The 67,314-nt window shown below is 43.2% G+C and overlaps 1 protein-coding gene and 1 pseudogene across 2 annotated transcripts; both read right to left on the bottom strand.

The window, feature by feature from the left end:
- Positions 1 to 16,265: 16,265 nt before the first annotated feature.
- On the bottom strand, positions 16,266 to 41,859 carry B3GNT2 (UDP-GlcNAc:betaGal beta-1,3-N-acetylglucosaminyltransferase 2). 2 transcript variants are annotated; one of them, XM_033125216.1, is made up of 2 exons: positions 41,623 to 41,859; positions 16,266 to 18,763 (listed from the first exon to the last, which is right to left on the bottom strand). In XM_033125216.1, exon 2 carries the CDS (start codon positions 18,752 to 18,754, stop codon positions 17,561 to 17,563), a length of 1,194 nt encoding a protein of 397 aa, XP_032981107.1. In that variant the 5' UTR covers positions 18,755 to 18,763; positions 41,623 to 41,859; the 3' UTR covers positions 16,266 to 17,560. The 2 variants fall into 2 exon arrangements, with proteins under 2 accessions (XP_032981107.1, XP_032981108.1); XM_033125217.1 differs by lacking the exon at positions 41,623 to 41,859 and adding an exon at positions 31,187 to 31,300.
- Positions 41,860 to 65,944: 24,085 nt separating this feature from the next.
- On the bottom strand, positions 65,945 to 66,341 carry LOC117032790 (phosphatidylinositol N-acetylglucosaminyltransferase subunit P-like; annotated as a pseudogene).
- Between the last annotated feature and the right edge of the window lie 973 nt (positions 66,342 to 67,314).

Raw genomic sequence — 67,314 nt, forward strand, 5'->3', positions numbered from 1 at the left:
CCAACCACTGAGACATCCGGGAGCTCAGTGGCAGCTCAGCTCAAGGTGCCGTGTTCAATCTTAGTTGCAGGGGGCGGAGCCCACTATCCCTTGCGGGACTCGAGGAATTGAACTGGCAACCTTGTGGTTGAGAGCCCACTGGCCCATGTGGGAATCCAACCAGCAGCCTTCGGAGTTAGGAGCACGGAGCTCCAACCACCTGAGCCACCGGACTGGCCCAATCCCCAACCATTTTTATTAGTTATGACATTGACTTTTTGAAAAATCTGGCTATATGTCTTACAGAATGTCCTATTGAACGTGTGTGTGAGAGAGAGAGAGAGAGAGAGAGAAAGAGAGAGACACGCAGATTAACTTGTTCCTTTGTCACCTGCATTTCCAATTAAATAGAGGTTGGGTGATTCAGTTTAAACCTTTTTGGTAAAATTGTTTCCTAGGTGATGCTTTATATTTCATATGACATCCCATCAGAATACACGTCAGGTATCCCACTCTTGGTCACAAGGTTGGTTTGCATGGTTAAAGTGATGACCAGAGGATATTTCCCTTTGCACTGAATAAATAACTTGTGAAATGACACCTTGTTCTGTCTTGTTCATTTCTGTAGCTCTCAGTTCCAAGCACAGGCCACACCCAATATACAATATACCTTGGCTCTGTAAACTAGGATTTAGCACAAGCACCAAGGTCTCACCAAGGTACCTCTGCTAATGGATTATTCTGGAGCAATGGAGACCCTGTAGTGCTGAGGGCAGTAGGGACCCCTGAAGCAGGTGCTGAGGGGTAACAAAACTCCCTCTGTCAATGCCTCAGGCAGAGTTCCAGGACCCAAGCTAAGTGCTTGGAGGAGCTGCCTTCTTTCAGAGACTGCTGGGGGACGCTATGGTAGAAGGCAGAAAAACCAAAAATTTAAATGCTGTCATTTCAAAGCTAGGAACAGTTTTCTGTTTGCAATAAATGAAAACTCAGGAATCTCCCTTTGTTCTTGGAAAACCACCTTCCTACTTCATTAATGTTATGCAAATGTTAAACAGGAAATGTTTGAGCTAAATTGCTTCTTATAATGTAAGCTGGTGTCTATGCTTTCAGAGTCAAATCTCTTCAGTTTGTTCCTTTAGGAGAAAGGTGAGAAACGGGGTGTGTGTGTGTGTGTGTGTGTGTGTGTGTGTGTGTGTGTGTGTGTTGCCTAAACATGGTTTGAATATTCTCTGCACATGAACACCTTTGCTAGTTCTGTTGGAGATGAGTAGAAGGGGACCCCCAAGAGATGTTCTGTACTGGTCTGTATGCTGTCACCACGAGGGCACCATCCACGGAGACTCATTCAAGCTGAGTGAAGACTGTGACCAGACTGGGTCCTAGTAATCTGAGATTGGACCCTGGGCATCCCACAAGATACCTAGGGAACATCTGAGGGGTAGTTTAAAGTAATCTTATCTGGCTATGAAAGTAAAATGTCACCTCATTGTGGTAACAGTTTGATGTAGCCTACAAAATGCTCTTACACCAATACGCATACATAAAACTTCTGCTCTGAGAAAGCAATGTGGACATAGGAAGTAGTGTGCACAGAGGCAAAAGGCATAGAAAGAGCACCCCACTCCACCCCATGACTGGCAGCTTTGAGAGACAAGAGGGCACATATTGGTAACAGATCCTTTCACATTTTAAACAAAGACTGTCTTCTTTAGCCCGGCCTGGAAGGTAGCTGTCTATTCAATGTCATTAAAAATGGATCAGTGTTAGGTAAGTAGCAGTTCTGTCACCTGCTGACCTTGATACGTTATTAATGGGTCAGAATTTGGTCACATTAGAGTGGCTCTCTTCACTGAGATGAACACAATATCCAAAAGTTTCTTGATTCCTAGAATTCCTCAGTATGTTAAACCTTTTAGCAATAAATTTGGGGGAACAATCCGCCAATCTCTATTTATCTCAAACCAACCATAAGCCCCCTTCCAAGTCCCCAGGGACAGACAATATACTCTGAGGATCCACCCTGGGCAATGGGACTGATTGTGTGAAGGCAAGTGTGGTTATAACACAGGGCCCAAGACCTCAAAGTCTTGTCTCTCTTGTCATTTTTCTTTGTTAATTAAATGCTTTTGCCTTGAGAGATTATCTATTAAAATAATCACATCATCTTCTGTTTTAATTTGCTAATATAGTGACTTACACTGATTCACTTTTGAACGTTGAACCAATCTTACAATCTTGGGATAAACTCTACTTGGTCATGATTATCCTTTTTAGATACTGTTAGACTCAATTTTTTAAAATTTGGTTTAGAATTTTTATACCTAGTATGATCATGATGAATATTGGTCTATAGTTTTCTTGTAATGTCTTTGCCCCGTTTTGGTATTGGAGTAATGCTGGTCTCATAAACTGATTTGGGAAATGTGCCCTCCTCTTCAATTTTCTTGAAGAGTTTGTATAGAACTGGTACTATGTCTTCCTTAAATGTTTAGAATAATACACCACTAAAGCCACCTGAGCCTGGATCTTTCTTTGTGGGAAGATCTTTAACTACAAATTCACTTTTTAAATAGAAATAGAGCTATTAGGATAATCTATATTTTCTTGAGAGAGCACTTTGGTAGTTTGTGTCTTTTAAAGAATCTGTCTTTTTCATCTGAGTTGTTAAACTTGTTGGCATAAAGTTTTTTATAATGTTCCCTATGTTCCTGCTAACATCTGTCAAATCTGTAGTGATGTCACCTCTTTCATTCCTGATTGGTAATTTGTGTCTTCTCTTATTTTTCTTATGGTCTGGCAGGAGGTTTATCAATTTTATTGATCTTCTCAAATGACCACCGTTTGGTTTCACTGATTTTCTCTATTGTTTTCTGTTTCCTGTTTCATTGGTGTCTGCTTTCATCTTCATTATTTCCCTTCTTTTGCATACTTTAGTTTAATATCATCTTCTTTTCTAGTGTCTTGAGGTAAAAGTTGAAGTCACTGATTGGAGACCTGTATTTTATTCTAATATGGGCATTTAGTGCTACAGATTTCCCCCTAAGTGTTGTTTTCACAACATCCCACAAATTCTATGTTGTGTTTTCATTTTCATTCAGTTCAAAGAAGACTTTCTAATTTTTGTTTTTATTTCTATTATCCATGGCTTATTTAGAAGTGTGTTATTTAGTTTATAAGTATTTGGAGAGTTTTCCAGAGGTCTGTTACTGATTTCCAACTTAATTCCATTATGTCCAGAGAAGATACTTAGTATGACCTTAATCTGATAAGACTAAGACTTGTTTTATGGCCCAAAATATGGTCTACCTTGGTACATCTTCCATGTGCACTTGAAAATGTATGTTTTGCTCTTGTTGGGTGGAGTGTTTTAGGTCAAGTTGGCTGTTAATGTTGTTCAAATCTTCTATTTCCTTAATGATATTCTGTCTTCATGTCCTATCAATATAAAAGGAAGGGAATTGAAATCTCCAACCATAATTGTGGGTTTGTTTATTTCTCCTTACTGTTCTATCAGTTGTTGCTTCATGTGTTTTGAAGATTTGCTAACATTTAGGATGTTTATATCTTCCTAATGAATTAACCCTTTTTCATTATAAAATGACTTTATCTCTATGAAATCAACTTGGATGTTAATATAGCCACCCCCGCTTTCTTTTGTTGAGTGTTTTCATGTATATCTTTTTCCATCCTTTTACTTTTTACCCGATGTATCTTTATATTTAAGTGTTTCATGTAGGCAGTATATAGTTCATTCTTGCTTTGATAACCAATCTGACATTCTTTATCTTTTGGTTGGGAATGTTTTGACCATTATCATTTAATGAGATTACATTAATGAGCTTGACATAATTAAGTTTTAAGTCTATCATCTTGCTATTTGTTTTCTATTGGTCTCACATGTCCTTTGTTTCCTTTTTTTTTCTTTTTCTGCCTACTTGTAGATTATTTAAGCAAGTTTTATGATTCTATTTTATTACCTTTATTGGCTTACTTGTTATAGCTCTGTTTCTTCACTTTAATGGTTGCTGTAAGGTATATGGTATATATTTTTAACTTATCACAATCTCCTTTCAAGTGATATATCATTTCACATATCATCTAAGAACTTTACAATAATATACTTCCATTTCTCTTCTCCCCATCTTTAAGCTATTGTTTTCATGCATTTTACTTTTATATATATTATAAACCTTACAATACATTGTAATTGTTTTTGTTTAAACAGCCAATTGTCTTTTAAGATGTTAACAAATACAGCCCTGCACTCTTAGCCCTGCTAAGAGAGGCTTTCTCAGCCTGTGATCTGAAATCTAAATTGGGAATGAGAGTCAGGAAATGACTGAGGCCCCAAACGTTTTTCTAGAGCATCCTAGTAATATTTCTTAGCCAGCACAAGAAGCACAACAACCAGCATAATGACAAAGATTAGATTAAGGACACTGCCTTCCTTTTAAGCCTATTTCTGATGGCCTCAAGTGCCAGCCCTTCAGTTAAGGAAGAGAATTGCTGAGCAAAGCACCCAGTAAACTGAGATTTTGAAATTCTGAGCTATGTTTAAATGAGATTTTATGAGATATTTGGCTGTGGCTACTCACTTGTATAGCTGACAAGAAGCAAATAGCTGGAAAGCCTCCTACGTAAGCGGGACAGAACTTGTATTACCAACAAGACCACTAGTAAGGCCTGTAAGCTGGTCTTGAACCAGGGGGATTTCATCTGGTTTCCCCAAAGTCTGGCATTTGACTTTGCTTCCTTCAGCACCACCCCCTCCTGCTGGCTGGCCACTGTTTCACCTGGGGCCCCAGATCTGTCACACTGAGCTACTACTCAGCCCTTCCCACATTTCCCACACCAGATTCCTGTTCCAAAGCTCCAAATACCCCCCTAACACAGGTACCCCCCTAATACAACTCCTAACAAGGTCTGCCTGACACCCTTGGGCCCAAGGTCTGTCTGTGAGGCTGGACTTACACTAGTGTCTCCCCCCAGGCTCTACCATGCCCAATGCCAAGTCCAATCCCCAGGTACCAGCTCCTCTACTCAGGCCTGAACTGTCACCTGCAGCATCCAGGTGTTGAAAGAAGAGACTGCAGATGTCATGGAATCCACCTGACGGCCTAGGGAGGGTCCTCGATAGATGGTCAACTATTAGAAAGGTGTTTCTCTCAATGAACTGAAGTGTCTCTGAATACAATTTCTACCTGAGGTCTGATTCTGCCATCTTTTCACTTTACACAGGACTTCCTTATTCCCCTCCACCCAAACATCTTGCAGACAGAAAATGTGTTCCTTTTGCCTTCTCTCCTCAAAACCAAAGCATTTTCAGTGGAATTAAATTTTTAAAAATACTCATTATTGAAACTTCCAAAAAATATGTAAGATACAGCTGGACTCAGAGGTAGGAAAGTAGAAAAAAGAAATCTCATCAAAGAATTTTCTCTCCTACTTGATGGAAACTGGAGTAGATCCAGGCTCTGGACCCTGAAGCTTATGCAATTCTGTGGCCCTCTTAAGAAAAAGAACATAAAACTCTAAATACACACAAAAATTATTTTTCTTAAAATAAGGAAGAAAATCACAACAAGTTAAAAATTGTATAAAGCTTAGAAATACAAGAATCATAAAACCCAGAAAAATTATATATTTTCATAAACTGCCTGACATACCACTATAATACTTTTTCCCTACATTTTTGGTCCGCACACTCTGATTGCTACTTCATACAAAGATTTTGTGAAATAATTTTTTACAGAGTGCAGAAGGATAATTTAGTCTCTCCTCTAGCACGTTCAATCAAAACTTGCTTTTCACCGACAAATCAGAAAAGTCTCGTCCAGCTTCACAATGGATTATTTGTAATGTCATGTATACTGTTAGGCTTTTTCCCAAATTTGCATAAAACTCTCAAGTTCCTTTCACATAGGAGCTACATATAATTTTGGGAACTTTCAGATTTGCTTGTTCAGTGACTCATAGTCTTCTCTGAATTGACTACATTCATCATCCAGTTTGCAACCAATATCCTCATGGTGGCTTATTATGAGTTTTATGTTATGTCAGTATTTCCTATGAAGACAGAAAAACTTAGTAAGAATTTATATAGATGTGCTTAGGCAGAGCCTCTTTGGGCTGAGGGAGAAGTATGAGCACAGGCAGGCGCGGCAAAGATGAGTTCCATGGATGAAGCAAAGGGTACAGAGATGGTGGCAGTGACTGAGGAGGGTGTTAGACCAGCAGGAAAGTGGGAAACAAAGTCAAACATAGCAGAGAGTTGAGGATAGATTCTCATGCTGTTACATTAAGGAATCAAAGCTGTCGATGGATCCCTGAGAATATGAAAGCCCACCTTGTCTAGTGTTAAACCCATGAGATGAACCTTGGCTTGAATCCTAACTCTACCAAGTACCAGCCTATGAAGCATTGCTAGCAACAACATGACTACACAGAAGGGACTGCAAAGTGACACATGAATGTATACCCCCTAAGTCCAAGTAAATGTATCTACAAATCAACTTCCCCTTAGTCAAATCCTCAAAACACCCCAGCCATTACCACACCACCAGGCTCGAGAAGTATGAGAGAGGGGAAGCTGAAGTATAAGAGGAACCAGCCTTAACGGACTGCAGTTAAAAAATTTTGTGTAAATTTTGCAAAAACATGACCATGTGAACACATTGCTAGGAACTCTTTCAGGGCCAGGCAAGGGGTTTATGCAAGTGGGGAGCAGAGTTTCACTAGCTTCATAGTAAATTGACCTCTGGGTGGAGAGCATAAAACAAAACACACATATGATGTACTAATTAGCTCCTGTTGAGTAACGAATTATATCAAAACTGCTTTCGAACCACCTACCTTAATCATCTCAGTTCTGAAGGTCAGGAATGCAGGCACAGCTTAGGTGGGTCCGCTGCCTATCATCTGCTAACTGAATTCAGCTCAGCAGGGGAAGAGCAGTTGGCTTCTAAGCTCATTCATGATTGTTGGCAGGATTCATTTCCTTGAGGACTGTTAGACTAAAGGCTTTATTTAGTTGGTGGATGGACAGAAACTATCCTCAGTTCCTTTGCCACATAGTTTCTCCAACGTGGTCGCTTGCTTCATCAAAATTAGCAAGTTTGCTAAGGAGACAAAAGTAACAATCATTTATCACCTAATCATGGAACTGATATCTCATTATCTTTGCTTATTCTACTGGTGAGAAGCAAGACTGGTTCAGTTTAGACATTTGGAGGCTGTAAGAAGTAAGCTGGTGTCCAGAACAATTTTCAGTCTCGTTCCACTGGCAGGAACACTGGGCAAGACACAACCTAGCTGGTTGGCCCACAGGTTGGGACAGGAAGTAGGAGTTCTCTTACCCACCGTGGCCATTGGCAGGGCTGGAAATCCAATGCCAGACACCAGTCCAACAGCTTGTGCTGAGATTCAAGTCTCAAAATGAGTCATCAAATATAGGACTGGGACAGATATCAAAGCTAAGAGCAGAGGCAAATGGAGGAGATGGAGGATTAGACAAGAAGTGATTCAGGTAATCCTTGAGGTAAGTGACTGACACCTGTTTACCTATCCTCAAGTGAGCTTTGCATAGGCAGACTGGGTCCACGTAAGGGGCCAGGACAGGACAGACAGAAAGGACATAATACTGAATTAGAAACTATGGGGAACAAACACTTCCCTGCTTTATCTTCCTCCCCTCTCTGGAGTGGGAGTTTCACTCTAACTTTTCCTCCTTCAGGAGATGTTACTATGTTCATCTATTCATTCACTCAACTCTCTACTGAGTTACCATCATGGGCAAGATAAAGAGATGAACACAACAGATACCTGCCCTTAGGGAATTTCTCACCTACTTTCACACGGAAACTGAGTGGAAAAGAACAAACATTAAATTCAAATTAATGATTAGTCAATTTAGTTAGTACAAAAATCTTAGGAAAAACACTTTGGAAAACTGAAACCATTATCTATTCACTCACATACTTCTTCCTTCAACAGATATTACTACATTCATCTATTCATTCATTCAACAACTTCTTCACGAGCGCCTGTCATTGAGCAGGTACAGAGCTGAAGGGGACAGACACGCCTTTGCCCTGTGGAACTTTCATTTTAGTGGGTTGGAGACAATATGTAAACAAAGAAACGAATTATTTCAACACCATATAAAGTGGAGGAACCTGGGTGAGATAGTTTACAGCTTCTCTTTCAGGGTCATGTTTATAGGCTCTGTTTATGTGTTTGCTCTTATGACATGGAGAACCAAAAAAAAGAGGTAGGTGTGTGGATGTGGCTGTAAAATCCACTGCCTTGGGAACAGATGCTGGTGGGTTGGGAAAAGATGGGGCCGGGGCAGGTGCTCAGCTGCCTACATAGCCAGAGTGCAACATGCACTAGAGACTCAGGGATGAACAAGAAGGAACAGGCCTCTACCCTAGTGAACACCTAGTGTAATGGGGTGACAGAAGGGAGGGCAACAAAGTGACTGGGCCCAGTGACTAACAGCCCTTCACCTAGACTGCACCCCTCATTCCAAGCAACCAGCTCACAAAACAGGCATGGGTCTCATGGCATCGTGGAATCAGAATTACAGAATTTCAGCATCAGAAGAGGCCATACATAGGTCTTTGTCTCCAGAACCGGGAAGGAGCGCATGGACAACTCAGGGAAAACCCCATCCTGAGGGAAAAGTGTTAAAAGGACACTTCTAGTGGGCAATAAACCTAGTAAATCCTAATGCAAAGGCCCTGTCTGGTATTAGGGGAACAATCTGAATTGACTGATTTGGTCTGTTTTGTCAAGACTTGGAATTGAGGCCCTGACTTACTTTTTTCCCCTCAGATTCAGTGAAATTTTATTTTTAAAATAACTTCATTGAGATATAACTCACCTATCACACAATTCACCTATTTAAACTGTAATTCAATGGTTTTTATTAGGTTGGTGCAAAAGTCATGGCGGTTTAAAAAGTTAAAAATAATTGCAAAAAACGCGATTACTTTTGCACCGATCTAATAGTATATTCAGAGTTGTGTAACCATCGCCATGATAAATGTACTGTTTTCATCAACCTCATACCCCTGACATTCCTCCTTGTGAGACACACAGGTCCTGCCTCCCCATGTCTGCCAACACCAAGCATGATTTCAGGAATGAGCACATCGATTACGAAAGCAGGAGACTGTCACCTCTTCCAACCTCAGCAGCTGTGTGCTGCCAGGCCCTAGCTTGCTCCGGCCCAGAGTCACAGTACTTTCTCATGGGCATACATCCTCCTTTCCCTTCACAGCTGGGCCAGGCTGTTCATTAACCCACTGTGGAGCTGCAGGGTCTGGACCCAGGCTTTCCGTCTTCTGACCACGAGACCCCACACAGTGGACTCACCCCACACTCCGGCTGTGTAGGCAGCTGAGCACCTGCCCCAGCCCCATCTTTTCCCAACCCACCAGCATCTTCTCCCAAGGCAGTGGATTTTACACCCACACCCACACACCTACCTCTTTTTTTTGGTTCTCCATGTCACCAGAGCAAACACATAAACGGAGCCTATAAACATGACCCTGAAAGAGAAGCTGTAAACTATCTCACCCAGGGATTTCCAGACCTACACTGAACACACCTTAGGAGAAAGGACTACTCCCTGCTCCCTAAGTTTTTCTACTCCAATTCTTTCACCTAAGATGAGTACATCAACTCCCATCCCCAGCTGCCTATTTGGAGCAAATGACTTGAAATTGGGTTTCTCGGGGTAGGAATCTGGAGGTGCTCACTGCTGGGACTCATTTAGAATTCAGGGAAGGAACTAGAATTTCATGGTATCAGCCAGGACCAAGAAATCCAACTCCAGGGAGTTTAAGCAAAAAGGGGAATGTATAGCTGGGAGGCCAGGGGTGGGGGTGGATCCAGGGTTCAAAGGATCCCATGTGTCACCATCACTCTCTCCAACCCCTCTTCCTGCTTCCACATGTGTTGCACTTATTCTGCTGGTGAGAAGCTTCCTGGAGATAGTCAGGGAGCTGGTTGGGTAAGTCCATTGGCCTCCACTTAGCAACCCAAATAAGAACACCCCTCTCCCAGCCGAGGGAGGACTACATAGGGCCTGCTTGGTCACACGCTCAATCCTGCAGTCCTGGGGCTCAATCTGTCTCCAGAAGGGGGAGGATAGAGGAGAGCATTCTGGGAAGGCAAAAATAGTAACTTCAACAGTCTTCTACATGGCAGCTATTTTCAAACATGGGAAACTTCTCATCTGAATAAAAATAGAGTCCAAATGCTTTAAAATAGGGAAAGAGTCTGGGAGGCCAAGAAAGCTGCCAAGAACAGCCGTTCTGTAAATAAAGCTCTGTGCTAGAGTAGTACAAGGAATCTCCTGGAAAGCAGTTCATAGCAGGCTGTCCTTGCGCATCCTGGCATCTCTGCTCTCATCTAAAGGGAACCAAGATTGCTTTAACTTGGGCATCCTTGCCCAGAGTGAGAAGAGGGGGCTCTCCCACATCGGACCTTCGTGCTCCCTCCACCCCTGACCTGGCTGTCCTCTGCTGTGAACCCCAGTCGCTCATGCAGCAACCCATCCCCTCATTAGTGAAAACTCCGCCACCTTCCACAGGAAGCTCCATCTCTGGCTCAGTCCTGTTTCAAGGACTCAGCCAGGTGGGCTCTTCTCTTCATCCTGTCGCTCCAGGTCCAAGAGGAGAGGGCTCTGGCCCAGGCTTCTACCATGGGGAACAAGGGCCAGATGGCCCCCAACTCCCAAGTTCACCTCCGAAGTGAACACATCCTATAGACAGAGGAACCCTTCCTCCTGTTAGCACCGTGGAGCCCTTACCCTGAGATAACAATAGGCTCTTGCCCTACCCTGACCCCCACATGCTAAGAATTCAGCTTTTTTACGCCCTTAAGGTCACAGATAATTTGTATGAGAGCCAACCCCAATGTGAGGAAGTGACCAGTTAGGGATGAATCAGCATGGAATGAAGAAGATAATGAAGGAACAGTAAAAGTAGCAAACACCAGAGAAGGACAACCAGGGACAAACTGAGACAGCAATAATAATGATGACGCAAAAGGCCACAGCTACCATTCATCGAGCACTTACTACACCCGAGAGGATACAAATATTTTCATACATTAACTCATTTAATTATTGTATATTTTAAATGTACAAACTTTTAAGTTTACAAATGTCCTTCACAACATTTCTTAGCTACAAAGAGAAAGTGTATCTTACAGAGGGGAAACCCAGTGAACAAGGTTAAAATTGCCAGGGATAGGACATATTGACATCACGGACCCTGACCTGACACATTGTGAAGGACACAAGACCAGACAGGCTCAACCTGAAGGACAGTCTACAAGGGCCACTACTCTTCAAAAGTACTAAAGTCAGGAAAGGCAAGCACAGATTGAAAACCTGCAACAGACTGGAGGAGACCAAGGGAAAATAACTAAATGCAGGAAAATAACTATGTAGGATCTTGAACAGGACTCTGGAACAGAAAATGGACATTAGTGAAAAAAACTGGCAGAATTCAAGTAAGATCCATAGTGTAGGTAATAGAATGACAGCAGCATGGATTTCCTGTTTGTGGGTCCGATGTTGAATTTGAAGATTGTAATACGGTTAGGTAAGATGTTAATGTTAGGGAAAGTTGGTGGAGGTATACAGGTACTCTCTATCCTGTAAATTTCCTGTAAGTTAAAAATTAATTCAAATGTAAAACTCTTATTTAATTTTAAAAAGTTTTCTAAGTGCAAGATTCTCCAAACAAATCAATCCAATCTCAGAAGAGTAACTTACTGGGTTGGTCTATCAGCGATGAAAAATGCTCATACTTTTTGGATAAAGCAGAAAATATTTTTAATTGTCTGCCATACTGCCAAAAGTCTGCCATAGCTGGGGTTTGTATGCAATCCTTGTCCCGATTTGTTGAGCAGGTACTGGGTTGCAGGGAAGGTGCTTGCACTCATTTCAATACATACCTCTGCAATTTCTGGAGGTGTGACTGGCAAGACAGGCTGCCCCCTTCTGCGAACTGCTCCTCAAGGGGCAGCGCTCTCAGGGGGGTTGTTCTGCATCGTTTGTGTTGTTCTTCAGTTCAGCAGGACTTGGTGAGGGAGCAAGTTCTCTAGCTTTCTTGACAATGCGTCACAACTCCCCCCTTCTGCATTCCTTCCATGGTGACTCACTTTTGAAGGCTTTTGCAATCAAATAAAGGCATTTCCCACCAACTTGAAGCCCAACAACTTTATCCCTCAATATCTACCAGTCATTTGTTAAATCCCACAAGAGGAAAAATGTGAGATTATTGCTCTATTGCCCACGTTTATTTTATTTTTCTCTCTTTGCGCTCCTCTGGGTTTCTTCCATCTCACCAGTCAGGATAACCGCAGATGAGAGGCACAGAATCTGCAGCTCTGGCCTCCTGGTTTACTGTAGCACCGGGAGGGGTTATGTTTGTCCGCAAAGGTTCCAATGGTCAAAACAGGCAGGCCTTGTGCCTTGTTATGGTGTTGGACCTTGGCACCTGTCGTCTGACTCCTGGGTCTCTGCACGGTTAGGTTTCCGGCTAGGCTCCTGCAAGCCTGCCCCTTGGCTATCTTTGTTCTGTTCCAACAAAGTTCTATGTTTTCATTCTTTTCTCTCCACCCCACAGACTGGAAAAAAAATTATCCAATGATTAGTTAACACTTCATGTCTGTGCACATTTTCCAGGGAGGTGGGACAAGTGGAAAAAGGCATTCTGTGCCCAGTACCTTGAACTCTTGAACAAGAGGAGGTAGAGCCCAGAAGGCCATTGATTCAAAGGTGAGAGGTGGGCTTTTCTCTAATGTTAAGGGGAGATGTTAGGTAGGGCTAGACTGAGGATGGGAGGGCCTGGCCACTTCTCCTCCCCTATGAAGTCCGGGGTAGCTGAAAGGGTGCTGCCTGGGAAGGGTTAGGTGTCTGTGAATAAGCCTCAGAGCCCCTTCCCAAGGCCACCTCCCTGGCTACTGAGGTCTGCACGGGGGCAGCGTGGACAACAGGGCTTAGGTGGTAAGTAGGAAGAGAATCATAGTTGAAGACAGTCTAGGAGAGGGCAAGTCACAGGAAGGTAGGTTTCCAGGGCAATGAGTAAACCCTGCCTAACACGTAGGATGCAAGTTCTTGTGGCTTACTGCTGGAGGTGTAAGTACAGTCCCCTGATGTGAGCCAGGGTAGGGAAGCTACAAGCACCTTCTTCCACCATCAGGCCCCGACTTAGAAAGAAGCCCTTGGAATAAAATCAAATTAAAAACTCTACTTTGCTACTTCAGTGCAATCAATTCACCCCTTTTTACAATGCAGAAGACAGGAAGAAAGCAACTGCCAAAGCTAAAAGCCACCATGGTTGCTTGGGTGAAAATTCCTAAACACAGGGAGTGAGAAAAAACTGGTAAGTAGGAAACACACCTAAACAAGACTCCATCTTTCAATTTAAGGGATATATATATATATATATATATGGCTATATGTATTAGTGTATTATTGTTTATACACGAGGTCAATTAAGTTCATGAACTCATCCTAGAAAAAGTGTTACATACCTCACTGCTGAATATCACTACGGTCACCTTCGAAGTACTCCCCTTGGGAAGCTGTGTACTGATGCCAGCGCCTAGTCCACCCTTCAAAGCAATTTTGGAATTCTTTTTCTAGAATGGCCATCAGAGCTGTCGTCTCGTTGTATTACCCTTGATGTCCTGAATGTCATCAAAATGTCTTCCTTTCAATATTTACTTTATCTTCTGGTAAAGAAAGAAGTTATTGGGGGCCAGATCCGGTGAGTAGGGAGGGTGTTCTAATACAGTTATTTGTTTACTGGCAAAAACTCCCTCACAGACAGTGCCTTGTGAACTGGTACATTGTCGTGATGCAAGAGCCATGAATTGCTGGTGAAAATTCAGGTCGTTTTCATCTAACTTTTTCACACAGCCTTTTCAGCTTCCAAAGAGTAAACTTGGTTAACTGTTTGTCCAGAAATTCATAATGAATAATCCCTGATATCAAAAAAGGTTAACAACATCATTGCAATAAGTTCGAGAACTTATCAGACCTTAGAATATATAATAATGCTATATTTCAATTATTCTAAGATGTCTTCTATCAATTTAACAGCTCTGTAATTGAGGTACATCATTTCAATTGATATAAATCATATTGAATTGGCAATTCTTTTAGTGGTATATAAAAAGCATTGCATCTTAAAAATTAATATATATGGTAATTAATATGCAATGTGACATGATTTTTGAGCTCTTTAAAGATAAAAGTGCCTCATTCTTGGCCTTTATCTTTCAAGATATGATACTTAGGGCAAAGAGAAATTTCTTTGTGGTTTACTCTGAGATCTGAATGAATCAGGATAATAGTTTAATTTTTCAGATTTATTGTTAACTCTAATAAGGCAAAGTTCAGCTTCAAAATTATTTGGCAGATGTTCCTAGCATTTACAAAATGAACTCAATATAGAATTAACATTAAGGAAAAACTAAATTCATCCAATCTCAATAGTCCAGCATATAAATAGTATTTGTTTTCCTGTTCCAAACAAGAATTTTTACTTCATCTGAAATTGTTCATAAGAAGGCAAATCACAGAGAAGTTAACTTTTCGCCCAAGTAAACGTTTCATTCATTTCAGCTTTGCTGGAAGTGAAAATAAGTCATTCTTTGCTTAATAAATGTGTGTTCTCTTTCTGCATGAGGGGGCCAAGACGACCCAGAACATTCTAGACCATTATCAATCAGAAAAAGGAAAGTAGGAGATGGTCACACTTTGAGTGCCTTTAATTCTAGATTCAATTTCCAAGTACAACTCAAAAGCATTCTCCCAGCTTCCTGACCTTCTTTTCCATTCTCCCTCATCCAGCCCAACAATGGACATGGGTATAACAAGGGTCCGGGATGGAAATGAGCCATTCTGGTCTTACATCCTTTTCCTCTTAAGGCCTGGCTGGGTTGATGAAAAATCCAAACCCTGCCAATCCTTACTCAGCCTTTTTGACCTTCAAACTCCAAATCAACATGTCTTGGGAGCAGCCACAAAAAAAGTCCATATGCCAGCTTTCACTGAGGCCTTGATTACTGAACAGTTCTAAAAGAATGAATTAACTGATTTTTACATTCATGAGATGGAGGCTCAGGGAAGAATCTATCTCATGGATGCCAAGAGAGGGCTTCATGGACTTAAGGATCACTCAGTACCACGACTGAGCCCAAGCATACGTAAAGCTCTAAAACCTAGTAGAGCTTTGCTGAAAAGCCCATGCGGTTGATGACCAGTGTTGTGGGTATCAGGTAACCACTACAGAAGAACTCTTGCCAAATAAAGGAAGGCCACAGACCACCTCACCCACCAAACATCACCAATACCAAGGACTTAGGTTCAAACAATGGAGACTCACAAAAGGCTCTCAGTGGTCCTCCAAACATATTTCAAAACCTGCTATAACATCTCTTCTTCCTCTGCAGATTTGAAATACCAGTGGAGAACTCCCTAGAAGAAAAAATTAAATTGCACGCAGAGGAAACATCTATTACTTGAAACTGCATGGTCAAGTCATACAGACACATGCTAATTGTGAACCAATCAACAGTGAATGGTCTTAGATCTTCACCATTCTTTTCTAAACCAAATGTGGCAATGCTGCTCTCCAGATGTGCTTACAACTGGAGTAGAGAGGTCAGGTGGAGGTGCATGAAATCTTTAAAAGACCAAGCTTATAACACTCTTCACACTCATATTAATTTAAGTATCTGTGTCCCCATACAAGGCCTCAATCTTACCACTAGGAGAGGACAATCTGCTAAATGTTCTCACAACACTGATTCTTTAGTTTTCTTGAGCTTCATCAAATGTCTACTTTTTTTTAATTGACCATTTGCACTTGCTTCTCAACATGAGTCTAGGTAATAAACTTCAGTGGTCACGGCTGCCTCTATAGTTCATCGCTGTGGATACAAACCCCCAAAATGGACATTTGGCTTAGGACAATACAGTCTTTAAGATGCAGCTCCATTTCCTAATTAATTCTTTATACTCACTGAAAATGGAAGCATAAATAAATATTCACACTCCTCTTTTAAAGACTCTAAGTGTGAAAACACTTTCAAGAATTTTAAATGCGAAGATAGATGACCCATTGAGACAGAGGAAAAGTTATAGTTTGATATTACCATAATAGTTTCTGGGGGGGTGAAATGGCCTCTTTGGGGAAAATGTAATCAAATATAGAAAGCAAAACGAGATCACAGATCATCACACATTACACAGGACAATTAAAAATAGTCACTTTATTTCCATCTGCTTACAGTCTCCAATATCACAGCTGGTAAGAATCCTTACCTCTATCAACACAAAATAAATTTTGAGAAAGCATGTTATTATAAGATGGTATACATAAGCAACAGTTTGGCAGAATTTTGTCAACTCTAGCAGTTCACAGACCCCCCCCCCAAAAAAATGATTTCAAAATTCAAAAATAACTGCTTTATTTAACATGTTATACCTTAACACTTAAAATACATGCTCTAGTTAAATATTTTATCAACAACACTGTATACAAATAAAATATTACACAAAATATATTTAAGAAAATGTTTTGGTCATTGATCTGAATAAATAAAAACACAGGCACTTCTACACTGACAGGGAAGCAGTCACTACTCGATATAATTTTGTATAAGCAACATGGAAAAATATGGCAAGAATAGAATCCTGGAGTTTTAAACTGACAAACCTCTCCTGAAAAGGTCCGCAACTTCAATCTTTTAGCTTCAAGTTCAAAAGTTACAGATGCTTTCCTGGTCCTCATTAAAAAATCATAAACACAATATGATTGCCAAGGTCAATTCAATCTTCAGCTGGCCATTATGGAATCATACTCATTATTTTCAAATACTAAAAATAGAGAACTATTATGATACCAACCAGCAAATCAAATATAACAACAGTTATTATGTTCTTGTATCATAATCTCCTTATTATGACCAGGAGACCAAAAACAAGATAAACTGGATACATGTCACACAGTGATCATCATTTTGCAAAATTAACTAATTAGATGAATGCAAGAAAAATACTGTTGGGGTGGTAGGAAATTTTATGAAAATAAATTTAAGTCCATTTCACAAAAGTACCGAATAATGTGTAACAAATGCTTCATAGCAAAAAGGTTTATAAACACCTAAATTGCAGACAATTCACTCATTATAATGGAAAAGTAGGGATATTATTATATGTGGGCAGCACAAAAATAACTTAAAATGGTCAAATTCCAGAAACTTATTATTTCAGAGGAGATGGGGGGCAAATTAGAAAATAATGACCACTAGCCAGTAGTAACAGTCAGAACTACTCGTCCTGCCATATCCTGCTTAAAAAATCATGATCTTCTTCTGCTTTCCCTCTCCAGAAAGTACCACATTGAAGGGCATAGAGGCTCTCAAATGGATACTGTATTTATGAAGGCAATTTTGATGGTTTAACGTAGAAATTACCCCTAATGAGAGAGCACATGAAAACTATTCAAGATACATCTTTCTATGCAAAATTTAGTTTGTATACATTTTAGCAATTTAAATGAGCATTTTTTAACCTAGACCAAATATCAATCATCTCTTGAGGTTTTCTACTATGTACTAACATCAAATCTAGATAGGAACAAATGTTATTTCTTTTTTTCTCTTCTATATCAAATGTCTTGAAGCCTTTGTGTTTCTCTGGAACGAGGCCGAGTTTCTGAAGGCACATTCCAGTATAAACGTCATCAATGGGGTAGAGAAGGACATGGTCAGTTATATTGTACAGCCTCAGAGCCAGGTGGCCGGAGTAGAGGAATCCACCTCCCCCCGCATAAGGTGGGTAGACGCCAGTGTAAACAACTTCTGGGATGTAGTACTTCAGTTTCTTATCCCGATGAGGTCCAGCATTGTGGATCACATCGCCTATAAACAAGTCTTTGGCTTTGTTCTTGGATAAACTATTCAAGTAATTCAGGATATGATGAGTGTTCACAAAAACATCGTCATCGCCCTTGAAAACGAACTCAGCATTTGGGCAGGAAATACTCACCCACCTGAGAAAGAGCACTTCTTTCAGAGACAAGTTGAAGAAAGTGTCTCTGTAGTTCCACATAAGAATGTCGTGGTGCTTCTCACTCTCAAACTTCAGCATATCTGAAAGGTCGGGATGGTTGTCCTCTGGGGGGGTCTGGCCCAGTAAGAAGACACGCACAACTGTTTGGTTCCCCACATTGGTTTCTCTGCCCCAAGATTCCCGAATTGCTTGCCTTCTAGCAAAATGTGGAGTAAGGGACTTAATTGCCAGCAATAAGAAGGGTTTCTTCGTACACTTACCCGGTTGATCTACAAGCAACGAATAATTTCGACATCTCAAATATAGCAGAAAGTCTTTAAACCTGTCTGGCAAATTGTTGAAACCTGAAACTACTGATGTGACCCTCAGGTCAGGTTCACAATAATTCAGATGGCTTATATTGGAAAAGCCGTACACTTCCCCTGTCTGGTTAGCCAACATGTTCAAAATGGGATTGTACCGCCTGTTCAGCTTTTCTTGTTCTCGGTTCCAATAAGCCGCTGGAGGCTCAGATGTCTTCCAGAACTTTTCCTTGGGTATTATTACTTCCCCCTTTCCATTTTTTTCTTGGTTACTGCTTTTAGAAACTTCCACAATCAAATAAATGAAGACATTTACCATCATCAGGATACCCAACAACTTTATTCTTCGGCGTCCAACACTCATTTCTCATATCTGGAATAAAAGGAAGGAGGCTTTGTATTAATTGGATAATTATTAATCTGCATGTGCTCACATTTCACCTGCCTCTTCGTCTTTATCTCCCCTGGAATAGTGGTTGAGATCAGGTTCGGAACTTGAATGGCCCTACCATTCATTCTGGCTCTGTGACCCCTGGTAAGTTGTATAACTAACGTCTCAGCTTCTCCATCTATAAAATGGAGATAATCACCCACTTCACAGAATGGGTGTGAGGGCTTATGATTTTATATATAAAACAGTGGCTGGTCATAAGCAAGCAGTATTTAAGTGGCTGCTAACACTGGCTGTTTTAGACACCTGAGGGCAGATATACATTCACAAAATAACCTCACAGGTGTGCCACTTCCTTCTTATAAGGACACATAAAAATCAGTGTGTTGGAAAATGATTTGTCCACAGTTCATAAATACATTTTATATTGTGATGCAATACGTATTATACATGTGCACATACATACAACTATATTTTTATGTATTGCAATGTGTACAGTTCCATGTAATTCACTCCAATTTTAAAATGTTATTCTATTTCATTTTTTTTTAAATGGTGGTCCCAACCCTGAACTGTTTCCCAACCCCCCACTTCACAGATTAGAAAACCAAGGCAGAGATTAAGACGTTTGCTCAGGATTTGCAGGGGTAGGAGGTGGAGGAGCCCAAACACACTGAGTGTTCAGAGAAACAAAATGAAAAGATTTGTACCAGCTTTATTCTAATAGCTAAAAAACTGAGATCAACCCAAATACCATCAACAGAAGAACAGATTATCAAATTGTGGTATATTCATACGGTGGAATAATGCCCATCAATAAAAAGCAAACTATTGCTATTAGCAACAAGAGTACATTATGAGTGAAAGACACACCTCAAATTCCATTTCTGTTAGATTCAAGAAGGCAAAATTATTCTAGGCCCTAGAAATCCAAAGGTGATGGGGTAGAGCTTTTGATTGCAGAGGGGCAAGAGGGAACTTTCCAGGGTATAGAAATGTACTATGTATGTCCTAATCTAGTTGCCTATACTTAACCGCTGCTAAACAGCTTCGGTTATGAACATTTAAGTAAAAGGTGTTTTTAAACAACGAGACCCCACCACCCCATGCCCCTACTCCCCCAAAGGCTTTGCACATCTAGAGAACATGGCAGATGATAGTTACGCGGGTGTTCTCAGTTCACCTAAGTACAGTCTCCTACCACCACCCTATTTCTCCCCTCACTTCTCCACCACTACCCGCTCCACCCCTCAAGATCCCACCACTGAGCTACCAAGAAAGGGCCTTCCGACACTTCCTCCAAAGAAAGTCGTAAAAAACCCCAAGACATTTCTTAACTCCCTAATTACAGTTTTAAATGGATCCAAGTCACACATAACATGAGTAATGCAAAGTGTCCCTGCCTAAGTCTAGGGCCTACACCCTTCTTAGGTCAGCTGCTTTCAAAGGAGTTTTCCGACAAAACTTATGAGCAAACTAAAGGTCTGAGTCCAGCACACCTTTGGTAACCTAAACCTTTGCTATGGTCCTTACTTGCAAGATCAAGAGCGCTCAAATGGATACTTAGTGTATTTGCATGGGGATTTCATACAGTTAAAAAGAATTAGTTATCGTTTTAGGACATAAATCATAGTTGTAAGCTTTTTGAAATTTTTGCCTTCCAGATTCGAGACAAAACACTTTTCAAAAACAAACAATTCTCTCTAAATTGTGATAACTCTCCTAAAGTTAAAGTATCACTTGACCCAGTATCTCTAATCTGTAAGTTTTGGGCACTTTATGTGAACTGGCTGAAAGGAGGGCAATAAGGTATGAGGGTAAACAGAGGAAGACCAACAATGAGGATAAAGATTTGGAAGAGTCCTCAGGGAGAAACAGCACACATTATGAATAGCTAACTACTTGGCAGACATTTTCAACTCAGAAAATATGAATATCAGTAGACTATTCCTGAAATTTCTAGAGTAAAAGAGGACATCTTAAGGGAGAAAAAATAAAAGAGAAGCATAGTACTTTACTGTGAACCTCTAAGTTAATTTTCCTAGGAAAAGATTCAGGGTGAATAATATGCAAGATAATTCCAGATAAATGAGCCAGTTATGCATCCAGGTTACGGGGCAGGGCCATGGATATCTGGATCCAGTCAGAACCATCTGAAGAGATGGTCTGAAGTTTCTATCCCGGAAAGCACCAATCCTTCTTTTGGGAATATTTTAAGGAATACATTGGGCTTGCCAATCCTGGCTAAGACTTCCAACTTCCTCCACTGCAATTTAGGCTTTTATTTCCACAACCAAGACCCAGCCAGGGCCTCTCATCACCTCAGCCAAGACAGGGCTTTGCAGCTCTCAAAGAACACCATCCTCACACCTTATGTTTGCTCAAGGATTCCAGTCTGCAGAGCATTTTTCTGCCCATTTCTCATTTGCGCCCGGTCAGGGAAGGTGAGAGGATAGCACTTTACCAGTGAGGAAAAATGGAGGGTCAGAGGGGGTTGATTGAGCTGCCTGAGTTAAGTGACGAGGCTGAGATGGCACAGCCTTCTGGCTCCTGATCCAGGGCTCTTGGATCTCCTCCTTTTTCTACAAAGCACATCCAGGTCAACAGCGAAGCCCCTCCAGGGCTGGCTCAAGGCTAAAAAGACCCAAGGCAGAGTCATGGTACATTTGATCTTCCCAAAACTCTCCAAAGAAAAGGGAATGGGAAGGCCTAATAGCTCCTAGCTGCTCTTCTGAGAACGGGCCAGCCTTCCTTATCCAAATTCCCAAATGTGCAGCTGGGGCTAACTCTTATCACCACTTGCTAAAAGGCATTTCTTCCCAACCAACCTGAGAAGGAAGAGTGAGAAAAACCGAGATTCTCAAGTGTACTTTCCATCCAGTTTAAATGTCATCTTTCATTTGTGAACTGGGCACAGTCCCTCCATGAGAACTCTGCTTTTGGCAGACTCCTACAACAAACCAAAGTTCATGGAGAGAAGGATAAAACAGTGACCCCCATAAAAATATCTGTGGAAAAAAAGTTCCCTGAATATCTCACTAAATATTCCCATTGCAGACATAAAAACCACTTCTGTGCCCTTTTTTGAGCAGGAAGTTACATTGCTTAAAAAGAATTTGAGTAAGAAAACTTATCCCGATACTGGGGAAGATGTTATACAACCCTCACTGTGAAACACAGAAGTTTTACTGTAACACAATAGGAGGAAATGTCATGTGTAAACAAAGAACACCCTTAGCTTTTATGCTTGGGAGTAAAGTCTCCCCAAAAAGGACTGAACCTTTTTGAAATACCTAAATCACTTCAGTTCGTTTTGTTTAATGAAAAACAATTTCCTCTGTTATTCTGCAATTAAACTATTTAGAAATATAAGGTAGAGATAGAAAAACATACTGGTTAGCTGAAAATGGATTACAAAATAGTACAGTTGCTGCTATGCTTCAACCATGTAAAAATCCAGATAAAATACCACACAAAAACAAAACCGGTTTAATCAGGGTGCTAGGATTATAGGTTATTTTAACATTCTTTCATGCTGCCACACCATCTCTACTTGAACAGCCTGTACCACACACATCTAGCCGGCCTGGGATGGGGGTGGGAGCGCATCACACAGAATCCCTGATGCTGGGTTCCCATTTTTGCAGCGCACGTCACCAGCCAGTGTCATGGACTCACAGTACCACAGACACTCCATCACTGGACCCTGCAGTGTTCAGCAAAGGCTGTCACGTGCATCCCTAGATGGCCTGCACACTTTTCCTTGCGTATGTGCCATTTGTCTGCAGCCATCTATTAGAAAGGATTCCTAAAAATAAGTCAAAAATGTGAACAATATCTGCTTTATCTTAATAAATACTGAGGTACCTGTCAGGCACCAGCAATCCTATGAGGCAGATACAGAGCGGTGATTTAACTTGCCTAAGGTCACACAGCTGGTGAATGGCAGAGCCAGGATTTAAACCCAAGCGTGTGGCTCCAGAGTCCAAGTAGGTTGTGTTTTTTTTAACTTGTTGAGTCTTTTTTTTTTTAACTTTTATTTATTTTAAGTGTGTTTTTCCAGAACCCATCAGCTCCAAGTCAAGTCGTTGTTTCAATCTAGTTGTGGAGGGTGCAGCTCACAGTGGCCCATGTGGGAATCGAACCAGCAACCTTGTTGTTAAGAGCATCGCGCTCTAACCACCTGAGCTAACTGGCCGCCCCAGAGTCCAAGTTTTAAACCGTGATGCAAGTGAATGTTGTCGCACAAGATTTCATAACTTAAAGGAACTAAAGTGACGCAAGTCTTATTTTCCATGGTTAATCTATTTAAAAAATATTATATGTTTTAAAGCATTATATATTTGAACCCACAAAAACTACCATGCGTCAAAATTAGATATGGGAGGCAAGGTGGTACCATAAGTAACATTTACTGAACGATTACTCTATAGGCCAAGCTCTGGGCAAAATACCTCACATATTTCACTTCCCCATATGCAGTTCAAACAATCCCAATGTTTCATTCTTGGACACTAGGCTGGGAAGCACTGGACAGGATGATCCTCCAAAATTCCCTCCAGTTCTGAAAGCCCTGTAAGTACTGAAGCAGCGCCGGCCAGGAGTCATTCTAATGTGGCCATCGACAGCCACAGGATTCATGCTCACCCAACTCTGAAACAGGGATTGACATCCACTCCCTCAAGGGGATCTAGTTAGGTAGGTGGCTACCAATAGTTAGTGAGGGGCAGAGCCAGCAACCACACCCAGGCTGAATCCAAAACCTCTCCCGCAAGTCCCAAGGTTAAGGATAAAAGGCAGGATCTTCTTACAATCATGAAATAAAATGACCCGCCACCCGGTCCAGTCAGGCTGTGGCAAGGAGGCTGAAAACCCAAGCTCCTGATTCATCCACAGAAGTCTGAGTTAGCCTGTGTCCATGGGGTTCTGCTTCCTGCTCACTCTTCTGCACAAACCGGATAAACAAATCCTCCGAGAGAGCAAGAGCCCAAGCCCACTGCCATATCAAGGGGGCGAGAGAAACAGGTTTACTCTGTAAGAATGTACACATCATTCTGCATGCTCCCTGCTTTCCCCCACCTTCCGGAGCCTGGCAAAAGTGGCTTTCCTAGTCCCTGCCTCCCAGGCTGCTCCCATCTGCTGCCTGGCCCTTGCCAGCCCTGTCCAGGTTCTGCTCAGATGAACAGAGACAGGGACAGTTTGCAACTAAGTGGTTCTGGGGGAGAGATCAGCTTCTAGCACTCGAGGCAGACGGTGAGATACGGGTGTGAGCGAAACAACTCAGTTGGACCAGAATAACTGGGCCATGCCTAGAGCTTGTTTCTTAATAGCAACAAGAAGCCTGGTCTGGGTTCTTGCCAGGGCGGGGCAAGGGAGCCGCAAGACTGCCCCTGCAACCTCTCCCAGAAGCTGGCAGGAAGCGAGAACATGTGTCTGACTCTGCTTTCTGGTCTGTAAGTCTTGGAACCAGCTAAATACAAGGAGTCTGGTTCGTAGTCCTTAGTAGGACCCTTCAAAGGACCCTTCATGTTCGGAATTAAAAGGGAAAAGTACATACAATGAATCTATTCACCACACATCCCCAGAGGTGACATTCTACAGCAAAGGGCCTGGCAGGACATGTTCTGGTCTCTACTGATTAAATTCTCCCAAAGCCCAGCATGGCTGATTTCCTCAAATGATATTTATCATTTAAAATAAAATCATTCTTTAAGTTCATTCTTCAAATAAATACATACAGAACTTTCAAAAGAAGGGGAAGAAGAAAATTTAACAAACACCAGGGAATTAACCCTATTAGAGGCCATCTTGCCTGTGCCTTTAGTAAAACTGACACAACTTTTAGGTCTTCAGTGTGAAGACTATGTCATTACAAAACAGGGCTGATAGATGTCCCAGATCCCCATCTTCACTTTGCAAAGTCGACCTGGCGTCTGGAGTTAGATAGCCCAAAGTCCAATTCTGGTTAGGCTGCCGACCAGCTGTGTGACCTGAGGCAAGTTGCTTGACCTCTCTCAGCCTCAGTTTCCTCCTTTGTAAAATGGGGATGACATAACCTACCACACGAGTTTGTTGTCTACCATGAAAGGGGCATTCAATAGTTCTCCTTCAGAAGTTTGACTCCTCCACCAAATACAAAATGAAAGCACGTTCTTCACGTTTTGTCGGTCCTTCATTGCCTTTTATAAATTTACTTTGCAGAAACCCATCTATCCACTGCCTTAAACATCACCTCAAAAAGGAGGATCACGAGTTGATTCAGCTAATTCCAGATGTTAGCTTCTAAGTGCTTTGCAGAGTCCCTCTTCCCTGGCCCCCACTGCCAATGAATCACCTTCCCAGGAACCTGGGTGCATATCTCAGCATGACCTTGATTTGCTTCTTCTCCCTGCTCCACATCCAGCCAGGAGCCGAGTCTTGTGTTCCCACCTCCATAAGGTCACTCACCTGTCCTACTCTATTCCATTCACGCTCTTACTGGCTACTGCAGTAGCCTAACATCTTGTTTCCTACCATGCTCCCAAATATGCCTTATTCCCCAACCACTCAGTCTTCAATCCCCTGTATGTACAGTCCCTGCTAAGGCTGCTCCCCCAGTTTGGTCAGACCACCACAATGTGCTATTGCTCCCCCAGAGCCTAACTATAACTGTTGTCTTCTAGAACTCCTCTCTCCTCCATTGCCAGAACTCAAGCTCAGGGCCTCACCCTCCCTGCCCCTCTTTAAGAGATGTCCTGCCCAGGGGTATACCCCAGCCTGCAGACCAGCCTCATTTCTCCAATCTCTCACTCATCTGCACTTCTGGTACCAGCCAGGGCCCTTTGTGTTTCTCTTCACACCACCTCCTGCCAACCGCCCCATCCCCACACCTCATCTACACTTCAGCCTCTAACCAGAGCAAACAATTTTCTGTCCCAGCTTTCCTGGGATTTTCCACCTGCAGAGCGCCCTCCTTCTTCTAAGCCTTCCTGGAGAACTGCTACTCTTTCCAAATTAGCTGTGTCACCTCCTGGATGAAGGACCCACCTCCCAGGAGTTCGGGCATCTAAGCCTTGGTTATGTTGGCTTATACCTGGGCATCATCTTCCACAATCAAGGTCATTACACTGCACCACCATCACTCCAGCACACAGCATCTGAGACTCACTCAGCATCTGCTGAAGAGACATTTTGGTCATATGGCCAAGTTCATTGATATAGTGAGGTGTTCAGCAGAAATTGGATTAATTAAATACACACACCTTTCTCTAAAGAGATGACACTGGAAAAATCCTTTATATGTGTGCTGGTAAATGACACACATATATATTTATAAAAATCTATCTCACTTTTTAAAGTACTGAAGTACAATTAAAAACTTGAAGAATTTTCCAGAGTTAGGGGAGATAGAGTTTCAGAAGTCGTGAGTCCGTATTAAACTAAGAGGATGGGTGCCAGATTTGAAGAGCTAAACTGGGGTGGGGAGCCCAGCCCAGCCACTCACTTCCCACAGTCAGCCCGACCCACCAAAGGCAACACGCATGGGGGTGGATTTTGAATGCGCATGACCTGCGTGGGAATGCAGGTGCATGGCATTCAGCAGTGTTTCCAGGTGAAGGCTCCATCTGTGCTCCTGCAGCAGACCCAAGCCAACTACTGCTCCACCCTACCCCAAACTACGGGGCCCCCCACGCCTCCTTCCTGGTGGGGGAGGACCTCCAGCAACTGTTAGCCCCACCAAGACCACAACAAACAGTACACGGACAGAGTGAACGTGCCTAAAGGAAGGCAGGTTCCTAGTACAGACAGAAAACTTGGAGTCATCTACTTACCTAAGGTGGGAAATCATTTTTAAAAACATATGCTGCAAAGCAGGTAGTCACTTCCCGGGGGGCTTACTGTGTTTTGGAAGCCCTTGTTAAGCACCTGTATGTGGCTATGGCTTGGGAAATGTTTCCATTCCAAGCTCCAGGACCTATGTACACACAAGTGTAGTCTGCCTGACTCTGAACGAGCCCTCAGAGAAACCCCTGGAAGATTTTTCTCTGATTCATCCTTCTGTTTGTTCCGTTGGGTTACATGGGATGTATTTCAGCCTGAGTCCAACCAGGAGGCAAAAACCTCACGATAATTTAAGCAGGGGAAGTTTAGTAAAAAGAATATGATAACTGAGTAACTGCAAAGGTGGACTAGACCTCTAAAGGGTGCCCAGCAGCAGACAAAAAGCACCTAAAAAGGACAGATGCAGAAGGGGCACTCAGAGCTTACTGAAGTAGTCACAAGCCAGCCACAGCCCACTCGCCAGCAAAGCAGGGACAACCCTCTGGGGTGTAGGCGCAGAGCCTGAAACACAGTGTCCCATTAGGAGCACTACAGGAAACAAATCTCGGGGACGCAGGTGAGCCAAGCCTGCTGGGTGGGCATGCAGAGGGAATGAGGGTGCAGAAAGAGTCATGCACAACGGGAGGTCAGGGTGTGGCTGGAACTTGGACTGGAGAAGCCTCCCTCTGCGAAAGCTCAGCACATCAATGTATGGAGCAGCTCAGGGCCACTGCTCAGGACATATTGGGTCAGGACCGTGGCGCGAACAATTTGCATTTGTGTAGGGACTGAGGAAAGGGGTGCAGGGCTGGGAGAAGGCTCCTCACTCCACCACTGTTACCTGAGCTGGAGCAAGCACAGATCAGCCAAATGCTGGACAAAGCTGTGCCCCGCCGGCACCCAGTAGCGCAGGGAAAAAAGGAGGCACTGTAGGAGCCCGGGACACACACTCAGTACATTGGGAACCTGGGAGGAAAATCTCTTCTTCCTGTAGCGTCCTCTCCAGAGCCCTAAACATACAGAAAGCAAAGGAAAACTACTTGAAGGGCCCCGGTCCACTTTCACAGATCAGGCAAGGATGGACGTGGAAGTGAGAGGCAGAAATCAGAAACTGGCACAAGCTGCAGACCTCAGTATCACCATGGCGGTCATCGCCACCCACACCATTGTCATGACTCTGGAGTTACCGTAAAAGAAAAGGGTCTAAAACGTGAGTTACGTACAGTGAATTGGCAGATGGGCAATAAATACTTGTACATGATAGTCTGTTAGTCGACAGCAGGGGACGAGGCCAAGACCCGAGTAGAGCTTGAAACAGGTAGATTTCAGAAATGTGGGGAGAAGCAGTACAGGCAAGAGATGGGGTAGGGACACAGGGGGTCTGCAGGTAGAGACCCACACAGCTAGCTTGTGAGCAGGTGGGTTCTGATGCCACACTGGAAAGAATCGGCCGTAGGCCTAGCGCCTCTCCACTAGGAAGAGGATGAAGCAATGTCTAACTTAACAAATGCTGCTGCTGGAGAAATTGTAGGAATGTGTTTTCTTTCACAGCCCCGCTATTTTAAAAAAGAAAAGAAAGATCAAACCACCCAGGAATATGAAATACGGAAAAAATTAAGAACTCCAAATTGGATGTCCATGTTGTGTCTACTGGGATTTAATTTCTGGAAAGCAGATTCAGTTCACAGGTAGAAAAGAGCACGATCTGAGTAGTTTGTCTTCTATCATCAGGTCTCTAATGTACCTCGGACAGAATACAGGTATTTGGTTTAGTTTACCAATCGATACCAATCATTACCAATCATGACTTGTTTCTGATTTTCCCTCTCATTGAAAAACAAAACAAAAACTGATGAACAACTTCATATGTATATCATTTCCATGGTTTTTTATTTCCTTTGCAAAAATTACAAAGAGAACACAAATTTTTAGTCATTTAAAATATAATCAAATTATCCCTCTCCCCTCCCTTTCATCCCCTCCACCAAAAAGAAAGGCCAGACTGACTTATCCTCTCTGTACCCCCGAGCAAGAAGCCATCCACACCAACTGTGGACACTGCCCTTCTTTTTAATCTTTACAAACAAAGGACACCTCCCTTTTCATCTGCTTCCTCCTGATTTTCCTCTTCCTCACACTTCTTGCCCAGTCTTATCTCATGTAATCTTCACAAGCTCAACAACGGGAAGCAACTAGGCTGAGGTCACAGAGCCAGTGGAGCCAGCACTTGGACCCTGGACCCTGACCCCAAATCTAAGCGATTACTCTTTTTACCACACAACATTGTCACTCAAAGAGGATTTCAAGAATCCCCGAATAAAATTGTATTTTCAAAATAATTTGGGAACTAAAATCATTGTATTTGTGAATACCCAGAGAATGTAAACAACTCTAAGGAAAGCCATGAGCTAGAGATGGCTTTTTAAAAACCAGAATGAGAAGAGTAATGTAGATAAAATCACAGGTGGGGAATTGTTCACTGGTCTAAGGTGCCCAGAGGCCCTGGGTCTGGTAACTCGGGCATCTTCCTAACGAAGGTGGGGTCCCTGCAGGTGTTAGGTGTTTATCCACAGTGGCAGGGGCTTAGACTGGCAGAATCACAAACACGTCGTCGGTAAACCATTTTGTCAGAGCTCTTTACACAGAGAAAATGCTGCCTTTTCACTCCTCTCCCTTCCCCTTCCGGCACTACAGCCTGAACTGAAGGGAACCCAGGACAGTCCTATGACCTGCTACAGGTTAGTGCAGAGGTGACCTAGGGCCCAGATGTCACGACTCCGAGAGGTGAGAGGAAGAGTCACCAGCCTGTGTCAGATAAGGTGATGAAAGAGCAAGTGATGGCCACAAACTGAACCATTTCACCCCTTTGTTTCCTCTGTAACATGCACACGCGTTCCACACACAGACCATATCCCAATTTCATTACGAGAAAGAAGCCACAAGGATTTTTTTACCAGCACCTTCCAGCTCATCTACTGCAACCACCTCACTTACAGAAGAGGAAACCATGGCACAGGAAGGCGCAGCTCCTGGCCCGAGATCCCCCACAGGGAGGAGAACCAGGTCAGTGTGTCCGGCAGTGAGAATTATTATTAGTGACAAAGTCTTTTTCTGATAGTCTACAGCTTCAATTCTAGGCCATTAATATAAAACACTAAGCGACCAAAAAGGCAAATCAATTGCCCCAACACCACCGCCTATGGCACCTTCCTCCCTCCCCACTCCCACCGGGTAGGTGTGTTTTCATTACTTCCCCGGGCTGTTACACCGTACACTCACATTCACCCTGTTAGCAAGTCTGAAATATAGGATGTGTGGGCCTCAAGGGCAGGGCGGGGCCAGGCAATATTCATTTGAGTGTCTCTGGTGTCTGCCACTCAACGTATCAGCCAATAAATCTGAGGATAAGGACATAAAAGGAGGGGCAGTAAAGGAACAGGATGAACTAAGAGAAAATTTTTATTCCTTGAGTCATTGTTAAACAATTTTACACACAGGCCCTACATTTCCAGGCCGCCCCAGAGTACGCTCGCTGACTCATAGCTGTCTAGTTGTCAGTCAGATGACTCCTCCTCATAAGGGTCTACAGCCTTTTCCAATTCCTGAGCTTTCTCTTCAACGCTTCACGCCTCACCCACCAGGGCAGCATTACCTGGAGTCGTCTCAATACAGTACAGCACCTAAAAACATCTCAGAAAACAGTCTCATACAATTAAATAAATTTGTAAACAAACAAAGTCCAAAGGATGGGCAAGGGGAGGAAGCAATTAAAAATAAAAATGAAAAAAAAAAAACCAATAAAAATGCATGAGCATAAATTATGGTACTGCACTAGAAACAGAGTCCCATTATATAAACCAAGTTATCCAACTGACCTTGTATAAATGCTTTTGGAAGTTAAGTAGGCCATCAGCCATGGCTTGGCAATCTTGCTATACAGAAGGGGGAGGAGGTAATCTGGTACCTGCTATGTGGGCTACTCGTGTCTACGACACATATACAGAAAAGCTGGTGAAATCAATTAAGAATATTTGCATATAGATATTGGAAAAGAAATTACTGTCATTTTACATAGTAAAATGAATGAAAAATTCAATGAAAGCCTAATTGAACTACATTAAAAGTTGACTCCTCAGTTTTAAGATTGACTTGCAAAATTACATCATTCACCACCACTTAATCCCATGGGTTGAGATTAACTGATCACAAACAGAAGTAGAAATTTTAGATGTTAAAACAATCACTTAATGTTTAGCCCTTGGGCAGCCAAACACAATCTATCATTTCCCCTGGCATAGAGTTTCATCTATGTCATTTCGAACAGGTACTCTACAAACTCTCTTAAATCAACCACTGTCCTTCCCAATTCTATTAAATTGTATTTGGCAATTCGTGACCCCATGAAATGTAGAGTTTGAAAGCATCACCATCAATTTCCTGCAAAATAAAAGTTTACATTTGTCTTCCTTCCAAAATAAAAATATAACCTCCCCAAATCAAGAAAACATTGTTTGAACCAAAAATCAGCCCTTTTTTATAACTTCAATAAATATTTAAATTAGTACCAATGACATCGTGTTTATTTTACATAATTTAACAAATTACCTTGGGAATCTCAATTTCTTGGATATTAGGATGACGGTTTCCAGTGACATGTTTTCTTAAAGAGCACTTGCCCGTGGTCACAATGACCGGGATACACGGAGTGTGCGGCACAGCACCTCGGGCTCCAGAACTCCTGACGGACCATTTGGAGTTCCCTAGAAGAGCTGCCTTGAGATAACTACATCATTCACTCTCTAAAAACATGCATGAAAATCACAGAAAGTTGTGCACAATTGGCATGTCCAGAGATTTAAATAATGTATTTATTAAAATTAATCAACAGGTCTAATACCTTGGGGAAGGAGAAAAAAGACAAGAAATGAAAGAATGGGATGGAGCGATCAGGAGTGCTCTTTATAACAAGACAACTTAACAACTGCACACCAGCCCCCACCTGCTCACTGGGGCTTGTCCATGTGCCAGAAAGCATGCCAAGAACACAACTGGATTCACAGTCCTGTAAAGTGGTTACTGGGGTATCCTCATTTTATAGATAAGTGAACTACTTCCAAAGACATGTCTGATGTTCCTAAGACAGATGGAGGCAGGGGACAGGAACTGGGAACTCAGATGGGCCGCTCCCCGACTGTTAAGTCCATCCCAGCTGCTGCCCAAATTGAAGACAGGAATGGACCGCATGGTTGGCATGGCCTTGAGTGCAGGGGAGGGAGGCATCCGCGTCCTCATTGAGCGCAATCACAAAGACCTGACCCTAGACCCAGGTACACCTCCCTCAAAATTCCCTCCCAGAGCCCTCTTCTTGGGCACCAGTACCCCTTAAGAACAACTGCTGTCTTCCCCACCCACCCACCTTTGCTCAGACGGCTTTTCCTAGCCTGAAATGTCCATTTTCTTGTTTCTCAATTCTACCGCTATCCTTGAAGGCCCAGGTTCAAATCCCACTGCCTCCTTCTCAGTTCCCTCAGTCATTGTATTTAATCCTCCCTTCTGACCCTCAGGATTGCCCCCAAACTGGAGTCTTCCAAAAGAAATAACAAAGCTGGTTACCTAGAATCTACCCCACCCCAGCAATACTGCCCAGCCCCAATGGTTCCAGGTGAGCCAAAATCCGCCCTCCCGAACCCTGAGGGAGGCAGGCACCCCCATCCCACATGAGCTGAAAGCACCCCAGCCACACTGAGCACCAGGCACTACTTACACACACTGAGTATCCAATTAAATTGGGCTCCCCTGGAAGCCACCTCAGCTCCAGTGAGGAAACATCCTCCTCCCAGAAGACAATCTTCTAGTGACAAGTGACGCTGAAGCGGCAACCTCAGAATGGGGTAGCAAACGAGCAAAATGGTGCCCTCTTCTCCCCAAGCTCCCAGATTCATTTCCTGCCCCTTTTCCCTTTCTCAAATGTTGTTAGGTTTCAACAAGTTACTGATAGGTGCTTGCTGACTATTGTTTTTAAATTGTTTTAAAAATATCAAAATAAATCATGTGGATTTAAAATACATATCCTCGGGGCTGGCCCGGTGGCTCAGGCGGTTAGAGCTCCGTGCTCCTAACTCCCGAAGGCTGCCGGTTCAATTCCCACATGGGCCAGTGGGCTCTCAAACACAAGGTTGCCGGTTCGACTCCTGCAAGGGATTGTGGGCTGTGCCCCCTGCAACTAGCAACAGCAACTGGACCTGGAGCTGAGCTGCGCCCTCCACAACCAAGACTTGAAAGGACAACAACTTGAAGCTGAACGGCACCCTCTACAACTAAGATTGAAAGGACAACAATTTGACTTGGAAAAAAATAGTCCTGGAAGTACACACTGTTCCCCAATAAAGTCCTGTTCCCCTTCCCAAATAAAATCTTTAAAAAAAAACAACAAAAAAAACATATCCTCAAAACAGTGACATTCTGGCCTTTTATCCAAGTGTCTATTAAAGGTGGAGGCTAGTCAACCAAGACTTATGTCTGCATATTTAAAGGAGAGATGAAATAGTAACATGGTTTTCTTTGACCACCTGCCAAAAAAAATGTGTTGCCAAAATAAAAGAGAATGTGTTGTTTGCTCAATAAATGGACACACTACCAAGCAGCTTGAAATTAGGCCTCTTTTAGCAAGCAGTTTGTCACCTAATTTTAAATATGTCTGTGAATGTCACCTTAACATATCGTAGGGGTAGCAATCCCTTGTGTGTCCCTATATTGTTTCCACCCTCTGCCCACTTCTTCCCACTGGGGGTTCAATCACTCCCACAGCTTCTACTATCTCTACACTGATGCTGATGACTCCCACACCTGAGTCCAGCATGGACCTACCCTCCCACTCTGCATGGTGTCTACACAGCCTCCTAGTCATGGGTGGGGCAGGGGCAAAAAAAAAGAGGCCATCATGCTGAAACCAGTGATGGCCACCGAAGGCGTCACTGTATTACGCTCGGTGTCTGTACTTGTTTGAAAATTTTCACTATAAAGAGATTTTTTTAAAAAGAGGATCCATCAGAACCTTGAGGGAAAAATTCAAAAGAGAAACATTCAATTAAAAATAGGTGTATGAGAGGTATTTTAAGTTCATTTGAAGAAAATAATTCCTTACGTTGGTGAAGAAGAAAAATTGAATGGCTGCATCTTATTTAAATAACAAAAGCTACATATTCATAAATTCCTTACAAACAAATGTCAAATTCAGCCATAAAATAATACACGTAAAATACATCTCATTTGTTGCAAATGTTAGATATTTAGAAATGATGGTATTTATAACAAACCCACTTTGACCCTTTCCATGCTAGACAAATATATTTGATTCTGAAAATGTCACCAGGCTTCCCACTGAACAATCTAGAGCCAGACTTAAAGAGTTGTGTTTTTTTAAAACACAATTGTGTCACTCCCTAATCAGGACTCAAAAAAGAAGCACTGCAAAGAAGCAGGTGGATGTGAAGTGCTTTTCAAAGAAAATACACAACAGAATTCTGAAGCACAAATTATACGTCATGGTAGCAAGTTTATGGTCCATACAGACAACCTTCCAAATGCTACTACTTTCATATTCATCACTGCATTGGATTCAAACCATATGTGAGATTGGCTGTGCAAGTTTTTCCCTAGTATTTTGCAGGAAGGGTAGGGTAGAGGGAAGCAAAGTGGTTTCCATGGTTACAAAGCTATTTCATGTCAGCTCTGAGACCTAAATCTACTTTAAGTTCTCCACATGGACCAACCATCCCTTTTCAATGAGTCACAGTCCCCTGTGACAGCCCTTGCTGTTCCCCTGGGGTCCTGTATCAGTGGCCCTCTCCACTTTCTTCTCCACCTCAAAGCTTTCCCTTCTCCAGTGGCTCCAGAGTCCTTAAGCTCCTCTTTCCTTCTCTGCCAACTTCCTGAATAGGTCGTGCCCCTTTGTCATGCCATGACCATCCTAATCCCCTCCTAATCCCCTCCACCCTCTAGAATCTTCACAATCCTGTCTTCCCAGGGCTAGTCACCACCTCTACCCCCACCCCAAGTTCAAGACCACCCCCTAACCCTGATCTCTTCCTGGTTCTCTTGTATCTTGTAAGCCTTTGCTCCTGGCCCCATCCCCCAAAATGGGTGCTCTCCACAGTTCTGGGCTCAAGCCTATTTCTTGGTCTTCCCGCACCCCACACTCCTATCCCTTGGACCCCTTTCGACATCACTACAACCTCCAATGTTCTGAATGTTAAATAACGCCCCAATATACCTATAACTGGAGCTCGCCTCCTCCACACTTCCCTGAATTGGTTTCCAAATCCCATCCCACTCAACATGAAAGTCTCTTTATGCCTCACTCCCTTTCAAATACATCACTCTCACATACACACACACATCCTATATTATCTCTGGCCTGGTTTGGGCCCTCAGTTTTTCCCCCAGCAAGACTGATAAAGTGACTGAATTCAACGATTATCAAATACCTACTTAAACAGAGCAGTGTTTAAAAGAGACAATGAAAGATACAATTATGTGATCAATGTTCATTAAGGTTAAGTGTTAGATGAAATGTAAATTAGAGTACAGGGGATGGGGACAATGACAGAAAGCTTCTCTTCTCATAGAAGAGGTGGGCGGAAGGGTGCGGGTCAATCCCAGGAAGAAGGAACAGCCAGTGCAAAGGCCAACGGCAGGCTGGCTCCAAGGGCAGTGTGGTTGCTGTGAATGAGCCCAGGGCCTGGTAGAACTTGGGCTTTACCGAGGGAGATGAGGAACCGCTGGAGGATGCTGAGTAGAGAAGTGCGTAAAGTAATTTTAGTTTTTAAAGATTCCTCCAGCTTCTTTCTGAGAATATACTGTTTCGGGCCAAATAGGAAGCAGGGTGCTCCATCAGGAGACCAGAAAATGACCGAGACTCATGATCAAACCTGCTTCTCACCCACCTCCCTGGCCCCAGCTCATCTTCCAAAACACAAGCTTGACCAGGACCTGTCACCAAATCCTCTCCACAGAACTTTCCAGGGCTCCCCACAACCTCCATAACTATCAAGTGCCACTTCTCTGCATGGTCAGAGGGTGCAGTGTCCTATTACCCCTTCTTAAAAACCGCACCCTCCAAACCCACGGATGACCTGCTCTTTCCCCATACACACTGCCTGCCACAAGTCTGCCCCTGACTGCCCCACCACCCGTTTTCTGCCTCTAAAGAGTTATTTATTCACCTATGAAGGCTAAACCCAAACACCACGTCCTCAGGAAGCCTTTCTTGGCTGCCCCCAACACTGCACTCTGCATATACCTGTCCTACAGCTCTTCCATCAGTTCCTGGTTAGTTTCCACCAGACTGCTAACTCCTTGAGGGCAGGAACTGGGCCTGACCCATCTAGGAATACACAGGGGGCCAAGCACAGTGCTAGGCATACACTAAGTGCTCAATCAATGCACACCGGCTAAGTGAACAACTTGTCCATTCCATTAGACATGTTGAGGTCCTATGGCATGTGGGCAGGGGAGGGGGCTTTCAAGGACAGGTGATCCCTCTAGGCCACTGTTATCTGGAGGCCAGGAGCCCCTGTGATGGAGCCTCTGGGGACACATGCCCAGTTCTCCTCACGTTAGCCACAAGCAGGGGCCAAAGTTGAGCATGGACTCGAACCTAGGCCTTCAAATTTCAAAGCCTCTTCCCCTCTCTGCCTGGTATCTCTAGGCAGATCCACATAATCTTTTTACATATGCGTAAAGCATTAACAATGTGTGTATTGTTATTGTTGTTTTTTTATTAAAAAAGCCCATTCTGGAAGTACACAGATGCAGAGAAAAGCACCTAGAGGGATCCAAACCAAGTCAACCGTTGCTATAGTGTTAAGAGATGGTGAAATTAATTTTATTTCACTTTGTTTATTTTTGCCCCCCTAAATACACATAAGAAACAAGTCTTTTAGAAAGTGCCAAATTACCAACCATATCATACAATTAAAGAAGGGCTCCCCAAAAAAGCATCTAATAAAATTACCAAAATGCTGGGGACACAAGACCATTAAATATATAATACCACTTACAGAGTAAGATTATAAAAGTTGAAAACATTTTAAATGGCTTGTTTGAAGCATGCAATTAACAATTGGCCCTGTGCTTTCACTTCTGAAATATTCACAAAACATAAAGCAGTAGTAAATGCCGCTCTGGGCATCGGGGCACTTACTGATTGATGCCTCTTACGGAACTCCACGAGCCTTAGAATAGAGTGTAAACTAGCCGGCATCACTGCACCCTGCAGCAGATGAGCTCCTATCACACAGGTGACCAATCAGCTCTAAATGGGACATTTCAATGATTGTCATTTCATGACTTAGAGGAAATGTCAACTAAAAATAATAGGGGATCAACTATCAACAAATAACATGTCTTATTTAAGCTAAATGCTACATCAACAAAGTGTTGCAGCAAGATTTGGCCTCTTAAGTTTCAATAAAAGATCTACATTAACTTTGTAATGAAATAGTGTATCAAATCACAGGATATAAATAGTAGTTGCTTTAGTTATCACGATTTTAAAGAAATAAAAGGAGAACAAAGAAACTGCATGTCAGGCACAGTGATAAGTGTTTTAGAGATTTCATCACATTAATGTTCTTAGCAAATCTGAGATAGGGCTTTATCTTCACCATTTCTCAAATGAGAGAACTGAGGCTTAGAGAGGTTAAGTAACTTAGTCACACAGCAACCACAGTAAGTGACAAAAATGGAATTCAAATCCAGGTCTGTTTCACAGAAGACTACACACTGTATGATTCTGTAATTCCACTTATGTGAAGTTCAAGAACAGACAAAGCCAACTGATGGTAATATGAGTCACATCTAAGATGATATAAGTCAGAATAACAATTCCTTCTGGAGGGAATACTGACGGGAAAGAGGCACAGGCACCTTCTGGGCTACTGAAAACGCTCACTTCTTTTCTTTTTTCTTTTTAGCGTTCACTTCTTGATCTCTTGAACATATTTATGAGCTGCACACTTAATATTAATGCACTTTACAAACTTTACTGTATGCTATACCTCAAGTTAAAAGAAAAACATCCTCATCTGAGGCCAAGTTCAGGTTCTTAACCACTAAATCACCACACAGCCACTCTGACAGGACAGGGCCACAATCTAGAATTGATTCCCTTAGATAATCAGCTACTAAAAACATTATGGTAAGCAACATACCTCCTAACCACACCAGAGTGAAGAAATTGGAACAATAAAACTATTTTTAAATGCCACAGAATGTAGTCAAAAGTATCAATTTCCTGGCTACTGGGAATTTCCCTTCGGTAGTCACATCAGAATAAAAACAATTTAAAGCCCTGCTCTAAGGGAATGTTCATAGATGCGCATAAAATAATTTGCAACAAATTTCTTAGAGTTATCTTCGGAAATAACCTGAAGCTAAAATTAGACCAAATATTTCAAGACATATGTTATAACTTTATCAACAATGCTAACTCTCAAAAGAAGTTTGAGTTTGGTTACCAAACGGCAGGAGCATAAATGGGCAAAGTGCATAAATCTCACAGTAGGGGCAACACAAGTGCAAAATCTCCACTCAGAGTGTAACAAATAGAAAACTCATACAAATAACTTTTTCCAGCAATAAAGTAATTGTGGCACATATGCCTTAATAAATTCTCCATCAAGTAACAAGTTCTTCTCACCCAAGCTTTGTTCAGACTAGCAAAGCCTCATCACCAGCCTGTGATGATGAAATCATTACATCAACTTTCTCAAAGCCTTATCCCCTCTGCATACACACACCTCTTAATCAAATGGTAATTGCATCTCCAGAGAGAGGAATTTATTCATCCTACGATGTGGAGACATATTTGGCAAGCACCGAGTAACAGTTATGCCACCTTGGGGGTAAGGGGGAAACGGCTGCATTCCACACCTGTTGGGTATATGTGCTGTGGTCTTTACTGGGTGCTTTCAATTATACAAGCCAGGAAACCTAACTTTCAAATTGTCAGTCTAGTTTAATTCATGTTTTAACTTTCCGTACACAGCAGAAATGCCAGGCAATTGATTGAAATGATTTGAGCTTCCCCTGGGCATCTGCATATGTAAGACTAAAAGGCCTTTTAAGAGAATTTTTCAGTATGGGTAATTTATGCACCCCCATTGGTGTGCTGCAATAGATTACATAACTAAATATTATCCCAGATGCAAGAATTTCAATGTTTATAAAAATAGCTATTTGCATTTATTAATTGTTAAAGTCTTTAACAAACTGTCCAATACAACTGTCAAAAACAAAAACAAAAAACACACACCTAAGTAGAGTCAAATATTGTGGCTATTAAGCAAGTTAAGAACAGAGTGTGCTTCAGGCACTTTCACAGCCCTGGGTCAGCATCGCTAAAATATGGTGGTTTTTGTTTTTTAAACCAGCATTACTAGAAAACACTAAAATTTGAATTTTCAAAGTTTCTTTGAGAAACAAAGGATTCCCATTTTCTCTTATCCCTGCTTCAGATGAAAAAGCTTTACACATTTCTCTCATGAACATCTTAGCTTTACACCAACATGCATCATTGTAAAGCAAAATAATTAATAATTGTTTTGGATTCTCATTCATTTTCTGATGTAACTTTAAAAAAAAAAAGACACACATTTGAACAAATTGTTCAGCAAAAAAAAAAATTAACCATGAATTATCCGTTTCACTTTCCTATTTTTAGCAACTTTAGTATCTTAGAGAAATCTAAATGGTGGGTTTTTTAAAAAACAAGGAAATCTTCAAAACTACAAGCCATCTATACACTCAGCTTTCCATCAGAAATGCAGAAAAATCAATTCATAATTTTTACAAGCATATTATATTCATTTTCCTCAAAGGACCACCTCATTCCTTGGACTTGAAAAACTTGTTATGCATCTGCCAAATTTCGCTGGTTTCAGTCACAGACAGATCTAAACAGTTCCCACACTGGTTACTGTTTTTTAATAGGGAAGTTGATGTCTGGAGCAACTTGTATACTGATTACACAACAACCACTGCTTTTTAACTGCCTCGATGGCCCAGCTAAGAGTTTGGCAAACATGATCCTATTTGTCCTCAAAAAAAAAAAACAATCTGGTAGAGCAGATACTGCCATCCCCAAAACCAGATATGGAAAACGAGGCTGGGATGATAAACTTGCCCAAGGTCATGGAACAGTACCTGGCAGATTCAAAACCAGTGAACGGTAACGGTTGGAACTTTTTTGGAGAATTAGGCTTCTCATCATGTACATGCCAACTGCACAAAAACTAAATGAAGAGCAGTGAGCCCCTGCTGTAGGGGAATTCCCAAGGGAAAAAGCAGTATTTGAAACTGAAAAAGTAATTTCAAACAGAAGATCTAAAGATAAAGACATTTGTAAAGAATGGGCAAAGGTTTACGCAAGTAGAACTCTATAGGGCTCCCGCACTTCCCTGGTCTTAAAATTTCATCTGATTTAAGAGCACAGAGACTCTGCAACACTCTCCCAAATTCCACGAGGCTTAACAACTTCTATTAAAAAGAAATAGAAGTGGAATATTGGGAAGAAGTGACCACCCAGCCCTTGGAGTCAGCTGTTAGACCTGCACGGGTGCGACCACCAGACTGTGAGCCTTGGACTGGGTTCACCTACGGTCCCCGCCGTCTAGTCCCAGTCCTGGCCAACTCCACCACCTGGTTAAGCATCCCATTACCTCCCGAGGCACAATTACACTGGAAAATTTTGTTTTAACAAGTATAAGCCCATATTCACCAACTGGCTTTGCAATCTCAAATCTACAGCAAGGCTCCAACAAAGGAGGGGCAGGAGAATATGGTGTCATTGTTCTAAACTATCGTTCTACGAAGTTGGGGGATGTTCAGGAGGCCCTCAGCAGGCAGGGAAGAAAGGACAAACATACCACCCCCACGTTTCCAGCAGGAGAGAGCGCCTCCTCTATAACCCAGGCTTAAAATGTATATATATTTTCAGAGATGAACTTTCACGTTGTGACACTTGTGGGGAGTCTCTCAGCTGCTTCTCCCCAGTTAATGGAGACCGAGGGTTCTGGGGCTCCCCGTCCTGAGTGTAAAACACCTGGAAATTAAGGCGCCTCGGTTTTATTGCTTCCAGAAGGGTCCTCCTGCCGTCCCGGGGCAGCAGCCGGGACCTGCACCCGCAGCCCCCGCGGAGCGCCCCACCGAGCGCCCTCAGGCCCACCCTTTCAGCGAGGCGTTTTGCAGACGCCGGCTGGACGCGCTCCCTGCAACACCGACCCTTCCCCCTTCCCAGGTCTCGGGCAAGCAGCCTGGTTAATCATTCAACGCGAGAAGCGTGGAATATTTTTTTTAGGTCAAAGTGAAAAGTTCTCCCTAAATTTCTCTGAAACCAGCCTTTGGGGACAAGGAGGTAGCAGTGGCAGGCGGCTGGGGGTGGGGGAGAGGCTGTGGCGGCTCCTTGGCTCACAAACACCTGATCTCCCCTTGCGGCACCCGAGACCAGCGCAGTGCGAACGTGGGATGTGGGGGTGGGAATGTGAAATCACGCACGGCCCCCTCCCCAAAACGCCCGCGCAACCCAGAAGAGAACGCCTGTCCCCACACGCCCCTCAGAATTGCCCGCATCAACCCCGCGCGGACTCCCCCGGAAGTTGGGGTGCAGCGGAGAGGACCGATGTCCTCAGGCCCCGGGAGTGGGGTGGGTGTGGAATGGGGCAAGAGGTTTCAAAGACACGCTGCCACGGGTTTCATTATCCTTTTCCTCTAAGGTAAGGACGGTGGCAGGGAGCGGCGGGGGGGGAGGAGCTAAATGCGGCAGGAGCCACCTGGAGATGGTTTCCTCCGCTGGGACACCGGTACGAAGCCGGAACCGGCGAGGAACTGGGGTGGGCGGGGGAAAAAGACGAACGCCAGCGGGGGGTTGGTGGACCGAGAGCAATTAGGGAGGGAGGGAGCAGAGGTGGCCTGGAGAAGCGGTGGGGGAGGAGAAACCGGGGGGGGGGGAGGCGGCGGGGAACACACCCGCCGGGCGCTACCTTGTCCGGGAGCAGCTCCTGCTCTGCGGGGCGGGGGCGGGATATCGCGGCCGCATCCACGTCCCGGCCGCTCCGCGCGGCTCAGCCCGGCGACCGCCGCCGCTCACGCTCCATGCGTTGCGCCCGCGACTGGCGGCCCGGCAGTGTCGGCAGCGTCGGCAGCAGGAATGGCTCCGAGTCGGCTCAATCCCGCACTTGTTGCCACCACTGTCGCCGCGCCTCACTCCGGTCTCCAGCTCCCGGCGACGCCGCCGCCTCGAGAGCCCAGCTCGGCTCCGCCCCTGCCCCCGCCAGAAGAGCCAATCAGGCCTGACACCGCCCCTCACGTCACCGCCCAGCCGGGCCCAGCGCCCCAAGTTTGGTTAAGGCCCTTCTCTCGTCTGTCAGCCAGCCCGCGCCCAGTACCCGCCCAGCCTCGCGCTCCTTCTGGTTTCTGACGACCCTCCCAGCCCCCAGCCCCACATCTGGAAAGCAACACATCTAGAAAACTGGGGAGAAGGGACCCCAAGGAGTAGATCCTTCGGAAAAACAGGGCAGCTCGAAGTTCCAAAGAACTATATTCCATCCTGATCTAACCTAAGTCCCTCCAGCTGCAGGTCGGACCCCTCTAGTAGTATGTATGTCTGATGTTGGAGGACTAAGGACATGGCCTGGTGAGGACTCTAATGACCTTTTCTGGCTGGAGCCAGTTTGTGACAGGGCCTAGACTGACCCCAGCCGCCCCCCAAGTGCGTGGGCGGGTGCACCCCGGTAAAACCCGAGGTTCTACCCTAGAAGGGGGAGGGAACCAGGGCCAAAGCGGGACTTGATCAATGCTCTCTGCCCACCCAGTACCTGCCGCCACCTCTTAGGTGCCCCCAATGATGCCCTAAAACCCAAGGCCTGGGGTGGTGCCCTATTGCCACTGCCACACGATCTTCAGATTTATGAAGCCTCCCAGGACAGAGTGAGGGGAAACTTTTAGTTCTCCTTCGGTGTCTTGCAGCGAGTTTCCTCGAGGTTCCACGGGTGTCTGGGGAAGCCGGAAACGCAGGGTGTCCAGACCCTGGGCCTCGAAATCAATCCGTAGGTGCAACCTAAATGGCTGAACTCGGACACACACACACCACCGGCTCCCAGGGGCTGCATGGGGACTTGGCGCCAACGACACCCACCAGCCAGAACTCTGGAGACCACAGACGCAAGCTCCTAGCCCAGCGCCCCCCGCCGGCTCACCAGAGCATAGCATTCTAAGGTGAGTCGGAGCCGCTTTGACACACATTGGGGGCCCCAGGTAAGCCTGGAGCAACTGGATGGAGAGGTTGCCCTGGTTTGAAAGGTCCGTGCAGCCAGCTTGTCACGGGTGCGCCCCGCGGGGAGGCAAGCCTGGCCCGAGTCGCCCCTGAAGACACCCCTCCCCCATTGGCCCTTATCTCTCCGGGAAGAATGCGGCGTTCCCCTTTTAGATAATCAGACTGAGGAATTAAGGACACCCCACCCTCAACTATTTGCATTTTCCTAAAGGCTCCCTGAGGCAGAATTAGCCTAAAGGGAAAGAATCGCTACTATAGGAATTTCAAGCACCTTTGAGCCCAGCCCTTAGACTTCAACTCAGCGCGAAAGAAGAGCCCTTTGCTGCTAAATGCACTAGGCCAAGTGGGTGCAGTACACTAGGAAGAGGAACTCTGTCAGATCTGAGAAAGTTTTTATTTGCAGTCTTCACACCTTTCTGCTTTTTTGTTGATCACATGATTATCCTAAGGCTGTGACATCGAGTCCAAGAAACAAGTTAAATTTTTGTATATTCATAGAAAAACATCTGGAAGGATGCACACTGTCTGTTAACCACGGTTACCCCAGGTGTGGGACAGGTGTCAGAAGGAGCGGAGATGAATTTTATACCCTCACTGACTTTGAATTTTGTACTTTTCCATTTATATTAACTTATATAATTTAGAAAGCTAATAAAACATTTTTTTAACGTGTAGAAATTAGAAAATCTTTAAGAATGCTACAGAAAGTATAAATAAACAAATGAAGTCATGTCTTTCATTTTGTGTCAAAATAATTAATCCCGAGTCCCTGTTCCTTAATTTAAATAAAGATATCTTTATGCCGCTGTTCTTTAATTGCTGTGATAGGTCAAGATTGACATCGAAGATTTTTCTGTGCCTTCAGATTGGTATATATTATTTCTATGCATATGTGTCTTCCCTTTAAATGCACTCCCAATAGCCACAGACGTGCTTTCGGAGACTACCAGACAGGGAGTTTTTAGTCAAGGAACTGCTACAATGTTAGCTGGCAACCAATAAGGAAATTCACCTTGTGTCCTTTGCAGCTGCCAAAAGATTCCCAGGCCCTGAAATTAAAAAATAATAATAATATAGGCATTCTCTCCCATGCTATTAATTAATGCAGCTGGGAATGTTTCCGGAAGAGTTACACTATCTTTGTAAAGGGCTAAATTCCACACCCACTTGGCTGTAGTCTCTACTCTTGGGTAAGGGCCTGGATCCATCATCATTAGGTAAAGATGTATTCTTCATGTATTTAACAAAAAATATTTGTTGACCACCTACTAGGTGCACAGCACAGGGCTAGGCACTGGAGTGGTGAATATGGCAGACACACTCTTCCCTCTTGGAGCTCACAGTTTAACTGGACAGAGAAGGGGCTTAACAATGAAATGCACTATCAATCATAAATTACAATTGTGATATGGGCCAAAGGGAGTACAAGATGGCAGGATCATTTGTATGGGGAGTCCAAGAAGAGGTGACATTTGAGTTGAGCTCTGAAGGGTGAGCAGGATTTATTCAGGCAAAGAGGAAAGTGGAACAGAGTTCCTGGTTGGTTCAGGCTACAAAGGGAGATGTGGTTGAGGGGGAAATTGAAGAGAGAGGCGGGGTCTAGATCATGCAGAACCCAGAATATCATCTTCAGTAAAATCACTCTGACTGCAATGTGAAGGAATAAGGGTGGGGAGCAAGGTGGAGGGATACTCAGGAGGCTGCTACTGTAAGGGCAAGGGGTTGTTTAAGCAGTAGAGCAAATGGAGAGAAGACACCAACATGACTTAGTGACTGCTTAGATAGGGAAGAATCAAGAATAACTCCCAGGTTTCTGCTTCTTCAACTAGAAGGATGGATGGTGGTGCGATTTTCTGAATTGGGGAACCCTCAGGGAGGAGGGTTGAGAAAACCTTCCCAAGATTCACATTTGGGCAAGGTGGGTTTGAGGTGCCTGTGAGATATCCAAGCAGAAATGTTCACTAGGTGGTTGGTTGGTTGTAGGGTCTAGTGCTCTTAGGAGAGCCTGGGGCTGGAGTGGAGGTTATGAAACCAGGTGGTCTCCTAGGAGAGTATAGAGTTCCACCAGAAGGGGGCCTAGGACTGAACCTTGAGGAAACTTTATGTAAAGAGTGGAGGGACAGCCAGAGAGGCAGGAAGAGAACCAGGAGCTTGGGAAGGTGGAGTCACAGAGCCCAGGGAGAGAACATGTTATAGGATGGAGTAGTCAACAACATTCCAAATGGCTGACGGGCACAAGGGAAATGACTGAATAACCTCCAGTCACTGGATTGAGTGACTTTGGTGTCATTGGGATTTTTACAGAGTAGTGACTGGTGGAGTGAAGAAGTGGGAGATAAACTGGAGAGGTGAGTGAGAAGTGAAGAAATGAAGAAAGGCACTGAGTACAAGCAATTCTTAAGAGGTTTGACTGTGGAGGCCAAAGAGAAATAGCTGGAGAGGGCTGTTATGTCAGCAGTGGGTTTATTTTAGTTTATATAATTTTATTTTTTTAGACTAGAATGACTTGAGTGTCTTTACATGCAGATGGGGAGGATCCTATAGCGAAGAGAAGGAAGAAGTTACCGCAAAAAGAGGACAATGGACAATAAAGGTTCCTATGACGACTATGGGAGGAAATGGACCGAGAGTATGAGTGGAAAGACTAACTTAATGCAGGAGACTGCCTCCTCTATTATAATAGCAGGGAGGAGCCTGGAGGAGACTGAGCCAGGCAGGTTTGCTGTGGCATGTTTAATCCTTCCACCTGATGGCTTTCTATTACTCTGTGACATAAAGAGGCTGGGGGTGGGGCAAGGAGCAATGAGAGATTTGAAGAGAATGGAGGTTCAACACAGTCACTGCAAAAGATAGGAGGGCTGAGATGACCAGAGGACATTCTGCATGGCAAGGCAACGTGGCAATCCACTTGAAGTCGGTGATTTGAACTTATAAGTTGCCTGTTGGCCCTCCTATGCAGTTTCCTTCAGCTCAGCTCTCTGTTCTGGTGCAGGCTCCAGTGAGAGAATTGTCAGGGCAGAGGAGAAAATTGGGAACCATGGCAAAAGTGAGACTGACATGATGCATGATTAGGGACAAAGGACAGAAATCATTGGACTGGGGGGATCAGTGGGGTCAAGGCTCAGTCACACTGGAAGGACAGGGACTTAGGTCAGAGATCTGGATGCTTAAGTTAGCGGTTCAGGAGGTGGAGAAGTTTAGGGCCACGGCAAAGCCAGGATGTGATAGGAAAGGGCAGAGAAGAAAGTTCGAGGGATTTGAGAAAGTTCAAAGGATATGAGTTCAAGGGATTGAGAGGCAAAGTACTGGATGAGTCATCTGTATGGACAGTGAAGCTATCCAGGATGTGGGCAGGAATTGGTATCATGGTGTGATGGCCACAGAGCTGGGAGCTAAGTCGTAAGAGTAAGTGTCATGCTGGGTGGCATGCAGGGTGTCAGCTCCCGCTCCCCACATTAAGAACACAGGATATGGTGAGGCCAAAAAGGAACACCTACGGAGCCATAGATAGAGGAGTCATACCACTATAGTCTCGCTGGTGGCTGGCTTGGAGACACAGGAAGCAGGAGCCACACGATCTGCAACCTGCCGTCTGCTTCTCTATCAACCAACTCATCCCACTTGCTAACTGCAATCTGCTCTTGCAGCTCAGCCACCATCTTCTTCCTAGCCCCCATTTTTCTTGCTAGCCCCCATTCCCTGCTAGCGTAACCACAGCACTTATATTAATGGCCAATGGCTCACTGGTTACAGCCGATGGCCAATTAGCCACAGCTGATGGCCATCCAATCACAGTTGACGGCCATTTACTACCTGAGCCAGCACCTTTCTACATGAGGCCGAGAGCCTGGAAACTGCACTCCTGGCTCTGTCCCCACAGTAAGGAAGAGGAAGTGACCAGGAGGTGAGAAGATGAGAACCACCAGGAAGGGGAGAAGGAATATGGCTAAGTGGCAGCCTCCTCAAAGGAACAGGGTGTTTGCAAGAGGTAGAAATGATCAGGGAGAGAGGACTTACTCCACCTCGGGGCCCGGGGGTACACAGAGGTGAAAGAGTGAGCAGCCTCCTCTCCCACTGCTGCAGAGAAAGCAAATAAGGTGGGAATTGCATTCTAAGCAGACTTTAAGGATGGATGGACAGACATGTACGGATCGATGAATCACCCTTTGATTTCGTTTGTTGACGTCTACAGTCCTAGAGGCCCTTAGAAAAAGATTTGGAAGGGAGAGGTAAGAAGAGGGGGGGAAATCAGGTGCAGGTGCCAGGAAGAGCAGAGCATTGTGGGACAACAGCACGACAGAGGATCTGTTAAGAATGACAGTGGAAATGGAAATGAGTGGCACAGTTGATTTTGCCCCAGGTATCTCCTTATGAAGCCTGACCATAAGGAGCTCTGCAAACCAGGGCCACACCCTCCTCACATCCTTCTTTCCAAGATTTCCATCAGGGAAAGCCACGTGGAAGCCTCCCCACCTATCCCCTTCTTCTCCACTGAGGACTCTGTTGTCACCAAATGAGCCCTGATGGGACCCTGGTGGTGAATCAGGAATCCCAGGCTTCCTTCACCGTGTATTCACCATTTTTCTTCCTCAGACAGGTTGTTGACCTCTCCTGTCTGTTTCATTGTCTTTAAAATGAGGATGCTAAAACACATACACCTCTAGACAATTATAAGGAGCACAGGAGATAAGTAAAAGCACTTCCTAAGCTGTGAAGTGCTATAGGAATGTGACTCATACACCCACATCTCTCCCAGGAGCCCTCCCCCCAAAATTCAGAGTCCCTGCTCCAGAGAAAGCTGTAATCTTGCCCCAGAGACAGGACAAACACACCCGAAACAATTAGAGAGGAATGCACAGCTGTGTCTGATTAAGTGCTAAATTGTAAGGTGCAGAAAATAAGAGCTCTGAGATCAGAAAAGGGAACAATTAGCCAGAGTTGGAAAAGTCTGGGAGGCTTCCTGGAAAAGGTGGAGTGGAAGATAGCCAGACTGCTCACTTATCCTAAGCAGAGTATTTGAAAATATGCCCATTCCTTTGTGGCTACAAAGACTGTCGATCCAGCGGTCTGACATGGGTCTACAGAAGGTTTCTAAGTCACCGAGTTTTCTCTTGGTATCCCGGCTTCCCAGACTGTTGTGATTCCTACAGGCCTGCCCGTCTCAACCCCTTCCCCCCCAGTGGTTGGGCAGCCTGCACTACAGAATGAATCCTGTGTGCTTTGCCCTGTACCTCTCATGCTTGGGTCTTCTTTGTTACCTGTTTTCCTAGTGAAGATACAGAGGTTGATCTTTAGCAAGTTTCCTGTGCCTTCTTTGGTGCCAGCACACACCTGGTATTTTTGCCCACCCAGCCTGCAGGCTTTTGAGCAAGCAGTCCTGGATGCTCCTCCTTCTGCTGTTTGCCTCACTGCACCTGGCCAGCCTAGGGCACCTGCGTGTCCACAGAGCCAAAGCCCTGAGCCAGCTCCCATACCTACCTCCTTTGCCAGGAGCACTCACCAACCCACCATTCAGATACAGGTCCCATGGAGCTGTCACACCAGAGCCCAAGATCTGCAAGCCCAGAGCTGGCTTCCACCTCCTTGGTTGTGTCGGAGCCAACTCCTGCAGCTCTTTGGACATGGTTCAGAATGAAGGCATTCTTCCTCAGTGGCTAGCCCCATAGCGTGGTTGGTGCCTCCAGCCCTGCACCTCCCTCCTTCCTTCACCATAGGCTTGGAAAAGTTCCCAGCATGCCGCAGGGCCAAGTGCACATGGGCAGCACCAGCAGCACAAATCCCCAAATCTCATATATGCCATGGACTTACATTGTTCCAGAAGGATAGCAGTGTTTTGCTAATCTGTTAATCAGTCCCAGGTGGGGCCAGGAAAACAACAGCCACCTCTGTCAATGGCTAAAATATTAATTACTAATGGTAAGTGTGGAAACTTGGCCCTGGAATTCTTAGAATTCCAGTCTAAATTCCTTGGAACTTGCAAATGAGAAAAAGAAGGGCGCAACCAAAGGTAGCTTTCTGCAGACCAAACACCTGATACTAGAGATAATATCTTGAATGTTGGACAATTAAGTTACAGGTTAAAAATTAACTAAAGCCAACTCTTTCAAGATTATTCTGACTTTGCAATAGCAGAAAAACATAAAACCTTATTAACAGATGATGATACTAGAAACCAATGTCATGATTCCCAGGGGATCTGCTCTATATCCCACAGAGTCCTGATGCTGGAAGAACTCAGAATTCCCAAGTTAGTAAAGTCCAGCCTGCATAGGACATTGTGATGGTATATAAGGTCAGTGATTTGAAGGGACATGAATAGTCATCTCTATTAGGGCCATCATATTGTTTTGGAATGGAACTTTCATTAAGAAGAAATACAAAATCATACTCATAATTATTATCAAACTGCAAAATCACATTCAAGGGGAGAGGCCCATAATTACAGCATAAAGCATGAGACAGTGCCATTAATATGATTATCAGGGCGTAAGCCTATTAGAGAACCTAATGCCTCTTTGCTGGCATCATCCTTTGCAAAGCTTCCCTGGGTCTGGAAACCATCTCAGTTGGTTTTTTTGTAACACAACTGTTACAAAACAGTGATTTCCAAGGGGCATTATAAAGATCTGCTGGTCTTTACCAAAGGTCAAAGCTGCCTGGCTAGGGAGAACAGAATATTTCTGAAAAATGAAGATTTATTTGCCAACTCAATTTGGATCTTACTGACAAAGGAAGTACCTCCAGTTCTGAGTCCTCTCTAGCTCCGAGTCTTCTCTAGCCCTGCAGAATCCAGTCATGGCTATAACTGTGAGGTCTACCAGTCACCTGGAGATATGCATGCACCATCTCAGGTAGACATAGGGGCCTAGGTCTTGGCTGCTACTGGTGAAAAGTGATGGTATGAAAGTCTACAAACCCAAGTTCGAATCCCATTCTGGGAACAAGTCCTATGTGTTCTCACAGGCATAGTACCTCCTATCTCAAAGAGTTCCTAAGAAGGTGATTTGAGGTCATTTATGACCAAGTGTCTGGAGACACTTGGTGCTTAATAAATGTTTGTTTCTCTTTTGGCCTTGGCAGTGGGACAAAGTCCTCACTAGGATGAAGTACAGGTGATATCTTGGCATAGAATCCTGGGGATTATTAGCATTTGTTCAGGGAGCCCATGGGAGGAATTGCTATTCTATCCTCATTTCATAGAGTTCAGATATCACCATCATCATTACCATGTAAAACAGAAAGATCAATTGTCCCTGGGAGTTCAGAACCACCTGCTTGGTCTTTAGAACCCAGTGACTCAGGAAACTTACTTGGCAAGTGTGGGGACAGAGCCAGGAGTGCAGTTTCTAGGCTCTCGGCCTCACGTGGAAAGATGCTCACCCAGGTAGTAAATGGCCGTCAACTGTGATTGGATGGCCATCAGCTGTGGCTAGTTGGCCGTCAGCTGTAACCAGTCAGCCATTGGCCACTAATATAACTACTGTGGTTACACTAACAGAAAATGGGGGCTAGCAAGAAGATGGTGGCTGGCAAGCGCGGACTGCAGTTAGCACGGCGGAATGCGGGTTGCAGATTGCAGAGAAGTGGACAGCAGGTTGCGGATGGTGTGGTTGCTGCTTCCTATGTCTCCAACCCAGCCACCAGCGAGACTACAGTGGTGTGACTCCCCTATCTATGGCTCCGTGGGTGTTCCTTTTTGGCCTCATCATGTCCTGCATTCTTATGTGGGGAGCGGGAGCAGAGACCCCGCCTGACACCCTGCATGACAGCAAGTTATCACACAGTAAAACCATCACCAGGAAGGGCAGGGCCTCCTCATTAAACATGACAGTCAGCGAAAATAGAGAGCAATGGAACCCATGATTGTCATCAAAGGGAAGCAGGATACACGTAACAACATAGATGAATCTCAAAACATGTTCAGTGAAAGAAGTCAGACACAAGAGAATATACACAAAGTTCAAGAACAGGTAAAAACTAGTCTTTGGTGATAGAAATCAGAATGTTAGTTGCCTGGAGGATAAGGAAAGAATTAGCTAGAAAGGCATGAGGGAGCTTTCTGAGATGAGAGAAATATTCCCTCTGTTGACTGGAATGATAGCTACATTAGAGCATACCAATATCAAAACTTACCACACTGTAGACTTTGGATTTGTGCATTTTATTGTTTATAAATTAGATCTCAACTAGCCAAAAACAAAACAAAACAAACAAAACCCACGAAGGAACAATATTTAGACAGAGGGGAATATTGGCGGGTAGAAGAAAGGAGGATTCCTACAATCAGTCCCACTACCACGCCAGGCAATTTCTCTAGCACCAAACTCTGGGGCAGCTATGAACTGACATTTCAAAATAAACTACAGATAGGAGAGGATGCATTTTTCTAAAAATGAATATCCTATTCTCAGCCAAACATTAAGTTCAAGCCCTTGTTCCTCCACAGTTTGAAAGCCTTTTCATGACCATTTCCTTCTTTTCTCATCTAAAGCCATCCCAGAACATGGTTTTCCAGAGTCAGCATCCTTTCGGAGTGACGCTCCCTCCACCCCCAGCTGCATATACACATTATTGCATAATATTAACTCTATAAACTTCACGCCCATAATGTCACAGAAAATGAAAGCAGAGTTTAATTGATCATCCAAAGTCAAATTAATGATCATCCAAAGTCAAAAAAAAAAAAAGAAGAGAGAGAGTTTGGGTCACCAGGAAACTTTCAAGAAGAAAGAATTCTAATAAACATTTCCAAAAGCACAGACCCCCAAAGGATGGGAAAATGAAATGGGAAGTTGGCACTGAAACAAAAATCAGATTGTAGACCTAACTCCATCATTAAATACTTGTGTGACAAATCCCTTCTGTGCTGTCAAAGGAAACTTATTGTAGATGATAAAAAGGTCATAGGCGGGTTGGGCTCTGTCTGCTTCAGTTTGATTTCTCTGCTATTCTCTTGGTTCCATCTTCTTCCCACCTCTGTTCCTTTCCACAGCTATTTTAGGCATCTCATTCGGTGCCAACATCAAGAGAAAAAGGACTCTTTTTTCCCCTTGTCTCTTTTTATGATTCAGGAAATCTTTTCAACAGTTCCCTACCAGATTTCCCTTCCCATCTCATTGGCTGGGATGGAATCACATGATCCTTCTTCCTAAACCAATCATTGGCTAAATAAATGGGACCACCTGACTAGCCTTGGCAATTATAGTTTGCCCCTGAGTCATCACATGAAGAAGTGATGTGTCTGCACTCACAAACACAGTGCAGTACCAACCAGAACAAAGGGAGTGTTGCAGGTAGGGCTTCCCCAGCCCTGAGACAGAGGTTTGCATGTAGGAATTTTATTGGGGAGTATACTCAACATCAACACCCAGGGGAAGTGAAGTAAGCAGGATTGGAAGGAGAGAAGTTGAACTGCCATGCCTTAGCTGATCTTCCAGGGAGCTCTGGTGCTAAGATGGCTCAGAGTCGTCCTAAATTGTGTGAGAGCCGAGCCTTTTTACTTCTGCATCAACCAGGCCTTAGAAGTGGGCTGCCCTTGGGAAGGGAGCATGACCATCGGCAAAGTGGCTCTTTTCAGCAGAGAAATCTCAAAGAGGGACTCAGCCGACAGTTGCTGCTGTCAACAAAGTAGATGTGCAAATGAGTACTTAATTCTCAGAGGGGGCTTTGGGTAGCATGACATGTCATCCACTACAGGGGTGATAGATATTGCATGGGCAATCCCTAGGTCAATTCAGGTCTCCTAGAAACCAACTTGGAGTCCACACTCCTGTCCAAAGAAAACATATGTCAGCCTTTACCAACACCATCTCTGGAACCCAATAATCTCACTACCCTTCTACTTCCTTAGGAAGAATTGACGGGGAGCCTCCAAGTGTCAGCTACTATCCTGGTTTTTAAGAGTGGAACAACTAAGAGATGGCTGTGTGGACTGAGTTTGGGTGGAACCCAAGCCCTCAGACTTACGGGGCATGATGCCCACAAGAATGAAAATCCACAGGATTAGTCTTGACCAAACCGGGAGCCTGCTAAGCCCTGGCATCTGCTGAACTTCTCAAATTACACATATTAAGCTGTTCGGTTCCACATTTCCATAGTGTGCTTCCTGCCAAGCTTCCTAGCACAGTCTATATAATAGGAAATCAAAACGAGCAGTTAAAGCAATTATGGATACGACAGGTCAAACAAATAAGCTTTTATCTAGGATTTAAACAGACATAGTCAACAAGGGTCTAACCCAAAATTGAGATTTGGACACAAAGAAAGGCTTTTATAAAACAAAAGGGGGGTGGGGGGGAGTAGAGATATTTGCATGAATTTTTTTCTCTGTCTCACTGAAAATACTAAAACAACATTTTATCCAGCCTCTCCATGCTGCCTTGTCCCCCGACTCCCAACCCCTTGAACATTCTCTGGTGCTGTTACTAATTTTGCTGCATAGTCAACTCATAGGAAGTGTTATGCTAGGGTATGAAACTAGTCATCATTGAAAGGAGCTGGGGAGTTTACTTTATTCATTGTCATATATCTAGTTAAATACCCAAGAATTAAAGTCATACACAGAATGTTTGTGTGTATATTCAGGAAGTTACAGAAACCCCAAGCATTTCAGCTGAGAGAAATTCTAGGCAGAATGAGATGCCTGAATCTGATATTGCCACTATTTTAATGGGGAGCCAGTGGTAGAACTTTATTACATTATTCTTATTTTTAAACAAGAAAAGCTATTTACAAGAGTTTGGTCACTCCTCATTCTAGCAGTAGAGGCCTCAAGTGTTGTGGATATCTGTCATTCTGCAAAAAGGGAAATGCTGAACAGTTTTCTTTATCCTTTTTCTCAGGTCCATAATCTTCTCTGCAATTCTGTAGTCCATAAAGCTCTGAAAAATCAAAGCATTTTCATAAGGAGGCACTGAAACTAACGTGGCAGCAAAATCTGACTGGAACTTATGAGAGGGTAGTTACAGTTTTTATGTATCTCATGTTTCACTACAAGTATTTTAATGTGATCATGTGTGTTGCTCCAGACATATTAATATATCTGAATGAAGATATAGATTTGGGGGAAGTATCAGCATATAGATGGTAACTGAAGTCATGGGAATGGTTGAAATGATCCAGGGAATGAAAAGAGAATGAGAGCAGACGAGGGCCTAGAATGTAGCCCCTGAGGACCAAATTTAGTGAATGGACCCACGGGAGGAACCAGCAAAAGGAAGCCAGGAAGAAGTGAGAGAGGAAGGAGGAAAACAAGGTGTGGAGATGCAGCAACCCAGAGAGAACGTTTTAGCACAGAAGGGCAGTTTTTGGTGTTAGCTGCATGGAGGTCAGCGGTGGACCAGAAGGCAACTAGGATTTGCAGCCTCTGAGGTCTGGATCTCCTAGAAGGCTGAGAACATGTCTTAAACCTACTTTATCTTTTTACCGGTGCTGAGCTGCACTTTGTTCATTATAGTACCCAATGAAAACTTATTAATTAATTGAATATGTCAGTTAAAGTAATTGATCAGAGAAGCAAAACTACTTTTGTGAGGATCTCGTTTGGGATGAAAGACTGAAAAGGAAACAGAAAGAGCACAGGGAAAGAAAATGTCTATGAAGTGAGCCGAGTTTGCTCACCAGCATGAACAGTTGTAAAGGGGAACATTTCACTCCTTACTACGTGGAAGAGCCATAAGGCTGGGTAATGAGAAACAGTAAAATGGGTAGGTCATTGAGGTAAAAAGGGTAAGAACCATGGTGGAGAGAGGAAGTAAACATTTTGTTCTTAAACGATGGCTTGGGGCAAGTTATAGAAACTTAGATATAATCAAATCAAATAATATTTCACAAACAATGAACGCTCAGGGAGGCTGAGAGACTCTTGTAAGGTGACAGCTAGTTACTGACAAAGCCTGATCTCAAACTGAGGGCTCAGGCCTCAGTCCAATGCTATTCCATTATAAACAGAAAATCTCACTACTAGGTCCTTTGCCCCATTTCGTAGCTGTCCCTCTACACTTTTATCAGTAAAATCTAGTTAAAATGAACATCTAGGCAGCTGTGATCATCTGCATGAAATCACAGCCCCTGGGCCCAAAGCACTCTCCATGGACAACAGGTACCACGATGGATTCAAGGGTCACAGATGGAGGGGTTTACTCACCTACCTCTTCTGGAAACCCCTGCAAGGGAGAGCCAAGCATGGCTTCAAGAATTTACGCTGGAAAATAATTTTAAAAAGTATTGGGGGTGAAAAGATTGCATTCTCTTTTCCAAATGGTATTTATTATTTTTATAAATCAGAAAAACATTATTATTTTTCTTTTTTTTTAAATAAGAGAGTGGGCAGTTGGGGAGGATGAGTTAAAGTGAATCAGGCTTTTTGCCAATGTGACCAGCAACCACTTAGAATCAGATTTTGCCAGATAAAAACCAGAGAGGACTCAAGGGAGGCTAACCTACTTCCTCTTCATTCTTGTCTTCTTTTGGTTTGGTTTGTATGTTGCTGGCTTCGTTTATAGGTAGACTTCTATGCAAGGCAGCAATGTGAGTGAGGAAGACAATAAATGCATTTTTCTTGACTCAGTGAGATGGGAAATCAGTTAAAGGAAGGAAATGGAGAGAAAATGCACACTGCAGAATGCGTGAAGCCATGTGACTTTGGCGGAAACATTTTCTCCAGGAAGGGGAAGTTTTAACCCCTACAGCTTGGAACACAACATTCCAAAACAGCTGGAAAGTCCTTGGAAACTTCTCAGATGAAATTAATTGAAACCTTCCCTTGCCCTACAGGTTAAACCCTGCTGTTGATGAATAACCTGCAAATTGTTGTCCAGCTGAGTCCCTGGATGAATGAGTCTCCCAAGAATTTGAGAATTTGGTCTGGAAAGCTGTACCGTGTTGAAAGTGCCAGCTGTCCCTGCAGGGGGAACAGTTGTTTTCTGCCTCAGAGGTTTAGGTAAAAGGTGTAGGAGAGCCCACCAACATTTCTGCCAGCAGCTTTTACTATGGCTCATACCCCCAGTTTTCAGCCAAAGGAATTCTATCCCTCATAGTCACCCAGGAAGAAAACATCTCTGGGATACACAGCATGGAATCCTATGCTCACCATCAGAAAGGCCAGCTTTGCCCTGAAAAGAATTGATGGTGTCGGTCTCTGTATGTTGTCAATAAGCTCCTATCACTGAAATGGAAAAAGAGGGTTACCTTAGCAGAAAACAGTGCCTCGCTTGCTCTCCTGCTACTGTGAGAGATTCCTAAGTGCAGGGAACTGAGCCTAGCCCTGGCTTAGTCACACACAGCTGGCAGGCATTTCAGGAAAAAGGGAGCCATTGTCCCCAACAGGATGCACGCTTTGCCAGCATGGCTCCTCATCAGCCCAACACAGGTTGGCTTCTCTGCCTGTGGATCAACAATGTCCTTCTCAACAAATGTCAAATGTCTTGGTGCTTTAAAAGATCCCCAAGAACGGATGTGGTTGAGGTATCTAATTGTAACTTAGGGGTTATTTTGCCCACTCTAATTCAGTAAATATCAACTGAGTGGCTGACTTAAACATGGGTATGTGCTACTGGGAAAGCGATGACCCCGGTTCCTGTACTCTAGGAGCTTATCATCTAGTAGTCAGGGGCCCTGGGCATGTCAGCCATGGGCTCTGCCACACCAATGTTTCCTATAAAGAGGGAAACACCTAGAGCTCCCTGCTCAGAGAGCCCCAAGCTGCTCCATGTCTAGGAATGGCCACTGATTGGGTCAGGACCAGGTCGCTAGTCCAAGAGCCACCCCCCATAAGATAGGCAGTGGCCTCAAGTGGGCTGGCATGGAAAGATGAGCTGAGCCAAACCTATGAGAATGGGAGCTACAAGCTGCATGCATGTGGAGGAGGTAGAGGGCAGATGCGTGGGTAGAAGCTGGGTCCTTAAAAGGCCACGCCCTGGAGAGAAGCTCCTGTGATCAGGCTTTACCACTCTCCTGCCTTTTCTGAGGCCCAGCTGTTTTCCTTTTTCTGGGTTTCTCTGTACCGTTTTAATACCCTTGCCTTAACACACACACCTATACATACACACACCCGTCACTACCACTTATGGTAATAAGAGAATCTCTATTCCTATCCAAGAGACAAGAGGAATAAGAGAAGTCATATGATAGCCATGGTACGAGTTGGAGGGTTTGTGATCTTAAATCTTCGGTCTGGATGTAGTTTGCAGCTTGCCCAGGCCTGAGATGGCCACAGGGATTGTAATCTCCAGGAGGGTGTTTCCTACTGTATTTCCTAGCTCAGTGTCTGCACCAAGTTGGTGGTTGATAAGTGTTGGTTGAATGAACGACTGAATGGATTGGGAACCAGGAAGATTCCCTGAGGTGCAGCGATGACTATCTTCCATGTGTCACGATCTCTCACCTGTAGCTACATGCCCTGGGAGGCTGACTTATAGTTACTATATTCAAGGGTCTCCTTGTCCTCTGACTTCCAGTGGGGTTCAGTGAAAGGGGGAACCCTAGCCAGAGATCAGAGGGAAGGAGGCAAGTGATATCGAAATATTCTCACCTCCACGGAAGACTACATTCTCATAAGGCAGCTCTCTGCATATCAGCCCTCTGCCTCCTGATTCGCTCATTTCTTCAGTCTTAGACATGATAATAAATCCCAACCCAATGTTACCAGCCCACGGCAACACCCTTTGGACTTTCCCCATCAACCTTTGTAAATAATCCCTTTATTAAATCCTCCTCAGAGCGTCCAGTGTGAATATACCATCTGCTTCCTGCTGAGACCCTGACTGATAGTGGCTCCAAAACTCAAGTGTGCACTCTTTGATGTCTGGTTTTCACTCTTACTGTTACATTCTGCTCAGCAATATCAGCAAACACTCATTGCTTCCCAGAGGCAAGTTGGCCAGGAGGACATTTGCTCAAACGGACCTAGTGTGAGCTGGGGTGGCAGAAGGGGAGCAAGCGAGTGTCCCACCTCAATGCCAGTAAATACACTGCATAAACGCTAACTGAGGAAGGCCACTTGGTAGCTACCTTCCCCAGAATGAAGTCTAGGTCCAACCTTACATTAGGCAAGAAAGTTTTCTTTCTCAGATGAAATTAGTTTCTCTGGCTAAAATTGCTTTGTTTTGAGTTATATTTTATTGCACAACCACAAAATAATAATCAAAAAGGTTCCCTTGGTGAGCATTGCTTTGTTCTAATCACACAGTTAACTTACCCAAATTAACACAGCAGAAGCAGAGTGGAATCTTCTTTTCTATGTCATTTTTGTCTTTTAAATATTGATAAGCTCTAAAAAAATAGGGGTTACTGAGCATATCAAGCTGTGCTCCTCTTTCAGCCTTTAGTATAAAGTTAGCGAGAGTGGGTGGAAGCAGTAGGGCTATTTTTATTTTTATGACAATTTACCCTCTCTGAACACACTAATGGTAAAAAGCACCTTTTAAATTTTCTAAAAAGGAGACTAAAAGGGTCTTAAAAGCTGTTTCTTACCTCTCAGAAAAATATCCTCCCTTAGCTCTTTGGTGCATATTATCTTGTCTACTTGGGATCTGCTTTTAAAGCAGGCCTCCCACTGGGCAGATTCAACAGCAGTCTAAGATAGAAATGCCTCATTTCCTACCTAAAACTCAAATGGAAAAACACAGGATCAGAATTTATTTGTTCTCTTTCCCCCCACCTCCCTCATCCTATTTAAAAAGGATATACTGGTGTCTTTAGCTCCCAGTCTTTGGGCAACAGGCATCTAAAACAAAGAATCATGTGGTAATTATTAATTTTGCATGGGATCAACACCGGCCTCAGCTTTCATTTGAGATGCAGTTACATGAAAAACAGACTGCGTTAATTTCATCCCCTCTGAGGTTGCTTGGCAACAAGGCCTTGTTCCAGATCATCTCTTCTCCTTGGCCGAAGTGATCTCTTTGGTGTATCACTCATGCTAAGGCAATCATTACACTGTTGCTGTTGCTTCTGAATGTGTCCCTGTGGTCCTGATAGCACAGGGGGTTGGTGGCTTTGTCTAGTCATATGTCTGGGGTCTATATAACCCCTGAGCTCCTCAGCACAGAGAATGAGCTATGTTTGGGAAATTTGAGATGCGAACAATTGAGGTTAGACAGGAAAGAGTGAAAGCATGAACAATGACCGAGGTGATGCCAGAGCCTGGTGGGGCTGAGATGGGGTAAATACTTGATGCCTTTTTTTTTTTTTTAAGCATAACTATGTTGTGATTTGGAAATCTTTCTAAGCTATATTGCTAAATGATACATGCAAGGTCCAGAACAGTATGCATAGGATGCTAGCTTTTGACTGGTGAGGTGGAGGAGAAGAGGGAAGGGATGAAGATATTTTGTTTGTGTTTGCATAAAGAAAAATGCAGATGGCCACCTGTGAGTGTTGGTGAAGGGTGAGAGCGATGGAGTAGACAGGGCAAAGGTGAGGACAAGATTTTTTCACCTGTGTACCTCTTTATATTATTTTTCTTTACAAACTAAAGGAATGTGTTACCTAGTTAAAATAATTAAAAAAAAAATAAACATTAGACTTCTGGTCAAGATGGCAGAGTAGGTGAATGCTGTGCTCCCATGCTCACATCAAAACTACAACTAAATTATAGGACTACCTTTGAGAACTATCTGAAGGCTAGCTAAACAGAGCTCCTATAACTAAGGATATGAAGAAGAAGCCACATCAAGACTGGTAGGAGGGGCAAAGACACAAAATGGGCTGGTCCCACTCCCATATGTGATGGTTATGAATCAGGAAGGATATCTCAGCTACAGAGGTCTCTCCTGAGAAGCAAGCCTCATGTCAGACTCTCCAACCCAGTGGTGAGAAGAGGAGTCCCCAAACATCTGGCTGTGAAAATCAGCAGGGATTCTGTCCAGGTGAGACACAGGGCTGCTGTAGACCTAAGGTGTCCTCCTAAAGGGACTGTGTAAAGACTCACTCATTAACAAACACTGGCCACAAGCTCTGGTGAAGGGACAGCAGCTCAAAAATCTCTAGGGACATATGGAGAGGAACTGAATTGTTTGGCTTCGGGGCAAGGGCTGGAGGGCACCTCTCTCAGGAACTAAAGTACTGGCAGGCACCATTTTTTGTTGATCCCTCCCCCAACACAGCCAGCAGGCACAGGTGGGTGGCATATCTGAGTCTCCATCAACTTGGCTAACACTACTTGCCCCACCCTGGTGATTCCCTGAGATCCTACCATACCCTACCCACACACCAGTCTTAACCTCTTTCAGCGGCTGTTCCTCACAAGCTGCTTGCCTTGGCTTATGCTGTGGACTTTCCTGAAATATCTCAAAGGTCCACAATCCCCAAACACGCAGCAGCTGGCCTCAGTGTGTCCTGTACTTCTTGCCAAGCAGCCCTCAAACTAGTGGCAGCTGGCCTCGGTTCACAGCATAACCACTCCCAGGTGCCTACAAGTCCAGCACAGGCAGCTACCAATTGCATATCACTTTGTGGCCCTACCAGGTGGCCCCAGGCCAGACACAGGCAGTAGCTGACCTTGGTCTGCACCACAGCCCCTGACAACAGGCCCTAGAACCAACATACCCACCCAGTAGCCAGCTTCAGACCACACCAGAGCACCAGCCAATTAGCTCCACATACAACACACCCAAAGGGTGGACTTGGCAGGCACCAGAGCCATGCTAAAGTGAATCTGGTACCATGGGGTCAGCCCCCACACAACAGCTCGTCTGCTGTAGTCATGACTAGGCCTCGCTGCCAGTCAGCTTGAGAGTCAATCCTACCCACTGATGTGCCAAAAGCAATCAAGGCTCAACTACAACAGGAGGGCACACACAACCCACACAAGGGACATGCCTAGAGCACCTGACTCAGGTGACAAGGGAGTGTGCACCACTGGGCCCCCCAGAACACCTACTAAATAAGGACACCCTATGAAGACTGGGAGACATAACAGCCTTACTGTCATGCAGGGTATCATGCGGGGTCTCTGGTCCCACTCCCCACATAAGAATGCAGGACATGGTGAGGCCAAAAAGGTACACCCATGGAGCCATAGATAGGGGAGTCACACCACTATAGTCTCGCTGGTGGCTGGGTTGGAGACACAGAAAGCAGGAGCCAAATGATCTGCAATCCACACTCCACTGTGCTAACTGCAATCCACTTTTGCTAGCTCAGCCACCATTTTCTTGATAGCCCCCATTTGCTACTAACATAGCCACAGCAGGTATATTAGTAGCCAGTGGTTCACTGGTTACAGCTGACGGCCAACTAGCCACAGCTAATGGGCATCCAATCACAGTTGATGGCCATTTACTACCCGACTCAGCACCTTTCCACATGAGGCTGAGAGCCTGGAAACCGCACTCCTGGCTCTGTCCCCACACTTACCTAATACAAAGAAACAAACACAGGGAGGCAGCCAAAATGAGGAAACAAAGAAACATGTCCCAAATGAAAGAGAAAGACAAAACTCCAGAAAAAGAACTAAACAAAATGGAGACAAGCAATCTACCACATATAGAATTCAAAACACTGGTTATAAGGATGTCAATTAACTTAGGGGAAGAATAGATAAACTCAGTGAAAACTTACACAAAAAGACAGAAACCATAAAAAGGAACTAGAAATGAAGAATACATGGAAATAAAGAATACATTAGATGAAATCAAAAGCAGATTAGATGAAGCAGAGAATTGAATCAGCGATTTGGAATACAAGGTAGTTAAAAACACCCACTTAGAACAACAAAAAGAACAAAAGAATTTTAAAAAATGAGAATAGTTTAAGGGGCCTCTGGGACAACATCAAGTGTAACAACATTCATATCATAGGGGTACCAGAAGGAGAAGAGAGAGAGCAAGGGATTGAAAACCTATTTGAAGAAATAATGACACAAAACTTCCCTCATCTGATGAAGGAAATAGACATACAAGCAGAGGAAGCACAGAAAGTCTCAAACAATATGAACCCAAAGAGGCCCACACTAAGATACATCATAATTAAAATGCCAAAGGTTAAAGACAAAGAGAGAATCTTAAAAGTAGCAAGAGAAAAGCAGTTAAGTTATGTACAAGGGACCTTCTATAAGACTCAGCTGATTTCTCAACAGAAACTTTGTAGGCCAGAAGGGACTGGCATGAACTATTCAAAGTGATGAAAAGCAAGGACCTACAACATAGATTACTCTACCCAGGAAGGCTATCATTTAGAATTGAAGGAGAGATAAAGATCTTCCCAGACAAGAAAAAAGTTAAAGGAGTACATTACCACCAAAGCAGTATTATAAGAAAATATTAAAGGGACTTCTTTAAGAAGACAAAAAGAAAAAAAGGAAAAAAAAGATAAAAAAATGAATAATAAAATAATTCATAGGCAATAATCACATGCCTATCAATAATTACTTTAAATGTAAATGGATTAAATGCTCCAATCAAAAGACATAGGGTGGTTGAATGGGTAAGAAAACAAGATCCATACATATGCTGCCTACAAGAGACCCACTTCAGATCGAAAGACACACACAGATTGAAAGTAAAGGGGTAGAAAAAGATAATTCATGCAAATGGAAATGAAAAAAAAGTTGGGGCAGCAATACTTACATCAGACAAAATAGACTTTAAAAGAAAGGCTATAACGAGACAAAGTAGGACATTTCATATACAATAGCCAAGACATGGAAGCAACCTAAATGTCCATCAATAGATGATTGAATAAAGAAGATGTGGTACACATATGAAAAGGAATATTAGTCGGCCATAAAAAAAATGAAATCTTACCATTTGCAATAGCATGTGTGGATCTGGATGGTATAATGCTAAGCAAAATAAGTCAGACAGAGAAAGACAAATACTATATGATTTCACTTACATGTGGAATCTACAAAACAAAATGAAAGAACAATCAAAACAGAAACAAATGCAAAGATACAGAGAACAAACTGATGGCTGCCAGATGGGAGAGGGGTTAGGGGACTGGGTAGAACAGCTGAATCAATTAAGAAGTACAGATCAGCAGTTACAAAATAGTCATGGGGATGTGAAGTACAGCACAGTCAATAATATCGTAATAATTATGTATGGTGCCAGGTGGGTATTAGACTTAACCGAGGGGATCACTTTGTAAGTTATATAAATGTCTAACCACTGTGCTGTTACTTGAAACTAATATAATATTTGATGTTAACTGTAACTGAAAAATTAAAAAATTAAAATAAAAACATTAAACAAGTGTTGGAAACTCAATGCAAGTTGTTAATGTTTGACAGTGTTGAGAAAGTTGGGTAAAGGGTATATGGGAATTCATTATACTGTTCTTGTAATTATTTTGGTGAGTTTGAAATTATTTAAAAATTAAAGTTAAAAGTAATGTGTTCAGTATTAGCAACCCCAACAAATTTTTTTAGGCTTTCCTTCCTGTTTGGCATCATTCTTGCTATCTTTTATGAAGGAAGTCAATGTGCACATTTTTAATATTTTGAATGACTTGGTAGTAGACGGGGGCATATCTTTCAGCATTTTGAGCGGCAGAGAAAAGCCCTCAGCTAGGAACATTAGCCTTAGAGTGTGGTTTCATCCATGGTCCCAAATGGCTTGCTTCAGCTGTGGTCCTTAAAGATCTGAGAAATAAGGGGCAGCATCCTCAGGGATGATCAGCTCTAGTGTGCCTTTTGGAGCAAAAATTAATATAAGACCCGGTATTATATTATACCCGGTCTTATATTATAGTAAAATAAGACCATGTCTTATATTAATTTTTGCTCCAAAAGACGCATTAAAGCTGATGCATTAAAGGTCCAGCTAGGTCTCATTTTCAGATGGCCTCTCTGAGTATGGAGCTCCCATAATGAAAGCATCACTCTTCCATTCGTACAAGCCCTCAGTTGTGCCTTCATGGTTTTCTTGGACATCCTTCAGTGTTTTCTCTCATCTCTGCAGCAGGCAGCCACCTCCTTATCTCCCTAATCACTCTATTTGTATCTTTCTCCAGTAGACTAAGCTCCTTGAGGGTAGGTACAATAGCTGAGTCACAGACACACACAGTTCCCCTGGCACATACTTTCTTTTAAAGTTTGTTTTGAAATAATTATAGATTCACGTGAAGTTGCAAAAACAAACAAACAAAATAGAGAAGCTGTGCTCGCTTCGGCAGCACATATACTAAAAAAAAAATTGGAACAAAATAGAGAAGCTATAAATGCTTATATTTTAAAAGAAGAAAAATCTTAAACCAATGACCTAATTTTTTTATCTGAAGTAACTAGAAAAAGAAGAGCAAACTAAATCCAAAGCAAACGGAAGGAAGGAGGGGAGAGGGGAGAGTAGAGAGATACATGAAATAGAGAACAGAGACAATCAATAAAACCAAAAGCAGATTCTTTGAAAAGATCAACAAAATTGACAAGCTTTTAGCTGGACTAATGAAGATAAAAGGAGAAAAGACTACTTAAATTACTAGCACCCTCACAAAAATAAAAAAGACTATAAGGGAAAACGATGAACAATTGTATTCCAACAAATTAGATGACACAGATGAAATAGAAAAAAATCCTAGAAAGACAAAAGCTATTGAAAATGAGTCAATAAGAAATAGAAAATCAAAACCACAATGAGATATCACCTCACACCCACTTGGATGGCTATAACAAAAAAGACAGACAATAAAATGTGTTAGTGAGGAAAATCACAACTTTTGTGCACTGATGGTGGGGATGTAAAATGGTACAGTACCCTGGAAAATTGTGTCAATCCTTCAAAAAGTTAAACATAGTGTTACCAAATAACCCAACAATTCCACTCATAAGTATATATATTGAAGAAAATTGAAAGCATATGTTCTAAAAAAACTTGTACATAAATGTTCATAGCAGCATTATTCATAATACTCAAAATGTGGAAACAATCTAGATATCTGTCCATCAATTAATGAATGAATAAACAAAATGTGGCATATCTATGTAATGGAATATTACTCAACCACAGAAAGGAATGAAGTACTGATACACGCTACAATATGGATGAATCTTGAAATCATGCTAAGTGAAAGAAGCCAGTCACAAAAAAACACATGTTGTATGATTCCGCTTATTTGAAATATCCAGAATGGGCAAATCCACAGAGACAGAAAGTAGGTTAGTAGTTAACAGAGTACAGGGGAAGGGAGAATGGGGAGTGATTACTAACGCATATGGTATTTCTTTGGAGGGGGGGTGAAAGTGTTCTGAAATTGGTGGTGATAGTTCCATAACTGTGACTATACTAAAAACCACAGAATTGTATGCTTTCAAGGGTGAATTTTAGGGTATATGAATTATATGTCAATAAGAAAAATGAATAAAAGCAAAAGCTAATGCCTTTAAAAATGTAATGAGAGATTCCATTTACCCTTTATTCATTTCTCCCAATGGTAACAACTTGCATAACTATAGTACCATATCACAACCAGGAAAATGACATTAGTACAATCCACAAAACTTATTCCAATTTCACCAGTTTTACGTGCACTCATGTGTGTGTGTATGCATGTAGTTCTATGCAATTTTAACACATGTGTACATTTGTGTAACCACCACTGTAGTCAAGCTACAGAACTGTTTCATCATCACACAGATCCTTCCTGCTACCTGTTTGCACGTACGTCCTCCCTTCTCCCTTCATCCCTAAACCCTAGCAACCACTAATCTGTTCTCACTCTCTATCATTTTCTTTCAAAACTTTAATGTAAATTGTTATATGTTATATAAATGTAACCTTTTGAGTTTGGCTTTTTTCACTCAGTGTAATTCCCTTGAGATCCATCTGAGTTGTATGTTCCAATAGTTCATTCCTTTCATTTATTTATTTTTTTGGTAATGCAGTACTTTATTTATTCTGTCCATTAATAACTAATGTTTAAGAACATTTACAATATAAATGGAACTTAATCTAAGATAAGTTCGACTTACTTTTCTTTTATATCCCAATACTGGGCATTAATAAGAGAGATAGTCAAAATAATTATGGTCAAAATTACTATTTCAAAAAACTTATAAATAAATGCTTGGTGTCAGTATGTCTGCATGTAAGTCAGATTTTGGTGTAAAGTTCTTTGGATACAAGAAAGAACATTTGGTTTACTTCACTAATAGGAATACGTGTTAATGCTGGGATGGCCTCTCTCGATATTGGTTTTTAGCATAGTTACTCATGACTGTATGAATGGAGTTGAGTAGAACGGTACTCATGTTAACTCCACATAAGAGTACATAGCTGCTTACTGTAACCAATACTACAGAGATAAGGAGGTAGACAGGTAATGCAACTGCCCAATATTTTTGAGGCCAAAAGGTTAGGCCTAAAGAATTTAGTCAAGATTCAGGAATAAAAGCCCACAGGAGGTAATAGTGAGAAGCCAAACTGGGAGCTTAAGAACAAAGCCATAAATCACTCTTTCTGGCAATGATGAAGGTGAATATTCCACCATTTCCCCAGCTTTAGACAATCTCAGCACTGAGTCCTCTGCACAAGTGATGCGGGGCGGGGGGCGGGGAGGGGGGTTAGAGAGGAAAAATTGAGGGAAAGGCCAAGGCGCCATAGTGCCCCCATTCTGGGTGCAGGTGCACTGGGACTCTCTCCATGGCTGTGGAGGGACCACACATATTCCCTTTATTTTAAAATAAAATTTTATTTTTAGAACAGTTTTCAAGTTACAGAATTATTGGGATGATAGTACAGAGAATGCTCATATATACCACATCCTGTTTCCCTATCATTAGCATTTTGCATTAGTTTGGTGCATTTGACACAATTAACAGACCAATCTTGATACAGTCTTATTAACTAAAGTCCATACTTGAGATTCCCTCGGTTTTCCCCTATTGTCCCTTTTCTGTATCAGGATTCCATCCAGGATACATATAATGTTTGGCAGTTATGTCTCCTTAGGCTCCTCTTAGCTGTGACTGTTTCTCAGATGTTCCTTGTTTTTTTGATGATTCTTGAGTGTTTTGAGGAGTCCTGGTCCGGTATTTTGTAGAATGTCTTCCAACTGCTATTTGATATTTCCCTCATGGTTATACTGAGGTGATGTGTTTTGGGAAGGAAGACCTGAGAGGTAAAGTGCCATCCTCATCATATCGTATCAAGGGAACATACCATCAAAATGACTTCTCACTGCTGATGTTACCCTTGATTACCTGGCTGAGACAGTGTTTGTCAGGTTTCTCTACTGTAAACTTACTCTTTTATCCCCCCTCCCTTTCCATACTGTACTACTATCTGGAAGAAAGTCACCAGGCACAGCTCACATTTAAGGAGTGGGGAATTATGTTCCACCCTCTTACAGGCAGAATATCTCTATCAATTATTTGCAACTTTTCTGCAGTGCAGATATATCTAATTTCCCCAATTATTTATTTAGTCAATCATTTATTTATATCAGTATGGACTCATGAATA

This window comes from Rhinolophus ferrumequinum, chromosome 13 (assembly GCF_004115265.2).
Source record: "Rhinolophus ferrumequinum isolate MPI-CBG mRhiFer1 chromosome 13, mRhiFer1_v1.p, whole genome shotgun sequence".
NCBI lineage: Eukaryota > Metazoa > Chordata > Mammalia > Chiroptera > Rhinolophidae > Rhinolophus > Rhinolophus ferrumequinum.

Coding starts and splice junctions, on each gene's coding strand:
- B3GNT2 (XM_033125216.1), bottom strand. CDS start 18,754: ATGAGTGTTGGACGCCGAAGAATAAAGTTGTTGGGTATCCTGATGATG.